Source organism: Aegilops tauschii, chromosome 6 (assembly GCF_002575655.3).
Source record: "Aegilops tauschii subsp. strangulata cultivar AL8/78 chromosome 6, Aet v6.0, whole genome shotgun sequence".
Taxonomy (NCBI): domain Eukaryota; kingdom Viridiplantae; phylum Streptophyta; class Magnoliopsida; order Poales; family Poaceae; genus Aegilops; species Aegilops tauschii.
This window is the reverse complement of record NC_053040.3, coordinates 389,100,797-389,172,885: the sequence shown is the minus strand read 5'-3', so window position 1 is coordinate 389,172,885 and position 72,089 is coordinate 389,100,797. Positions and strand designations below refer to the sequence as shown.

Below are 72,089 nucleotides of genomic sequence, written 5' to 3'. Positions count from 1 at the left end.
ATTGTGTCATGCTATCCTGTTTAATTAGCCATCATATATGTGAAATTATGTCCTGCTATTCTGTTTGGTTAGACAACATAAATGTGAATTATTTCATGCCCTGTTTTCTTCCCTACTATCCATTGCACCTGTCTATCTTACAATGTCTGTACATTCAATTACTTTTCTTGTTTATCAGCCATTTCAATTGGAGGGGGTGATGGCAGTATCTGTGGGAGTAAAACATGGTCTTCAGAAAAGATCGTGCTACCTGTCGATGGAGATAGAACCACAGTTGTACTTGCCCAAGAACCAGCCCCACCACACATAACCCAGACTCACGCAGATTGTACCCCTACCCAGTTGGACAGAGAACCAGCTACACCCCTTCTAACCCCAACCCCAGCAGATAGTAACCCAGTTCCCGTTGACACAGCACCGTCTCCACCATAGAGCACCCAAACACGAGCAGTTAGTAAGGCAACTGCAGTGCCCAAAGCACGAGGACCACCACTCCGAACCCCAAGTCAACGCTTAAAGCAGAAGAAGAATTGTTCTCAGGTCAGGTTCCGTAGCTATGGTTCATACTACTTTGCTCTTGCATCACTGTATTTACTCATACCAACTAATTTCAAATTTGAAGGATGCAATTGAAACTCCAATGGCGCAACAGGTATGTTTTAAACCTGTTTCTTTAACGTGTTTGCTATTGTAACTTGCTCTATGTTGATTTCAGTTTCAATTGAATAAACAGTTATATTCTCATGCCATGCACCTTACAAGTGTTGTTATTACTGTGTAGTTTCCCACACTTATATTCTGTCTAAGCTGCTTTGTCTTAAATAGATATGATTCGAACTGTATCTATCTTGATTTGGCAACATAAACTAGAATGATATAGACCATACAATGACCATACTACATAGATATATGTTTGTTTCATGCTGTTGTCCTGTCCACCTTACTACTGAACTGGTTTACCAAAATGAGTTTCATATACTACATTGTAAACCTGTGACGTGTTAGTTTGTTTCTCTTTTAGAATGCGGATAAAATATTGGAGAAGAGTACCCCGTTATGCAATGGTATAGGAAGTAATGCAGATAATGTTCAAGATAGTGAGACATCCCTGTTGGTCTCCAAGAAAGCTGATAAAAACTATATTGAAGACACTGAGACAACCCCAAAGTCATGTCTTGATGTAGTGTTCGAGTTACTGGCTACTACTGCTGGCACCAGCTCTTCGAACTCGCTGCCTGAATCAGTTCGGCTTCTTGAGTCTCAACTTCAAGTTGAAAGACATTGATGAGATGTTATGTGACAGGAAGCCGAAGGACTGAGGAAGTCCCTGCAGAATTCAGAAGCATACTTTCTGGTGCAACAGCAAGTGCTGGAGAATTTAAGCGCCAAACAAGAGAAAGTTAATAAGCTTGCTAAGCATCTTGCCAGCATTATGGTTACCCAGGATATTGTTTCTTGAGTTGTTCTGAAGTGGTTTCAGTTCTGGACTTGTTTTGCTGCGGCTTTTATATGCTGCTTTGTTCCCTATATTTGCACTGGTGGCGAACTTTGATGCCCAGTGGATGTAATGTGTGTAATAGCCGTGATAGCCTAGCGTAAGTTGCTTGCCTATTTATTTCCTTATTGTCTTGTTTATTTGTTTTCTTGTAGTCAGTGCAGTTCTTTTTCCAAGGTTTGCTAGTGGCCGCAATAACCTATTTTTTAAAACTAGGCCACATTAACCATGGGCTACATATTTACTGTAGTTAGCATGGGCCTCCTACGGGCCGTAGAAACAATGGGCCTTCTAAGGGCCATAGAAACAATGGGCCTTCTACGGGGCGTAGAAACCATGGGACTTCTACGGGCCGTTGACACAATGGGCCTTCTACGGGCCGTATCATCAATGGGCCTTCTACGGGCCATATGATCGGTTGGCCAAACATGGGCCAATAACAGACCACATTATGGCCGTAAATGGGCTAGAGTTGAAATCGTCCGTTCATGGGCCGACCATAACGGGCCGTCGTTAATCGGCCGTATTTGATGATGCTATGAAAACGGCCCAACGTATTAACGGGCCACAAACGGGCCGACTATAACCACAGGCTGAATTTGGCCCACAAGCAGAAAATGACAGTAACGGGCTGAAAGTAAACGAATGCTGGAAATGAGCCCAAGAATAAATGGGCCCTGAGAAGGCCGAAAGATAACATGGGCTGGAAATGGCCCAACGGAATAATGGGCCGTTAATGGGTATAAAGTGATACACTGTTCATTACGGGCCAGTTTTACCATGGGCCGTTAATGGGCCGAGGGTTACTAAGGGCCTCATATGGGCCGAAAGACGTCATGGGCCATACATGGGTCGGAAGTTAAAACGGGCTGGAATTATATTGGACGGCCCAAATGACGCTACTGGGCCTAATTCGGATAGGCCGTAAACGGGCCCTGGGTTAGCGGGCTGTAAATGGGCTATATGCGAACAGGCCGTTAACAAGCTTGCCGTGGGCCGGCCTGCCACCTTTTGACCAAGTCAAACGGGTCGGCCTTTTCACAGGAATGGGCCTCTGTTGGGTCGTGCCACGTGTCGACGTATCATAGGCGCTTTGGGTCCAATGAGTGGACGGCATCTGTCCCAACGGCGAGCCGACACGTGTTCCCTCCAGCCAATGATGATTTTACACGTGTAAAATCCCCATTGGTCGGGGCTGTTAACGGGTTATCGGATCCAAAACCGGACCCGATAGCTTAACGGCGTTCCATTACGGTGGATGCCACGTGTCGGTCACCCTGGACGAAAGCACTTCTGTGACGTGCGATTTATCGTCATGGAAATGGACACTTCCGTGATGATAATTTTGGTAATGTCATGAAACACTTCTACGACAGCACATGTATGACTATCTTGATTCCGTCATAAAATTGTCATGGATGTACATGCATGACAGAAAACGTGACCTACTGTGACAAACACGTATCATCACGGAAGTGTTTTTTTTTGTAGTGATAAGTTCTATCCACACACCATAACAAGTTCAACACTAACACCTAAGTTAACTACATTGCATGCGCAATGTCACCAACGCAGCTGTGCTTGCTGCAACGAAACCTGCACATGATCGAGGAGTCGTGGTTGTAGATTTGGACCTTCAGGCCGAGTCCTGAGATGCGCACAACGAGGAGGTCACCGGGGACGATCCGGTGGCGGTGGCAGAAGTAGTTCCAGCCCCGGCCAAGCACCATGTGCCCCTCGAAGTTCTGGACCTGCACCCAGAACTCGCACCACTTGTTCGCCGACAGCCTGACCACGCGTGGTAGCCGCTTGATGACCAGCCACTCATTCATCACCTCCATGAACTTGCGAGGGATGACGAGCATGGCGAGGTCTTCGGCGTCCTTGATCTACTGGTAGAAGCGCAGCGGCTCCCGGGCCCCCTCCTCGTGGCCGGTCCTCGGATCGTCTCCTTGAACGAGGCAGGCTCATGAAGGCTTTCCTGCCAGGCAGGTCCACCCTCTTGAGGCACCTGTCCGTGGGGATGAGATCCTCGGCGCCCTCAGCTCCGGCCACCACCTGAGCTCCTCCACCCGCCACGTCCCAGTCACTCTTCAATATCTTGTCAGGTAAGATGACAAGTATTAGAGGTGCTTGCAAAATGAACAACCACTGATCAGTGGCATTAGCTCTTCTGCAAATGCCACTGATCAGTTGCACTAGCACTATAGCAAATGGCACGGATCAGAGACATTTGCCCAAGAGCAAATGCCACTGATCAGTGCACAAATTCTTGGCCAAATGCCACTTATCAATGGCACCTGCTCTTGGGCAAATGCCACTGATCAGTGCCCTTTGCTCTTGGGCAAGTGCTACTGATCAATGGCACTTGGCAAAGGGCACTGATCAGTGGCATTTTCCCAAGAGTAAGTGCCACTGATCAGGGGACTTGCCCAAGAGCAAGTGGCACTGATCAGTGGTAGTTGTGAAGGAAATATGCCCTAGAGGCAATAATAAAGTTGTTATTTATATTTCCTCATATCATGATAAATGTTTATTATTCATGCTAGAATTGTATTAACCGAAAACTTAGTACATGTGTGAATACATAGACAAACAGAGTGTCCCTAGTATGCCTCTACTTGACTAGCTCAGTAATCAAAGATGGTTAAGTTTCCTAGCCATAGACATGTGTTGTCATTTGATGAACGGGATCACATCATTAGAGAATGATGTGATGGACAAGACCCATCCGTTAGCTTACCACTATGATCGTTTAGTTTATTGCTATTGCTTTCTTCATGACTTATACATGTTCCTATGACTATGAGATTATGCAACTCCCGAATACCGGAGGAACACTTAGTGTGCTATCAAACGTCACAATGTAACTGGGTGATTATAAAGATGCTCTACAGGTGTCTCCGATGGTGTTTGTTGAGTTGGCATAGATCGAGATCAGGATTTGTCACTCCCAGTATCGGAGAGGTATCTCTGGGCCCTCTTGGTAATGCACATCACTATAAGCCTTGCAAGCAATGTGACTAATGAGTTAGTTGCGGGATGATGCATTACGGAACGAGTAAAGAGACTTGCCGGTAACGAGATTGAACTAGGTATGGTGATACCGACGATCGAATCTTGGGCAAGTAACATACCGATGACAAAGGGAACAACGTATGTTGTTATGCGGTATTGACCGATAAAGATCTTCATAGAATATGTAGGAGCCAATATGAGCATCCAGGTTCTGCTATTGGTTATTGACCAGAGATGTGTCTCGGTCATGTCTACATAGTTCTCGAACCCGTAGGGTCCGCACGCTTAACGTTCGATGACGATTTGTATTATGGGTTATGTGATTTGATGACAAAAGGTTGTTCGGAGTCCCGGATGAGATCACGGACATGACGAGGAGTCTCGAAATGGTCGAGACATAAAGATTGATATATTGGAAGGTTATATTCGGACGTGGGAATGGTTCCGAAGTGTATCGGGTATTTTCCGGAGTACCAGGGGGTTACCGAAACCCCCCAGGGGGTTATTGGGCCTCATGGGCCTAGTGGTGGAAGAGAGGAGGCAGGCCAAGGAGTGGCGCCCCCCGCTAGCCCAAACCGAATTGGACTAGGGTTGGGGAGCGGCCCCCCTTTCCTTCTCTCCTCCTCCTCCTTCCCCATTCTCCTTGTGGGAATAGGAAAAGGGGGCGAGTCCTACTTGGAGTAGGACTCCCCCTGACGGTGTCCTGGACTAGGGGGGACTCACCACGTCATCTCCCGATCAGGTGGATCGGGCCGAGGATCCCCATGGCGGTTTACTCATGGGCCACTTCGGGCAGCCCATGCCGCATACAAGGAGTATTCCAGAAGACTTGATGATCAAGACAAGGACTCCTCTCCACCAATGTATTCGACTAGGACTCTTGTTATCCTAGGCCTCTGGTATGTTATATAAGCCGAGGCCAGGCTAGAGATAGATTATTATGACATTATTCGTCATACCCTCAGGTTTTAGACCACAACATATGATCTCGAGGTAGATCAACTCTGTACTTGATACTTTATTAATATAAACAAGAGCAGGACGTAGGGTTTTACCTCCATCAAGAGGGCCCGAACCTGGGTAAAACACCGTGTTCATCGTCTCTGTTACCATCGATCCTAGATCCACAGCTCGGGACCCCTACCTCGAGATCTGCCGGTTTTGACACCGACATTGGTGCCTTCATTCAAAGTTCCGCTGTGTGGTCGGCAAAAGGATTAATGGCTCGCCTGCAGATCAACTGCGACGTCGGCGTCTTCGTCGCCGCCTCGACTGGTCACCTTGGCTTGACCGAGGACTGTGCCCTACCTCCAATTATCATGTTCGGATGAGGGCCTTCATCAACATCAACTCCGATCTCTATCAAGATCATGGACGAATCATCCATAGAGCTCGGGGGCTCAACGTCAACATTGCCCTCGGGTGAACATGCTGTTTTTTCGAACATCGAACTTGTATCCGCTACCACCACCTCCTTGACCATCGCTTTGACGATTCCTTTGATGGAATTGTGCGGAATTGAGTCTACAACAACACTGTAAAATTTCGTCGCGTTCCGATGGAGTAATCTCCGCCGGTCTCTGATACACCAGAGCCCCATCGAATCTGGACGGGAATCTGGACGAGTTTGGAGCATGGTGTCCAGCATCTAGCTCGGACGTCCTTTGGAAGATCCAACCGTTGATCGGCTGTGGAATTCCTATATCTACCACCCCTCAAAATTTCAGCTCAATCCGACCGTCCAAACTCCGGGAACCTTCCGATTAGTGCATCACTTTTCAGATCTGTTTTCTGCACGAGAACGAATCTGACCCGGGTTCATCTTTTTTATGAACGGGATTTCGGACATCCTTTTTGAAGGAAGTTTTGTATGGGGTATTGTGTTTTGTTCCCAAACACATCCCACTAATTTTATAATCTTTTCCAATATGATCCTCACCATCGCGCTGGTGTCAAACCAGCCCGACAACGTTGCTGCACGGCTGCCGACCTGCGCTAGACACGTTGTCGCTTTGTTGAGCCGATCTCAACTTCTTTGGATCATCGTCTCGTCAAGCCGAACAAGAGTTCGGCATCGCGAAGGATAAATTATCACCAACATCACCGCCCCACGGATTACACGGAGCGGGCACACCGGCATCGCCGCCCGGTCACTTCATCAAGCCGGCATTGACCACGTCACGAGTTACGACCTGCATCGGCATGGCCGCACCGTTACTTCATCGAGCCGATGTCCATCATGCTGATGTCCATCACGCCGAACTATCTCAACACCTCAGCTGACATGGCAGTTGCAACATCTCCTTACCGACCTGCTCCGTCACCTCGTCTGGGCCGGGGGCTTCGCCATCCCTTCATCAACCTACTCTGGAGACTTCGGCGTCGTCCGGCGACCAGCTTCGTCACGTTAACTGGACCGGGGGCTTTGCCTCATCGAGCAAACCTTTACCAGCATCGCCATGCCGTCACTTCACTGCCCATCAGGCAATGGGTATGCGGATCGAGTCTCAATTTTGGGAGTCACTTTTCTTTGGAGTGCTACAACAAATAAACCAGGCGCTATTAATCCTAGCAATTTTTGCTTGTTTGGGTATATTTTTCCCAAGGAATTATTACTCTGGTTTGTTCCATCATCTGTACACATGTCTATTAAATGGTTTCCGCATTAACGACGGTCGCGTGGTGGTTCGGTCAGTTTCCGTACGTAGTTCGGCGAACGCCGTATCCGGAACTCGGACCGACCTATGAATTCAGGCTTTGCCACGCCTTTACCGCATCACGCCGACGCCCTGCATCGACATTGACTTCGGCGCCAGGCCACATATCTTTAAATAAATTATTTTGTGTAAATTAATTACGCGAGGATTTTTATATATTTATATTACTATTGTTGGCCTGCACTATTTTACATGTGCAGGTATTGGACTTCGACTGCGTCACGTGGTCTCTTCAGCAAGCCGACGCCGTCGTTTCAATCGGCGTAAATCGGCTCGCGTGATCACATTGTTGGTCGTGTTGCCATACCGATGTGTTCGGTTGCCTCGGGGACTTCAGCATCGCCGAGAGAGCTCTACCTCGTCGAGTGTTTGGCGCACATGCCATATTTCTTTTATTACTCACTTTGCATAAATTATTTATTAGGCAACAATTTTTTTCAATATATTATTATTACTATTATCTCCGGTTTGCATTATTTTTTGTGCACAGGAAAATGATTCGGGTCGGGCAGTGTTGTCACCTCGGCGTACTGACATACCACGTCACCTCGGCTGGACGGGGGGCTTCGTCAACACTTCATTAACCCACGCCGGGGACTTCGGCATCACTCTGTCGGCCTGCATTGGCCGTGCTATGTCACCACTTCGGAGTGCCGAGCTCTTCGCTCCGCCACCTCGGGATCGGCTTGGGGGATGGAACCTTGTCCCGCATCAAGCTCGGACCGCGTCATCAATACTGAACACATTAACCAGCTAAGTCACTTTCATGCTCAAAGTTTTAAATTTTTAACTTGTGTTCGGTTCGACCATGCTCAGATACGTTGTTCGTTAAAAGAAACTCCCCTTACCCATGTTAACTGGGGGCTCTTAAAATTTACACGAGCCGTTCTATAATAATGTGTTTTCTTCTTGGTCGTTGCAAAGTCTTTTTCTACCGCTCATTTTTTGACTCGAGTGTATGGTCAATAGTCAGATAGCCTAGCTTCTCTCTAAAGCCGCTCAAGTTTAGTTTGCTAAACTGGCCTCGGAGAAGCACTCCGCCTTCGGGATAAGGGGCTTGAAGCCGTAGGCTGACCCGCTTGAAGTCTTGAGATCGGATGTGTCATGTTAAAGCACGACAGAAGCACAATTTTTTTTAAAAAAAAGACCAATTTCCGGATTAGCACCAAAATGTCGGTTTACTCCGGACGTCAAGCTTTTATATAAGTTTTTGGCTTTTCGAGCCTATGGCACTTTTAAACTATTTGTGTTTCCAGCATAAGTCTCGTAGTGCAACATCGGACACCTTTAGAGATTCTGCAAAAACATTCTCGGATATTGCTATATATGCATCGGTTTCGAATTGTGTCTTTGGTCAATAGTTGGGTTCCCCGGCTCCTGTGCTTGCCTCCTACGTTCCTCTTTGTTCGGCTAGGTGTGCAAAGGGAGAACCACTGCGATTGTGCTTCCAGCTCGCATGGTTAAGCACCTCAGTGAAGAAAGCCGAAAATTGACTGTCACAATAAGCGTAAACTGGTCAGCGATCCGATGACTGTGTTAAATGACGGGCCGTTCATAACATTGGCCGAAGTGTTTATGGCTTGACCTCGGCTGTCGCCGAACACTAACCGGGGGCTAGTAACTGGCCTCCCAACTTTAAGCTCCTATGACTAAGTGAAAGTTATAAAGCTTGCATATATGATTCCCTCGTTTCCGCTAACACAACCGCCTTCGGGCACCGAGACGTCGGCTAAGGGTTGTTTTTTTATTGCGGAAACACCCTGCGTAGCATCTACAAAGGGGGAGGAAGCCGACGATGGGCCACTTTCAACTGATAAACGGTCGCAACAGAGTTAAAATAAACATATCATCAGCGTTTGTATTTAATATACGAAGGCTGCCTTCCATTATCATCGTTATAAAGCCATAAATATGCATCAATTTGACTTAATATTTTGGCCAAGCTGGGTTGCCTGGCTCCTGTGCTTACCCCTACGTTCCCGATTGTTCGGCTAGGCGGTAAAGGGAGCACCTCTGTGATTGTTACTACCAGGTCATCCGAGTTAGTACCTCAGACTGGGTGAAGCCGAAAGCTAGCAATCTTAAAGGATCACATTGGTCGGCGACGATGGAAGTGAAATTTTTTGTTCCATAATACCATAGTGTTCGGGAACTTTCCCCGAACTAAATCCTCAATATTTTCCTCCTACATTGACCGGAGGTGAGTTTCATGATCATGATAAGCATGACGAACCAAAGAAAAGAACCGATAGCGGGACTATTTTCTTTGGAAGATGTTTCTTACGTTAAAACGTAATATAATATATCTCTCCGTGTACCTTTGTTTATAAAACCGTATGGCCGGAGTGCCTTGTTTTCCATAAATCTTTGCCCTTATAACGGCTTTATAAAGTAGGAAAACACTCCTCGGCTACTGGCCGAAGAGGTTGAAGCCGATGGTCGGTCAACAAAATTTTGTACAATGCGGATCCGAGCATTAATGATGTAAAGTACTTGGATACATAGAGTCATTACACATAATTTGTGATTTTACTATGGATATCGATCCTTAATTCGGCCACCCGTGCCTGCATTAAGGCTCGGGGGCTACTGGGCTTCGGGCTTATTATTTACAAATATTAAAGGGGCACATCGATCCCCTGATCTGGTGTTGCCACCCGACCAGTGTCTCTGGGGCTACTGCATTGCCTGTTCAATGCAGAAAATTCAAAGTGCTTAGTGTTCGGCTTGACCAAACTATAGGCAAACGTGTCTTCGGACAACGACAGGTACCATCTGGACCTATCTGGCATCAAGCTAATATATTACGGCAACTTCTCAAGACCCTCTCTCAAGGGCCCGTTCGCCGATCACTATTGTCGCTAATATATTACACTGCGTTTCTATTCCTACGTATGCTGCCGAGCTAGGAGTTGATCCTCAGGCCGATTTCGCGCATCGACCTGAGTCTCAGGGGCTACTAGGATCAGCGGCTTCATGTTTTCCTTCAGGTGCATCTCGGGTTTTAGACCGATACACACCTTGAGGGCTACTAGTTATACATATTGACAGCAAATAAATTTACACGCATCGGAAATAAAATCCGTAAACAATCAGCCCAAGCCCGAGGTGGTGCATCACCTCGGAAGCAGTCCGGCATAAAGCTCGGATGCAAGTGGCTGGCTCTATAGAGGGCATTTCCGGCATTAAGCTCGGCTAACCTCCTTTAAACTTCTTCAAGCCAAGGTGATCTATGACACCTCGGATACAGTCCGGCGTTGGAGCTCGGATACAGTCCGGCGTTGGTGCTCGGCTGCAAAAGATACCTCGAATGCAGTCCGGCATTGGAGCTCGGATGCAAGAGGACACCGCCGCCCGGGAACAACTTCAAACCCGAGGTGGGCGTAAAAATAACAAGGCATTGATAAAAGCCGATAACTTAAAGGGGCTCCTCGGATACACGACATGTAAACTCTTCGGATTTACTTCGGCGATCCTCGAGATCGAAGATAAGAAGATTTGTTGAACCAGTTTTCAAGATCGACGACCGAAGATGAAGAACAGTTCGGAAGTATCGAGGAGCATCCCCAACTTGAAGACCGGTTCAGGGGGCTACTGACGGTGTCTTGGACTAGGGGGGACTCACCAAGTCGTCTCCCGATCAGGTGGATCGGGCCGAGGACCCCCATGGCGGTTTACTCATGGGCCACTTCGGGCAGCCTATGCCGCATACAAGGAGTATTCCAGAAGACTTGATGATCAAGACAAGGACTCCTCTCCACCAACGTATTCGACTAGGACTCTTATTATCCTAGGCCTCTGGTATGTTATATAAGCCGAGGCCAGGCTAGAGGCTAGATTATTATGACATTATTCGTCATACCCTCAGGTTTTAGACCACAACATATGATCTCGAGGTAGATCAACTCTGTACTTGATACTCCATCAATATAAACAAGAGCAGGACGTAGGGTTTTACCTCCATCAAGATGGCCCGAACCTGGGTAAAACACCGTGTTCATCGTCCCTGTTACCGTCGATCCTAGATCCACAACTCGGGACCCCCTACCCCAAGATCTGCCAGTTTTGACACCGACACCCCCCTGGGCGCACCACCCTTGGCCGGCCTCCTCCCTCACTCCTTTATATACGTGGGGAGGGGGGCACCCTAGAACACACAAGTTGATCTTTTAGCCGTGTGCGGTGCCCCCCTCCACAGAAACACACCTGCGCCGGTAACTTCATCATCACTGTCGCTACGCCGTCGTGCTGATGGAACTCTCCCTCGGCCTCAACTGGATCAAGAGTACGAGGGATGTCATTGAGCTGAACGTGTGCTGAACACGGAGGTGCCGTACTTTCGGTGCTAGGATCGGTCAGATCGTGAAGACGTACGACTACATCAACCGCGTTGATATAACGCTTCCGCTTTCGGTCTACGAGGGTACGTGGACACACTCTCCCCGCTCGTTGCTACGCTTCTCCTAGATAGATCTTGCGTGATCGTAGGATTTTTTTTTGAAAATACTACGTTCCCCAACAAGTTGCCCATGAGCAAATGCCACTGATCAGTGGCATCTGGTCTTCTGCAACTGCCACTCATCAGTGCACTATCCTAAGCATGGAAACATCTAAAAATAGCACCCATGTGCACTCATGCACATTTGTCAGCATCCTAAAATGATCCTACTACATGCACGTATAACAATCTAGAGCATGCAACACAAACCCTAGCTTGAACATGTATGTAGCAACATGAACAGCAACATGAACATGATCCTAGCTTGAACATGAACATGCCATTTGCATGAACACAGATCCTAGCAAGACCCTAGCATGAACATGGATCCTAGCAAAGCACACTAGCATTGGGGATTCTAGCATGAACACAGATCCTAGCATGAACACGGATCCTAGGAAAGCACTAGCAGAAGAACATAATCCTAGAACACACACTGTAGCAAACAAGAACAGATCGGTCGGATTCGATTCGATTGGGATCGCATCGAATTAGATCTATTCGAATCCTATCTAATCCTATCGAATCACTAAGTACTAGCACATGCCTAAGAAAGAAACCCCTAATCTACATCTACGAGCAAGCACTGGGGATTCTTTGACTCACCGGAGCTTGCGCAGTCGCAGTGAACGAGGCCGGGGTGAAAACCCCGGCGGGAAGGAGAGAGGTGGCGGAGCAGAGGAGGAGCCGGCCCTGGCGACGGCCGGCGGCATCGGCCCCATGCTCATGGCCACGTCGGAGGTCGAGGAGGACGGCACGCCGACAGGAGAAAACCCTTGGACAGGGGTCAAGAAAACCCCCCTGCCCAATGGGGTCCCAAGAAGTGGCGGCTCCGTGGACAGCGCCGGCGCCGAGCCCATGACCACGAGGTCTGGAAACTGCAGCGGAGTAGGAATGGCCGGCACCGCATTGGCCGGCTCTCGTGGTGGCCGAGAGCAGATGGGGGACGGCGCTCGCAGCGCTGACGCCAGGTCCCTACCCGAGTTCTGGAGCCCGACCACCGAACACTCTTGGATGCTGGCGATGCGCTGGTCGACGGGGGTCAGAGGACGGCGCGACGGTGGGCGAGGCGGAGCCATCGGAGGAGAGGAGAGGGAGAGGGGCGGTGAGGCAGAGAGGAGCGATGGGAACAGTGCGGGGCGGTGACAGGAGAGTGGGAGGGGAGTTATGAGACGTCCCCTCCGTCTCCCGTGCTGCCTAAGGCGTGCAACCACCTCGCACGCGTGGCCGCGCCGAGCCAGGCTCGCGAGAAACTGCCGATTCGGCAGTTTCTGCGGGCCAGGCTCAGGCCTGCTTTAAGGTTTGTGCGGGCCACAAATCGCATGCAGCCTAGCCAACCAAACATGCCACGCACATCCTGAGCGGGCCTGGTTGGGCTGCATGCGGGCAACCAAACACGCCCTTAGCTTCATAGAAGGCAAAGGATAAGAAACAAGCTCCCACGACAACCCTTTGAGGCGCAAATCCTACTCAAACTCGACCACACAATACAACCACAACACATAGGAGTATGTTCTAAACTTATCAACAAAGCCGTGTCTCGTCCAACGTTCATCTCCGAAAAGCAACAAATCCAAAAGAATTATCCTTGCCGACGCACCCACCCTCGGGTGCCTAAAAGAGAGGCCACTTTTGCATGTTGTCCTAATGAAATTGACTGGAACATTTTTTTGGAAATGTTAATGCCCACACGTGTGGGCGTTAGCCATCTCGACCACACGCCCCCATCGCCGTCCACTAGTGTCTGCACGAATCTTGGCACTTTTTGACCGATTTTATGTGCCACGTAGGACAAGGTACGTGTGTGGTGTGTGACATAGTTCGCCCACATGCCGGTTGCCCCCCGGTTAGCGGTTGCTACTCGAGGGCGTGCGGTGGAACTGCTCTGCGCCCACATGCCTCGCGCCGACCGTGGTTGACGTCAAACACGTCGCGCACTTCGCCCCCTCCCCCTCACGGTTCCATTTACTCCTCCCCTCAGTTACTCGCACAACCCACCCCGCAGTTCAGTCGATTGGAGGGGAAGGCGAGAGGAGAAGGCGACGGCGGAGGCGGAAGAGTCGACGGCATTCGCGGCCATCGGTGGGACTCGCCGGACCGGAGCGTCTTCGCCGGAGCGCCTACAGATTGAGGTAATGCTCCCTCCCACGCTCCTAATCATTGCCTGCATTTTCTCCCATCCCCTCTATGGTCGATGCTTCGCTCGAGATTCAGGCGGGTTCGCGATGCGCCGGCGTTCCCGCCGGCGGCGGAGTCTTGTGCTTGCCGTTTTCGGTGGCATTGAGCAGTTTCGTCGCCACCGCGGTGGCGGTCACGCTGGTGTGGTTCGGCCTGTCCGGAGCCACATCCTGGTTGTGCCGTGGGATTGGGCCATCGTTTTTCTGTCCGATAGTTGCGCATTGCTTCGAAATGCTATTTGCGATCAGTGCAGGGAGATTTTTGGTGATGAATTTCAAGTTATGATAGTTGCCATTGAACCCTAGATCTAGGTAGTTGTTTTTCAAAGTGCAGTATGAATGCAAACATGGTAGTTTGAGTAACTATCTGCACCATATGGCAACCAATTTCCTGATTGATTGTGATAGCTGCCACAAATATGTGTTTCTATGTGGCAACTAATTTCGTGCAGATGCTACGGCTGCTGCCACGCTGTAGGCATGGTAAAGTGTAGTAAATACATAGTCATTGCAGTTTCAGCAACTATATGCACTGGATGGCAACTAATTTCCACATCAACTGTGTCAGTTGCCACATATATTGCTTTCCATGTAGCAAGTTTTTCTGTGAACACACTATGGCTGTTGCCACGTTGTAGGCAGGATAATGTGGCAAATTCACTATACTACAGACCCAAATTTGTGTTTTGCCACGGTGACTTGTGGCAACTGACAGGATAATGTGGCATGGCACAGTGTAGTAACTAGGTTGTCATGTCAGTTTTCAGCAACTATGTGCACTAGATGGCAATTAATTTCCACATCAACTGTGTCAGATGCCATATATATGCTTTCCATGTGGCAAGTATCTCTCTGAACACAGCATGTCTGTTGCCATGTTATAGGCAGGATAATGTGGCAAATTCATTGTACTGCAGACCCAGTTTCGTGTTTTTGCCACGCTGACTTGTGATATCTGAACGTATTTGTCCGTACTAAATGGCAACTCATTTTTAATATGAGGCCAGTGTGTGCATTGCATTTTCAGGTTGTTCAGTAGATGTTTTTCAGCGCTTTCTTGAATTTTATGTTTCATTTTAACATGGCAATTTCAACCTAGCACATTTTGCCTTTGAACACATTGGCAACTCATTTTGTATGAGGACAGGGTGTGAGCTGCCACATTTTATGTTTATGCAGTGGAAGATTTGCGCCTTTCTTTTTTCGTACTATCTTGTGCTAACATGGCAACTTCAGCATTTTGTGTCAAGTGCCTTATGATCTGTACATTTTTTCAAATGAAGCCAATGTGTTTTGTTGCCACATTTATTGTTGGACAATCATAGGGGGTGTGGGTGTTCATACGATATTGCCTAAACTTTTTGCCACTTTCAATTGAGCCCATGTGGCAAGTACATTCTGTTAGGTGGCAACTACTTACTTCATACTTTTCATTTTCACCCTGACATTTTTGTTTTGTTCTTACCTCAGCAGAATGGCTCGCGGCGATCATCAAGACGATGATGATGATTTCATGGAGTTACCGCGGCAGAATCGGGCAACTGGACGGAGAAAAGACGGCGATGAGGTAACTGTCCACACCCCCAGCCCCCTTCCCCCATATGTTTTTGAATGTCTTGTTGAGTTTGCAATCGTCTGGTAGGGTCTAAACCTTCATGATAGTGAAACATGGCAACGAATGATCATTTGTTTGTTTTTGCAGAAGAAGAAACGTAATCGCAATAGGGCTTCACAGGAACGCCTGACTATATTGACCGAGGGATTCACTGACGACCAGAAGGGAGCAGCTGCCGAGTTGGGGATGCAGGCTCTGATGGATGTTCGGTGCAAGAATCTAGTGAACCCTGTATGTGTCTGGCTCGGTGAGATTTACGAGCCCGCCTCCAGGGAATTTGTGATTCCGGGACGTGGAAGACTGTCGTTAGACGAGGAATCCGTGTTCTGCATGTTGGGTGTGCCCCGTGGAGAAATCAAAGTCCCATATGAGGTCAATAATACAATTGAGGAAACGTTGTTTGCCCGTTTGTTTCCTGGGATGAGATCCATGCCGAACACGACCGTGCTGGCAACTTCGCTGGAGGGCATGAAAACCCATGGCGAAGTTTTTAAGATGAAGCTACTCATGTACCTGATCTCAGCTGTTTTTGCGCCGACCACATCTCTCCGCCCAAGCAACAAATGCTTCCCCATCCTGGTGAATGCTCTATCTCTACTCCTTCATTTTTTCCTTCAATCTTTTGACTCCTATGTCATCTGTAAGCTAGTCACTGCCAGTTTTTTGATGTTTTCCCATTTTTTGATTTCTGATGTAGCAACTTCTTGTCATGAAATTTATGTCGTGCAGGCAAAACTGAAAGAACTGAAGAACATGAATTGGTGTAAGTTCATTGCGGACTTCCTGCATGATGCATTCTCAAACAAGATGTACCAGAAGGGTTGTCGACTCCATTTAATGGTATTTTTGTACTACTCTTTTTTGCAAACACTCCTAGCTCCTTGAGCATGCATGGCAACCATGATGGTGACATTGTGGCAACTACCATCATAACAAGATGGCAACTGCCATCATAACAAGATGGCAACTGCCATCATAACAAGATGGCAACTGCCAACGTAACTAGAATGGCAACTGCCACATATAGATGGCAACTAACATAAATACATGGCAACTCTTCCTTTTTTTTCATGCCCTCCAACTTGATGATTGAAGGAACATACGTTAGCTTCTTTTTTTTGCAAAATACCATGATGGCAACTAATATTTTTTCTTTTTAAATTGTTGTACATTAGCTCATGTACGTCGACCGTCTTGATCTGGCCACTGTGGACTTTACTGGGATAGGAGGCCCGCCGCCTCCACACAAGTTTGTTGTTTCTGCGTGGACTTATGATGCTGTCAAGGCTGTGCTTGCCGCGGACAAGATAACTGATAAGAAATACGGGAAACTGCAGGTTAGTTCTGGCTTCTTTCTTTGCACGACATTCTTTCAATTTTGACGCTGCATGACATATGAAAAAATCCCCATACGGCAACCGTCTGTGGCCAACAAGAGATGACTACCTTGTTAGCCATGGCTGTCTGCGCATGGTATCCATGTATGATGCCACATGGCAACTCTGCCATCCATTTTGAAACTTCTATCCTCTTCCTCTTTTTTATTTTTATTTTTGCAATACATGAACTGTTAGTTAGTGTTCATTGTTTTCTCTCTTTACATGCTAGCTGTTTTTTTTTGTTTTTTTCCAGCTGATGGCCAAGCATGCTATAGACTACAGCGTGTTTGGTGGGCCTCAAAACTTTGGAAAGTGGATGGACGTGCACTCAGCTCTATCTTGTCCTGTTGAGGTAATCAAGGATATATATATCTATGGTTGTGTTTGGTTTTTTTTGATCTTGTGCACGTGACTTTAATACGGTTTGGTTACTGCTGCTTCTTGTTTCGTGCACAGGCGAGGGCACCTGTTGAGCATCTAATTGGGCAGTTTGCATCCGGAATGACCAGCTTGCTCGGGAAGTTGGTTGAGGGTTGGACGTCCCTTAATGGCTCTGACAGCGACGCGGTTGCGAGGCATTTCACTCCTTTTGTTGCAGAACGGACACATCGGCCAACTGGTTGTCGTGGTCGGTACGACTACAACAGCTCGCAGGAGCTTCCGGACACACAAGATGAACTAGATGGAGATGCTGCTCTCGACAAGGACGATGACGATGACATGGAGAACGTGCATCATGACACCGACGATGATGAACATGTTGAAGTTCGTGCAGGTGGTAAGAAGGGCAAGGGTGCACCAGATGTCCCCTCACCGGAGAAAGTCAAAGAACATACAGCTGCGAGAGGCAAGGGGGTGTCGCCCTCAAAGAGGGGGAGGGATCCAGAGGATGTTGGGCAGGGCTCTCCTGTCAAGAGACCTAGGACCGATCCCTTAGCTTCTAGGAGGAGGTTCGACTTCTTTTTTAGTGTTTTGTTTTGTCTGTCCTTTCGAACAGACTGACCCCTTTTTTCAATTTGTTTTTGCTAAGCGTGGCAACGATTTTCGTGTTTGACACTTGGCACCTTTTTTTGCCTGTTTCTTTATATGTGCAGTGAGGCGACAGCTGGTGGACGAGCAGTTACGAAGAAACAAGCACCAACGCCCACCCGTGTTTCTGCTCGATTGAACAAGGGTGCCCCTATTGCTGGTGACACGCCTTCCACTAGGTCATCTCCTCGTACGTCGACGTCCAACACCGGTGATCCTATCGTGTTGCCGGATTTGAGGAAGACAGTCAAGAAGTAGGTTATCCCTGTTCTTTTTCATCGCCATATTGCTATATTTTTGCTTTTCAATGCAGCTGTTTTTCAGCTTGCCACATGTGCTTCTGCCATGAGTCCCACACTTTTTGCAACTGTTGTTTCTCCCATGCTATATTTCTTTTTACTACATGGCAACTCCTGCTTGTTTTTGCATGGCAACTGCTAACTAGCCAAGGTGGCAACTCTTATTCCACATATATGGCAACTATCAGCTTTTCCGTCTGTTTGTGCACTCATCCACACCTAGTTTTGAAATGGCATTCCTGGCACATCACACATTTCTTACATTTTTTAAGATGTCTAGCATGGCAACTGCTGCTTGTTACGCATGGCAACTGCTAACTGGTCCACATGGCAACTCTTATTCTACCTACATGGAAACTATCATCTGTTCATCTAACAATGTTCGTGTTTTTTTTTCAGGGTGAAGAAGACTACCACACGCGGGACGAAGCAGAACCCTAAAGACCCACTCGAACGCATACACTCAAAGTTGTCGACAGGTGGCAACTCAGACGTTCATGAGGTGCCAGTGGACAAACCTGCTGCTGCAGCGTCCACTGTTCCCACTAGCTCTGATGCAAGTGGCCGAGCATCTCCGCCGGTTGCAGATGTGCATGCTACGACAGCAGGCATCCGTACATCTGGGAGTGATGAGTCGGTATCTACCTGGACTGCTGAAATATTGCCCACTCTGCTAGCAATGAAGGATGTTGCTGTGAGCCATGCCTCCCGACCAGCAAGTGTTGAAGTGGACGCCCCCGAGATCAACCTAAGCAAAGAAGATTCCTGCTCATCTGACACGGATTCCAAGCGCGTGGGTGGTGGCACTTCTTCGTCCACGAAAGAAGGGGCTGAGGCGACAGTTCGTAATGATATGCCATCCATAGGTGAGACTCTTGGCACAACAGCTCCAGCTTCTGGTGCTCCAGAGGTTGCCAAGGTGACCGTTGCGCGAGCTGGTCTTCCACCTAGGCGTCGTAGCCCCCACGAGGAATCTGCAAACATACCCAACGCGCCGGCTGTAGCTAGGAGCAGCAGAGATGACTCTGGTTATGTGCATGCGTCCACACTATTCCCACCACCTGCCAGAAGCAATGTTATGGAGAGAACGGAAGACCGGAGTACAATCGACCCAGGTGGCAAGCCGGGCACGACTGACGGAGGTGAACGTGCAGAGTAGAGTGCGTCTTTACCCGCAGTGGATGACCCCAGCTTAAATCTGCGCACTTCTAAGCTCCCAGTCAACATCGGTGTCCCCTACAGCCCAAACAAGAAGATTGTCAAGAAAGCTGCGACTGATACCGCTGACAGCACGACCCGCCCTACGAATAAGCCCGATGATTCTGCAGCGGCCGATGCAGAAATGTTTGTTGATCTTTCACCCTTGGATTCTGCCCAGCAAGTTGTCCGCGGTCCGGCCAGTAGGCAGGAGAGGCACCCAATGGCCTTCACCCCACCGAGCTGTAGCCTTGGCATCGATCGCAGTCAAGATGAACCAGTGGTGCAAGATCCTTCACCAGTTGCCTTTGCTTTCCCGGCAGGCATGGCCCCAATGATGGCGCAGCCAATGGTCGAGGGCAGGAAGGCTTTGAAGTTCGCAGAGCCGATTGTGCAAGGTACATTTCTTATGTGTTTATCATATTCGTGTATACATCTTTTTAGTATGACTTTTGTCCCAAGCATTTTTTGGGTTCTCACTTTTTATGATGGCAAATGTTATCTGATGGACATGGCAACTGGATTTGCTTGGATGCTGTCACCTACATTTTTTTCTGTCGCCATGCTGCATTTTTCCATTCTGCAAGCACATGGCAACTGCAGTTGATAGATCATGGCAACTGTAGTTGTTGCCACATGGCAACTACAATGCATTGCACATGGCAACTGGAGTTGCCTGCACATGGCAACTCCCTACTTTCTATGCCTACATTTCATATTTCTGCAACCTTCATTTTCAAACTAGATTTGTTTTGTTTTTCCAGGTATCCTAACCCACTTTTTTGATCCTTGCAGCCACCCCTGAGGAGATTACGCCGTCACTTGATGAAGCTTACCGCAGGATTGAGGAGGCAGCATTGCAGAGGAGGTCCTCATGAGGTCAGGGCCAATCAAGTTCCAACGTGCCTGCTGAGTCCGTATCTGAGGATACCATTAGAAGTGCCACCCCTGGTTTTGTGAGGCAGCGTAGGGTGGTTCACGCGCCACCCGCGGATGATTATGAGCCGGAAGTCAAGGCCACAAAGGATCAGAACCAGCTGTACGATATTGTCAAGCGCTTTGGGAATGCGAGGTCCAACAGCAAGCACATAAAGGAGCTCAAAGCGTAATGACCACACCCACATAAACCTCTCATTTGCTTTGCTCTTTTTACTATTCATCCTTTTTGATATTTCTAGATATTCTCCGTTTACGTTTTATTTCTTTTTTTCACTTAGTAGACATGATTCTTTCATGTTATATCATTTTCATACAGCTCATGTTTGGACAGAACCAAGATCATACAATGTGATGCGACGTACGTCGACCTGGGTGATCTTGCCGAGTCTGTGAGGCCACTCGGTAAAATATCGAAGAATGTAGTTGCATGTGGGATTGACTTCATCAACAGGCATATGGATATGTCTCCCGACAAAACAATCATGCAGTACACTGTGACGTGCGAAATATGGGATGGTGACTTCCACCACAAAATCCTGAGGAAGCATTTTGCTGCGCATGGTGATTTCAAGCTCACAATGAAGAAATGTGTGAGTACTCCTTCCTTTTTTGCACATTTTTTTTCTCCCATGTTTTTTTGCCAGTAGCTATGCTTCAGATGTGGGCTACACCCTGCTTTGCGACAGCTGGTTCATGTGGCAACAGCTGCCATGTAAAATGACTTCTGATTTGCTTTCCTAATACAACCTATGTGGCAACTTCAAACTAAAATACATGGCAACTTTGTTCATACATGGACGGCAACTTCTTTTAATTACCCACTACAACTAAACATTATACGTTTGTCCACTTTTTCTTTGGCCCCTTGATGCTTTCGTAGTCACTCATGTGCCTGTTAGTGTAACCGGTGATATCTTTACATGTCATTTTCCCAACTTCATCATTTCTGTTCTTAATGTGAGCTCTGCTTCTTTTCTTTCCTTCATTTTTGTTTGCGGGTCTTGTTCCCCATGTTCCAGGAGCTTGCACCACACGACCCACACGACAAGTGTGGTCACCACTATGCGATCTGTCTTGACCTGAAGAACCAACGTTTTGAGGTGCTTGATTCAATGCGTTCAGAAGCTGATGCAGACCTCACTTCGCATGCTGAATACTTCATCAACAACCTCAAAGAGACATGGAACCATCACTATGAAAACTCAAAGGTCCAGATCAGACATTTTCCAGTTGAGTACGTGGCGACTACGAAGCAAGGAAACCGGTATTTTCCCATCTTTTCCTCATGTGTCCTCCAAACCAATGCTCACCCTCTCTTTTTTGTCACCTCTGAATTGAAGTTTATGATTTTTTCTATATGTTCTTGTGAGTTAACCTGACTCTTTTCTTGTTTAGGCACGACTGCGGCTTCCACACATTGGAATACCTTGCAAAGTGGGAAGGTCAACGGGTTCTTGTCGTCACAGCTGGAATGGTCGTCGAGCTCCGCAAAATTTACACATGGAACTGGTTGATGAACGAAGATTTCAACACGTGGTCCAACGGACGTGAGTTCATAGAGGAAGCTGTGAAGAAAGCCAACAAGAAGTACAAGTGATCACGTGGTGCTCCTGACCGAACACCTACCTTACATTCTGTTGCCGAGGAATGTAAGGTATTACCTTGTCTTTTTTTCAAAACTATGTCCGTGTAATATGCTATGACTGCATCTCCCCGTACCCTAGTATACATTGGTGACGTGTGAGTGACATTTGAATAGTTTGTAATATATGTGTGGATGTGAACCTACTTAGGTTTGACAGCAGATACATTTATGTGTTTTCAGTATTATTATGTGCTTGTGGGTTGGTAGTACCAGCATGGTGTTTTGAATGCGTCCTTGATGTCTGAAAACATGGCAAATGTAGTAGATCAGTCATGGTTAGTGAAAGTTATCGTTCTTTCTTGTTTGGCTTTTTCGGTTTTTTTGCACTGCTAACTGTACCGGCTAGCATGGTAGTTTGATCACGGAGCAGTAACCTGTGCGGTTGCTGCACGAGACCGTTTCAGCTTGTTTCCCAAAGTTTGCACGAGAATACAATATGTGTGACTAAAATGCAATGACTGAACATGGAAATCTACGCGGTGAAGATTCAGTACAACTAACATGGCATGTTCAGTACAACTAACATGGCAGATTCAGTACAAAATAAGATGGCAAATTCAGTAAAAATAATATGGCAAATTTAGTACAAATGGCATGGCAGATTCAGTAGAAATGGTATGGCAGATTCAGTAGAAATTGCATGGCAGATTCAGTTCAAGTAACATGGCAAATTCAGTGCCATACACGTGGCAACTGCAGCTATTCCTTCATGGCATTTTTACTTTAGATTCTGATGCACCTGAAGAGTCATTCTCCAGTTTTTACAAAATTTAGAACATCTGGATTACAAAAAAAATATCACCATGGAACCAAGTCAAAGTGCTCCAACGTTGTTTTATGGATTGCCCGTCCCTTTCTTTGGTTTCTTATGTTTTGCTTGAATCTCCAATTCCGATTTGTATCTTATCTCTTTTGGACGCCCTTTTGTGATGGAACGGGGCGGGTTCCTAACATGTGTTTGTGTGCTTGCTGTTCCAGATCCTACCTCCGAGTTTTCAGATGATGGCCCTGTGAACGAAGGCACACTTGCTGTGCGGGGGAACCTGTGTAAGGCTTCCTCAGCTTTCCTCTTCTTGATCTCATCAAGCTCTCTTTTGAGGGCCTTCCTGTGTTTTTCTGCGACCTTTGCTGTCTCATCACTCTTGCACGCTTCATCAATTAGTTCAGCATAGTTCTTTGTCAACACAACGTGCCTCATGGCTTCCATGGTTGACTCTGGTCTCTCGTCATGCACGGGCAAAACTGCGTTTGATGTTTGCAGCGCCAATGCGTCGTCAGCGTCCCAAGTCCATCGCCGCCTTATGAAATGGCGGGGCATTCGTGTCACCGTGTTCAAGTCCATTACTTTTAGAATGTGACAGCACACAATCCCGTCCTGTTCGAATTTGCAGCATTGGCAGTAGTATTCGCCTTCGCTTATCGATGCCTTCACAAAGTAGTTCCTTCCCTTGTTTGGATCTTTAGGTTCTGAATCCGACATGCCCATGATAGAACACACCTTGAATGTATGTTCGTCCACTTGGAAAGCCGTGTACATGCTGGCACGCTTTATTTCTTCCTGGAATCTGCAAGTTTTGTGTGGTTTTTGTTAAACTCTTGTGTGAATTTTTTTGTAGCACCTTTTGTTTGTTGTGGCCAATGGAATTACAATTCGTTCAAACATGGCAACTACAGTTCATTAAACATGGCAAGTGCAGTTGAGTAAACATGGCAATTGCAGTTCATTAAACATGGCAACTGCATTTCCTTTAAACATGGCAACTACATAACAACTTCAATTTGGCATTTGCATTCCATACCATCATGGCCATTGGAAATTACATTTCATTAAATATGGCAACTGCAGTTCATTAAACATGGCAACTGCGGTTCATCAAACATGGCAACTGCAGTTCATCAAACATGGCAACTGCATTTGAGTAAACGTGGCAAACTGCAGTTCATTAAGCATGGCAAACTGTAGTTCATTAAGCACGGCAACTACATATAATGTTTACTCTGTACCTAATGTCTACTTTCCAACACAATCATCATTTTCAAATAAGCATTTCAACTGCATTGCATTCTACATGGCACCTGGTACCTTCATGATTTGCGCAAATAAGATTGTAACACAACTGACTTACTTGTTAAAAATCGTGTTGGTGTATATCTTGCTCATCTACCTCTCCATTGGTAAATACGTTAGCAATTTTGGCAGCGTGAGCGCGGTGTTTGCTTCTTGTTGTAGCTCGAATCCCAGTATGTTTTGTTGCAAAGCGGTGTACTGCTTGGCAAACTATAGTAATGAGTTGCCAGGGCTCACATACCGCTTCAAAACAGCATTGAACCCCTCACTGCGCTGTGTAGTCTGCAGAAACGGGAAGAAGCACTGCATGAAGTAGGTCGGCACCCAGTACATTCGCTTCTCCCACAAGCTAGCAAGCGTCTTGTGGTTTTGGACTTCATATGTTTCAATCATAGCCATCCAGCTCCTTTCAAACTCCTCCACCGTCAAGCTGTGGTCCACGCACAGCTCGAATGCCTTGTGCAGGTCTGGACGGTCAACAAAGAACGGTCCTAGCGTCTCCTCAGCCTTCTTTATAATGTGCCACCTGCAGTGCCTGTGCACTGCCAACGGAAAGACCTCCTCTATGCCTGCACGCATGCTAAAATCCTGGTATGTTATTATGTTCATCGGAGCAAGTCCACCCATGCACTCCAAGAAGGTCTTGAACAGCCAAACGTACCCATCCGTGTCTTCGTTCCGAACGAGCCCGCATCCGAACTGCAACGACTGATTGTGGTTATTTATTCCTATGAATGGAGCGCATGGCATCTTGTACATATTAGTGAGATATGTCGCGTCGAATGAAATGCAATCTCGGAAATGTTTGTAGGCTCTTCTTGCAGCACCATCCACCCAATACATATTCCTGACACGGTCCTCATCGTCCAATATTATCCTGTAGAAGAAATCTGGATCTTCCTTCGCTTTCTCATCGAAGTAGGCCATTGTGGCCTCTATGTCATCCAACTTGCTCTCTCTACGGTACTTTGCCTTTAGGTTTGTGACGTCAGCTGGTATGTAGGGCATGCTACTCAAAGTCCCTTTTTTGCTGTGGATGAGTGATAGTATCTGGACCATTCTTGATGGACCGACGTTACAATCATGTAGCAGCTTTATGAATTTCTTCTCGAGGGGGGTGAATCCTCTGTGGGCGGTCAGAAATTTTACCAGGTCAAACTTCTTTATGAGTTTGTGGTTGTGCTCGTCAAAATATTCAGTGACCACCCACTGTGCTCCATCTACGTTTAGCTTACACCGGACAGGGCATTCCGTCTTGAGAATGATACCTCTCTTTCGTTCCGGAATGACAGGCGCAACACCTTTCCCCTTCTTGTTCCTTCTTGCCTTGTGGCACCTCATCTCACCTCTGTTGTACTCGTTAGTTTTCTTAATTTTCCTATGGTATTCGGTGTTGACCGCAAATCCATGGAACTTTGCATATGTCTGGTAGAATTCCTTTGCCTCTGCGAACAATTCAAATCTCTGCCCAACGTAAGGTGGCTGAGGTACCACGATCTCTGATTGCCCACCATCTTCATCCCCTTGTGCTTCATCATCAGTTTCATCATTCACTTCAGTATCGGCGGCACTTTCATCTACTTGAGTGTTGCCAGTGTTTGTGTTCAAAGGTGTGCTTGTCGGCATTGCTGGAATGATTGCCATTTCTGACTCTGACTCGGCATTGTTTGCAGCATGATCGTTGGCTGGCTGGTGGAACGCGTCTTCCGTGCGCTCAGAGCTCCCCGCAGTAGATGTCCCCGCGCCGCTGTTGATTGTAGTTGAAGGCCCTGTAATAAAAAAACAGGTATGAGCATAAGATTTTTGCTTGAATGACATGTTTATCGTAACAGAGTACATAAACTGCAAGTGATTTGGCATGACATCATTCAAACAGCAAGCCGTGAGTCTGCATGTGGACATGCATGGCAACTGTAGTTCTCCAGTCATGGCAGCTACAGTCCAACAAACATGGCAACTACTGTTCGCCAATGCATGGCAACCAGCTCCTTTCAGTACCAAAACTTGGATTCTATATCAATGGCAGTTGCAGTCCTACATACATGGCAAACACTGTTGCCAATACATGGCAACCAGTATATTTTAGCATCAAAACTTTTGTATTCTAGGCTTGAGCTCACTAGGCAAATGCGATCAACCATTAGGGCTGCACACATGCTTTTAGCAAATGGCAAATCCCGAAGATAATATATGAGTCATTGCACACGACCACTTGTTAGCGTTTTCTGTTTGATTTTTTCCACCATCACTGCTACAAATCTTCTTTTCCTCACATGCTATTCCCACAAAAACAAATGCAGTGCTGTTTTTGTGGTTCAAATTTCCTTACCTTGTTGTGCCGCATGCGCCCATCTTGTGTGGTTTGTCACACCAAATTGACGTGCTCTGTCTGCAATCTGTGAAGCTTGCCATGAGACGTTTGCCGAGGTAGCACCACCGTAATAACCTGTAATCATGGTAGTAGTTGGTCAATGCATGGCAACTGTAGTTTCTTCAACATGGAACATGCAGTGGTCCAACCATGCCACACAGATTTTGTTCACACTTTGTCATCCACGGTTGTTTGTACATTGCAATCACATTTTTGATCATACATGTCAACTGCAGTTTGTCCTGGCATGGCAACTGCAGTTTGTCCTGGCATGGCAACTGCAGCTGTCCTGGCATGGCAACTGCAGCTGTCGAGGCATGGCAACTGCAGCTGTCCAGGCATGGCAACTGCAGCTGTCCAGGGATGGCAACTGCAGTTTGTTCAGTCATGGTAACTGCAGTTTGTCAACCATGCTCCTTCTGCTAATTCACCGTCTGCAACTTCACTTTTTTTATGGACTCACCTGTGTATGATGTCGATGGCAGGTACATGGGTGCCGCCTGATGCCACGTGCTGCATGAAGGTTCTGCATTTTTTCCGACATAACTCGTGAGTCTTTTGCCATCCTTTGCAAAATTATTTTTCATGTCCACACCAGTATGTTTTTCATTTTTCGTATGTGTTACCTTAATTTGCCACATTAGCTAGTTGAAGTTGGCTGCCCGTACATTTGTCAGTGTTAGCGCCCTGTGACTGAACCTGCCATGGTGCCCCCCTGAGTGTGTTTTGGTCATAAGAACTTGCGAAAAATGACAGTGTAGGACATAAGTAGAATGCCATCTTCATCATCGCGAACATGGCAAATGTTCTTTTTTTTTGTTATCATGCATCATACCAATGCCTGCGTACTGCTCTAGTAGTGGCAGCAACGGCCCTGCAGAAATGAGTTGACTATACTCTGCTGCATCCCAAAGGGGCGTTTCTGGCCTTTGAGAAACCCAAGGATCAGTGCCATCTTCGTGATTCATTCTTTCCGCGTTTTGTTTCTGCTGCCAATGTGTTCTCAATCACTGCATGAACAAGAATGCATCAACAAATCCGCAAAAAATGTATTCTTCTACTGCTTGCACGTACAAGATAACACGGCAGTCTTATCACATTTTCATGCGTAGGCAACCAACACATCATGGCAAGTAGGACATGCACATCCACTCTCTTTTCTAAAATCTGGGTGCCAGCTATCCTTTCGATTCGATGGCAACAGCCACCGCAATAGGATGGCAAGCAATAGGTTAACATGGTGGCAGTTAACAGCAACGATAGGTGGCAACTGACGTTAGACACAAGTGGCAACTAATTTTCCTAACCCCCCTCCTTTATTCCAAATATCTCATTTTCTCTCCCTTTTTTTAGGGATTCCTACGCATCCATTCATCAGCAACTACTTGCACCAAGCGAACTGAGAACTTAAGCTTAACTCTAGCGTAGTACGTGGCAGATCTGGTGTATGCTGCTTGGCAAATGCGAAGACACATAAAACCATGTAGTGTTTTGCCCCGATAGCGTCGATCCAGTCGCCACCTTCGTTGGTAATTTTGCAATTTCCTGCCCAGAAGAAGGATGAGAAGCAGTAGGAGATCGGAGATTCACCTGCTTTTAGCTGGTTGTCTTTGGAGGGCGGGGTTGGAGTGGGGGGCGGGGGGGGGGGGGGGGTGGGGGAGGGGGTGTGGTTAGCGATGGGAAGGCCCTACGGATCTGCTCTGGTTGCCATGGCAACCAGAGAAGGCCGACGATGGAGGCAGGGGATCGAGAGGTGGGAGACGATGGTGGCAGTCGGGACTGGGGATCGAAAGGAGGCCGGGACGGCGGGGTCGTGCGGGCAACGTGGTCGTCTGGCCCGGACGTGTGGGCGGGTTTGCCACACACCGGACGTGCGGGCTGTGGCTTTTGCGCGCCCAAACGCGGTCGTGCGGGCGGGTTGCTATCCATGCCACACGAGGCGTGCGGCGCAACCACCCGATACACCACACGTGTGACAGTTATTGGGACCCTTTTTTTTTTAATCACCCGACGCGTTGGCACCTGGCAGTACCGATTGATTTCCCGGAGCAGGGAAGGATCGATGGCCGCGTCGCCATGAAGATGGGATGCGATCTCTCGTCGCGTCACCGCCAGATCGCCCCAGTGTCACGCCTGCACGACGGCATGCGCAGATTTTGCTCCATGGCTGCAGCCTGCAGACGAGACGTCAGCAGCAAGAGCGGGAGACGGAAAGCTACTCAAGAACAGCGTTAAATCAGCAGCCACCCAACACTCACGCCTTCCGCCCGCCCAATAATCATAAGCCATGGTACGATGCCAAGACCACCCATCCCCGAGAGCCCATATCAAAAGCCATTTTCTCAGGCATTTCATGTGGACCGTCCTTTTCTTTTCACTTCTATAATGCCGTTGTGAAAAATCTCACTATGTTTACAGCAAAATGGAAAAAGATGTTAGACCGAGATCACCAGGAACTGGGCTGGATCGGGTTTACATTACAGTGCTGTGTGATTCTCCACCGGTTTGATTTGTCGAGCCTGTCCTCCGATTTCCGGATCACCCAAGGCCCTGCTGCCGCCTACCGGATGGTGACGACAAGATTCCTGTCGACGAACTTGGCGCCACCGACCTTCCCCTGCATCGCCGGTGGCAGCTTAATTACGCGCCTCTGGTCGCCGGCTTCGATCAGTAGCTCCGAACCGCCCCTATACTGCATTTTCACGAAGGAACAAGTTCGGTATATTATCAGCAACGACACAGACAATACAAATTCAACTTGGTGATCATATACCCTTGCAAAAATCTGGAATGGTTCTTCGCCACTATCTGGCAAAATTCTCAGATGACACGCAGGCCACTGACCGTAAGATCACAAGTAGCTAGATGGCTTTGACCTAAACTAGTGTACATGAAAACCTAGTATGTTTGGTATCATATTGTTCAGAAGCTTCTTTTGTGCTGCAGTCAAGGATGCCAAATTCATTTGAAATCATCTCACAGTTTGTATGGAGAAGTGGACAGACAATTATGGGAATCAGCACACACAGGAAACGTGCTTCGGTTTTAATTTTCGATAAAGGGCGCTTTTATTATCTCAAAATGTAGCATCAAAGTGATACAAAGCAGTGCTTCGGTTTTAATATCAGCACAATCGATTTACGGAACTGGTGTAAACAGTTGGTTTGGTTGCAAGTGGCATGTACCATTGTTTTAGTGAAAACTCCTTTGATGTCACTTGCTAGGTAAACTGTGCATTAATCTGAACATTATCTGGTAGTTCACCACCCAAGTGATAATTTTCAAGTTGATGGTGGGATTCTACCTTTCTGGTTAAATTTTTTTATCACTTGGGCGCTAACTAAAAGTGAAACTGACTAGAGATAGCTTCACAGTCGAAATTAATTCAGCATTATCTCTACACAACTAAAGAAGTGAACTTAACTAGAGATATAGGTCTTGTTAGTCTTGACTGTGTATACAGTGAAGCCAACAAAGAGTGAGGTCAGTAGCTATACCTGATATAGTTTGATTTCAGACTTGTCAAATCCTGGCATGAAAAGGGTCACCGACTTCTGTGCAGAGTCAAAACTAACTGAAGGATAAACCTTGCTTGTATTCCTCAACAGCCCCTTTGTATTTTGATTCAATGAATTCAACGCTCTGCCCCAATCTGCAGAAGAATCAGTTGGTAGAAATGGCAGAGACGAGAAAGACAATGGCAAAAACTTCTCAGCAACTCCTTGGTGCATTTCAGAGGGGTCCTCAGCATAACCAAATGCTCCACATATTTGCGCACCAGCTTGGATGGTGCAACCCCAGTATCTTAGCGCAGAGGACACAGAGATTGATCCCCTCGGGTCCATGACGAGGAAGCACGCAAGTTTTGAGGGATCAGTAAACCAAAGCGAGATTTTCTACAAAATTTAGCATCTTAATCTTTTATATTCAGCTCACATTTGAATATGTATGCACTGGGTAAAATAGTTTTTCTTTATTAACTACAGATAATTTACCTCAAGAAGTTGTTCGATTTCATTCCATATCTCGGCACTCATTCTTACTTCACCAGTTCTACCATTTGGTCTTGCGGCATCATAAATCAGTTTCAGTAATGATGGAGAAGCCAGTCTTCCTATGTCAGTCTTCTCTGCTAGCTCCCTCACATACTTCAAGTAAGATCTGTCTTTTGTGTAGCAGCAACATTAAAACGCAGAGTCCTGAGTGAATGCAAGGCTACAGACAAACTAGGATAACCTATACCTTGCCCTCTCAGTAGCACCAGTCAGCCGTAGAAATTCCTCTGTATTATTGCAGTCATACACCACGACATCAAATTCTCCCTGTGGACTATTCGTTCCAACTGAAAAGAAGTTGAGCAGCTTCTGAAGAGACAAGACCGAGCAGATCGAATCCATTCCAGGTAAGACTCCAAGCTCCTCCCCTACAATCTATCCTATGAAAAAGAGCAACCCAGATGACTGCTTTATCCTCATCTCCCATATTATAGCAAAGTTAATCACCTACCCCCTCAAGAACTCCTTGAGTGAGATTGCTCTGGGCATCTACTTTCTTCAACCGGTCAAGGGGCTCAAGTAGCATCTGTGATTTAATCAGAAAACATTCTTCAGCATCAAGGCATTTTCCGGTGTCATAAAAGTTCAGTATGAAACATCAAAAGGAGATCACTTCACAAAGGTATTTTTACTTTACAGGTCTCGAGCTTTATGGTTGAAAGATTAGCAGCACATTCAGTCAGCGAGCTCCCAATCTTACAGCCCATCAATTGCTCTGCTGTCGGGTCTTGTGACTGTATAACCAGGCATGTCTTCAGGCCTTCACTTGCATAATACTGCAACATGGAGAAAAACAAAGTGCCTGAAAATGTTTGCAATGGCGTTTTAACGACTTATCATACTTTAGAGTGGCATTTTTCTCAGCTCAAAGTGATTTTTTGTAGCTGCATTTTTCAAATACGCAGATGTAAACTGCCCAACTGAATGCATTTTAAGGCAATTCTGCCATGAATCAATATTGTGCGAACTGTGAAGATGATGTGCAGGGGTATAACCCAATCGAATGTGTCTCAATACACCATTCGCTAAACGACCCATCTCGTAGATTTACCCTATCACATGCTACAGTTTACCCAGCTCAATGCTTGGAGCAGCCAAGCTGCTCATACCCATATTCTACTCTAATTAGTATCTACTCGTAGTCTACATTGCAGTCCAGCCTTGGCTTTTAGCAACAAATAGTTCTACAGTTTTCTATCAACATATCAACAAAGACAAGCACTGGAGGAAGGTACAGTAGTTTTTACCTGAGCGGCGATGGCGGCCGCTGTGGTCTTGCCGGAGCCTCCCTTGCCGAGGAAAGTCACCAGCTTCGGGGGAGTGCCGGCACCGCCGGAGTTGGCGATGACCAGACGCCGCCTACGGCCTCCCCGGCCGGCAACGACGAGGATTTGGCTCGCCGAGACGAGCAACGAGGGCGCCATCCGCAGCCCCCCTCACGATTCAGTCGGGATCCCGCCGGTGTCTGCTCGGCCTTGGTCTCCCTCTCCGTCGTCCAGCAGTCGGTTCAAGCTTAGCTAGCCGTCTCAGGAAAAAAAAAGAAGAGGAGTTTGTATAGGCTCAGGATAGGGTTAACGGTTCAAGAACACACGAAAAATCCCACCTTGGCCACGTCTCCGACCCATCCACCCCACCCCACCCCACCCACCCCCGAGAGTCCCCGTCGCGGCGGCGCCCGAACCAGTCGAGGCGAGATGTCGGACCGCCGGGAGAAGCGGCCGTCAGACGCGGCCGGCGCCGGCGACGGCCCGGAGGCCAAGCGCGCCCGCGAGCCGGCCGCCCCGGCGTTCCCCACGTACAAGGACGCGCCCGACCTAGCCCCCAAGATCCGTCTCCTCTGCGAGATCCTGGCCTCCTCCGCCTCCGACGTGGAGGCGGCCCTCGACGACGCCGACGTCCGCGTCACCACCTCCGACGTCGAGCAGGTGCTCCGCTTCTCCTACGCGCACCCGCGCGGCGCCGCCGCCTTCTTCCGCTGGGCGGGCCACCGCCACCTGCACCACCAGCACTCCCCCTACTCGTGGAACCTCATCATCGACCTCCTCGGCAAGAACCGATTGTTTGATCCCATGTGGGACACCGTCGGCTCCATGCGGGCCCAGGGCCTGCTCTCCCTCGCCACCTTCGCCTCCGTCTTCTCCTCCCTGGCGGCCAGCCCCACCAGCTCCCCCCTCAAGGCGTTTGTGGAAATGCCGAGGTACGGCATGGACCGCGACACGCCGGCGCTCAACTCGCTGCTGTCCGCGCTCTGCCGCGCCTCCCGGCTGGATGACGCCCGCGCCGCGATCCCCGTGGCACGTGCGGAGGCCGGCACTCGGCCGGATGCCGACTCCTACGCCATCCTTCTGGAGGGTTGTGAGGCTGCCGGCAACGCGGCCGTTGCGCGCGAGGTGTTTGACGAAATGGTGCACGCGCTCGACTTCGATCCTGCCAATGTGCCTGCCTACGACTCTTTCCTTACAACACTGGTTTCAAGTGGCTCTTCCACGGCGCTCTCGGATGCGATGGAGTATCTGGCTGTCTTGCGCCGGTACAGGTGTTCACCGGGCGAGAAGTTTCTTCGTGCTGCACTGGCCGCACACCTTGAGGCACGTGAATTGCGCAGTGCTGTGGTTCTCTGGGATGACTTTGTCCTTCGCCGGGGGCTCGTCCCAGATAAGGAAATGTACAACACGATGATCATGTTGCAGGGCACTCTGGGGCATGCCGAGGTTACTGTGAAGTACCTCGATGACATGGCCATCTATGGAGTGTTTCCTGACACAGACACATACAATGTGGTCCTCAAGCTCTTGCTCAAGGGGAGGAAGCTCCGGGAGGCGTCGGCAATATTTAAAGAGATGGTCAAGAACGAGTGTTGGCCAAATGAGGCGAATTGTTCACTTGCGCTCAGCGTGTTCTTGGATACTCGTGACTGGGAGACAGGGATCAAGGTGTGGAAATGCATGGCAGCGAATAGCCTGCCTCCACTGGAGGAGGGCGGTAACATGCTTGTATCAAAGTTGAAGGATGAGATGTTGCCTGAGGCATGCAAGTATGCAGAGGACATGATCGATCAGGGTATCAAGTTGAGCTCCTCAACGCTGGCAAAGCTGAGGCACAGCCTAGGAAAGGTCAAGAAAGGAGACATTCACGACCGCTTGCTTGCAAAATGGAAGGCGCACTAGGTTCTTCTCTCTTATGTCATATACTGTATGGTTTTGGGTTATGTAGGATTGGGAATAGGAGATGACTCTCTTCAGTTAACGGTTTCATGATAACTTGCTTTGCTGGAACTATAAGAAGTTGTTAGTCGTGCATATAATGTTTGCAGATGTGGCAATTCAGTTCTGTAAACTAGGTGTGCAATTTAACCTGTCAGGTCAGAATGGTTTAGTAACTGAAGAGTGCAGTCTCCTACCATGGTAATGAACCTCTTTCTGTCGCCATGAGTTTCTTCTTTAGAAATTGTAGTGCTTCGTTTTGAGTTTGATTTATCTCTTCCCCTTCTGGAACATGGTATGTTGCTGGACATGACATACTGTTTACTGGTAAGTAAGGGTAGAAAAGAAATCAACTCAGATGATAACATTAAATTCCACATGTAGCAACTTATGAAGCCAATGGGAATGAGCATCAAATACTTGGTACTTTCAGCTGTATTCCTGCTACGTTTCTGTTTTGTTGATACTTGAAATTAATTGAAGATCCTAGGTTTGTCCTAAGTCAAACTTCTGTAATTTTGACCATGTCTAAAAAAATATGTCATCTATAACACCAGATTTGATTCATTAGATTCTTTATAGAATATATTTCCGTACTATATTTTTTTTAATGTTGTAGATGTTATCACATTTGTCTATAGTTTTCATCAAACTTAAAGAAGTTCGACTTGGGACAAACATAGAACTTCAGTTAATTTGGAACTGAGGGAGCAATTGGTAAGGGTGAACCTATGTGCAGTAGAGTGGCTACCCGTAATGTGTCATCACAAGATTTATTACTGGGGATGACGTCAATATTGCACGAGCAATGTAATTCTGAGGGCTGAAAATGACTCTTCTTGAGAAGCAGTCCGTTTTCCTTTTATACAGAATCTTGGTTCGGATGCTTGGCAAAATTGTGTTTATTCCGGAACTAGGCCACTGGAAAGCCGTTATCAAGCTTTACAGTATATGCAAGGCAATACAGATTACATGCTCACCTATAATGAGTTTGATAACTTCATAATTGTGGGTTAGTCATACACTGTGTCCAGGTGTGTGAATATTAGGAATTACATGTCATGTTACATCTGCACCCTCGCACGAGGAGTTTTATCATGGAAAGGCTCCTAAAGGATAACCATGGCATTATCAATGATGCAAACTATTTGTGGCATGTTAAGAGGCTAGTGTATGTCGAAAGAATCTTATTCCCAAAATAAAAGTGGTCACCATACATAAACCACTTACTGTGATTATGAACACGCAATCCTCTATGCGAGTAACAACTGGTCAATTGGTATTGCGGTTCCGCTTACCAAGGGGACAACATACATAAACCATTGAAATTACGTTTCATGTTGTGAAAGATAGAGTCCAGGATCAACATATGATATTCTTTCCACAAAGATTTGCAGTTCCGCTTACTAAGGCTTACCATCCATTTTGAAGATTATGTTGCCGGCATGGGTTCAGAAAGCCTTTTGATCTTGGAGATTAGGCCCGTGAAATAAACCAACTCTCATAAAAGTAAAACGATATCCATTTTGAGGTAGAATGGTACACTCTGAGTATTGAGGTTCAATGACACCTAATTAGTCATTGAATATTACTTCTATTAAGAGTGGCCTTATGATGTTTCTTAACCTTACAGGGGGAGAATGTTGGTATCTGGTTATAACAAACTAAGAGATAAAAGGGAATTAAACTTCCACATATGTGCCCTGATCGGTGGCACCGAACTAACGACTTGGTCTCGATCCCGCGTCCCTAGCACCTAATTTAAAAGGAAAAGGACACCTCTGGTTTGTAACTAACGATTTCACACGGTAGGCCATGTCCTCTCTCTGACAACCGATCCTAATTAGGTGCTAAAGGAGACGAAGACCGACTAACACCAGCGGCCACCACCAAGGCAGTGTTGGTGGCATCTACTCCGACCAGTTGTTGTTGGGGAACGTAGCAATAATTTAAAATTTTCCTACGTGTCACCAAGATCAATCTAGGAGATGCTAGCAACGAGAGAGAGGGAGTGCATCTTCATACCCTTGAAGATCGCTAAGCAGAAGCGTTACAAGAACGCGGTTGATGGAGTCGTACTCGCGGCGATTCAAATTGCGGAAGATCCGATCTAGCACCGAACGGACGATGCCTCCGCGTTCAACACACGTACAGCCCGGGGACGTCTCCTCCTTCTTGATCCAGCAAGGGGAGAGGAGAAGTTGAGGGAGAACTCCAGCAGCACGACGGCGTGGTGGCGATGGAGCTCGTGGTTCTCCGGCAGAGCTTCGCTAAGCACTACGGAGGAGGAGGAGGAGTTGAAGGAGGAGAGGGCTGCGCCAGGCAAGGGGTGCGGCTGCCCTCTCTCTCCCTCACTATATATAGGGGAAAGGGGGTGGAGGAGGTGCCCTAGGGTTCCCTAGGGGAGGGGCGGCGGCCACAGGGGAAACCCTAGATGGGTTTGGGCGCCCCCACCCCTGGGAAACTTGCCCCCCAAGCCGGGAGGGGTGGCTGCCCTAGGGGAGGCGCCCCCACCTCTCCACGTTACGTGAGAGGGGTTGGGAGGGGCGCACAGCCCCTTAGTGGGCTGGTGTGCCCCCTCCCCTTGGCCCATAAGCCCCCCCAACGCTTGCCGGGGCCTCCGAAACACCTTTTGGTCACGCTGGTCGTCACCCGGTACTCCCAGAACAATTCCGGACTCCAATACCCTTCGTCCAATATATCGATCTTCACCTCCGGACCACTCCGGAGTTCCTCGTCACGTCCGGGATCTCATCCAGGACTCCGAACAACCTTCGGTAACCACATACTATTTCCCATAACAACTCTAGCGTCACCGAACCTTAAGTGTGTAGACCCTACGGGTTCGGGAACCATGCAGACATGATCGAGACACCTCTCCGGCCAATAGCCAATAGCGGGATCTGGATACCCATATTGGCTCCCACATGTTCCACGATGATCTCATCGGATGAACCACGATGTCGGGGATTCAATCAATCCCATATACAATTCCCTTTGTCTATCGGTATGTTACTTGCCCGAGATTCGATCGTCGGTATCCCAATACCTCGTTCAATCTCGTTACCGGCAAGTCTCTTTACTCGTTCCGTAACGCATGATCCCGTGGCTAACTCATTAGTCACATTGAGCTCATTATGATGATGCATTGCCGAGTGGGCCCAGAGATACCTCTCCGTCATACGGAGTGACAAATCCCAGTCTCGATTCGTGCCAACCCAACAGACACTTTCGGAGATACCTGTAGTGCACCTTTATAGCCACCCAGTTACGTTGTGACGTTTGGTACACCCAAAGCATTCCTACGGTATCCGGTAGTTGCACAATCTCATGGTCTAAGGAAACGATACTTGACATTAGAAAAGCTCTTAGCAAACGAACTACACGATCTTGTGCTATGCTTAGGATTGGGTCTTGTCCATCACATCATTCTCCTAATGATGTGATCCCGTTATCAATGACATCCAATGTCCATGGTCAGGAAACCATAACCATCTATTGATCAACGAGCTACTCAACTAGAGGCTTACTAGGGACATGCTGTGGTCTATGTATTCACACATGTATTACGGTTTCCAGTTAACACAATTATAGCATGAACAATAGACAATTATCATGAACAAGGAAATACAATAATAACGATTTTATTATTGCCTCTAGGGCATATTTCCAACAGTCTCCCACTTGCACTAGAGTCAATAATCTAGTTCACATCACTATGTGATTGTAATGAATCCAACACCCATGGGGTTTGTTCATATCTCTCTTGTGAGAGAGGTTATTAGTCAACGGGTCTGAACCTTTCAGATCCGTGTGTGCTTTACAAATCTCTATGTCATCTTGTAGATGCAGCTACCACGCGCTACTTGGAGCTATTCCAAATAACTGCTCTACTATACGAATCCGGTTCACTACTCAGAGTCATCCGGATTAGTGTTAAAGTTTGCATCGACGGAACCCTTTACGACGAACTCTTTTACCACCTCCATAATCGAGAAAATTCCCTAGTCCACTAGTTACTAAGGATAAGTTCGACCGCTGTCATGTGATCCATTCCTAGATCCCTATTGTATCCCTTGACTAACTCATGGCAAGGCACACTTCAGGTGCAGTACACAGCATAGCATACTGCAGAGCCTACGTCTAAAGCATAGGGGACGACCTTCGTCCTTTCTCTCTCTTCTGCCGTGGTCAGGTTTTGAGTCTTACTCAATACTCACACCTTGTAACACAGCCAAGAACTCCTTCTTTGCTGATCTATTTTGAACTCCTTCAAAATCTTGTCACGGTATGTATTCATTTGAAAGTACTATTAAGCGTTTTTGAGATATCCTTATAGATCTTGATGCTCAATGTTCAAGTAGCTTAATCCAGGTTTTCCATTGAAAAACACTTTTCAAATAACCCTGCACGCTTTCCAGAAATTCTACATCATTTTTGATCAACAATATGTTAACGACATATACTCATAAAAAATTCTATAGTGCTCCCACTCACTTCTTTGGAATTACAAGTTTCTCATAAACTTTGTATAAACCCAAAATCTTTGATCATCTCATCAAAGCGTACATTCCAACTCCGAGATGCTTACTCCAGTCCTTAGAAGGATTGCTGGAGCTTTGCATACTTGTTAGCATCTTTCAGGATTGACAAAACCTTCTGGTTGTATCACATACAACCTTTCCTCAAGAAAATCGCCGAGGAAACAATATTTTCACATCCTATCTGCAAGATTTCATAAATAATGCAGTACCTGCTAATATAATTCCAACAGACTCTTAGCATCGCTACGAGTGAGAAAGTCTCATCGTAGTCAACTCCTTGAACTTGTTGGAAAACATCTTAACGACAAGTGGAGCTTTCTTAATGGTGACACTTACCATCATTGTCCGTCTTTCTTTTAAAATCCATCTCAACCCAACAGCCTTACGACCATCAAGTAGTTCTTCCAAAGTCTATACTTTGCTTTTATACATGGATCCTCTCTCGAATTTTATGGCCTCGAGCCATTCGTCGGAATTTGGGCCCACCATCGCTTCTCCATAGCTCGTAGGTTCATTGTTGTCTAGCAACATGACTTCCAAGACAGGATTACGTACCACTCTGAAGTAGTATGCATCCTTGTCGACCTACGAGGTTTGGTAGTGACTTGATCCGAAGTTTCATGATCACTATCATAAGCTTCCACTTCAATTGGTGTAGGTGCCACAGGAACAACTTCTTGTGCCCTGCTACACACTAGTTGAAGTGACGGTTCAATAACCTCATCAAGTCTCCACCATCCTCCCACTCAATTCTTTCGAGAGAAACTTTTCCTCGAGAAAGGACCCGTTTCTAGAAACAATCACTTTTGCTTCCAGATCTGAAATAGGAGGTATACCCAACTGTTTTGGGTATGAAGATGCATTTATCCACTTTGGGTTCGAGCTTATCAGCCTGAAACTTTTTCACGTAAGCGTCGCAGGCCCAAACTTTTAAGAAACGACAGCTTAGGTTTCTCTATACCATAGTTCATACGGTGTCGTCTCAACGGAATTGCGTGGTGCCCTATTTAAAGTGAATGCGGTTGTCTCTAATGCCTAACCCATAAACGATAGTGGTAATTCGATAAGACACATCATGGTATGCACCATATCCAATAGGGTGCAGTTATGATGTTCGGACACACCATCACACTATGGTGTTCCAGTCGGTATTAGTTGTGAAATGATTTCCACAATGTCTTAATTGTGTGCCAAACTCGTAACTCAGATATTCATCTCTATGATCATATCATAGACATTTTATCCTCTTGTCACGACGATCTTCAACTTCACTCTGAAATTACTTGAACCTTTCAATAATTCAGACTTGTATTTCATCAAGTAAATATTCTCAGCATCTACTCAAATCATCTGTGAAGTAAGAACATAACGATATCCACTGCGTGCCTCAGCACTCATTGGACTGCACACATCAAAATGTATTACTTCCAACAAGTTGCTTTCTTGTTCCATCTTACTGAAAACGAGGCCTTTCAGCCATCTTGCCCATGTGGTATGATTTGCATGTCTCAAGTGATTCAAAATCAAGTGAGTCCAAACGGTCCATCTGTATGGACTTTCTTCATGCATATATACTAATGGACATGGTTCGCATGTCTCAATCTTTTCAAAAACGAGTGAGTCCAAAGATCCATCTACATGGAGCTTCTTCATGCGTTTTATACCAATATGACTCAAGTGGCAGTGCCACAAGTATGTGGTACTATCTTATATCTTTTGGCATGAACATGTGTATCACTACGATCGAGATTCAACAAACCATTCATTTTAAGTGCAAGACCATTGAAGGTATTATTCCAATAGACAGAGTAACCATTATTCTCCTTAAATGAATAACCATATTGCGATAAACATAATCCAATCATGGCTATGCTCAACGCAAACACCAAATAACAATTATTTAGGTTTAACACCAATCTCGATGGTAGAGGGAGCATGCGATGCTTGATCACATCAACCTTGGAAACACTTCCAACACATATCGTCATCTCACCTTTAGCTAGTCTCCGTTTATTCCGTAGCCTTTTATTTCGAGTTACCAACACTTAGCAACCGAACCGGTATCTAATACCCTGGTGCTACTAGGAGTACTAGTAAAGTACCAATTAATATAATGTATATCCAATATACTTCTGTCGACCTTGCCTGCCTTCTCATCTACCAAGTATCTAGGGTAGTTCTGCTTCAGTGACCGTTCCCCTCATTACAGAAGCACTTAGTCTCGGGTTTGGGTTCAACCTTGGGTTTCTTTACTAGAGCAGCAACTGATTTGTCGTTTCATGAAGTATCCCTTCTTTCCCTTGCCCTTCTTGAAACTAGTGGTTTTACTAACCATCAACAATTGATGCTCCTACTTGATTTCTACTTTCGCGGTGTCAAACGTCGCGAGTTGCTCAAGAATCATCATGTCTATCCCTGATATGTTATAGTTCATCACGAAGCTCTAATAGCTTGGTGGTAGCGACTATGGAGAACCATCACTATCTCATCTGGAAGATTAACTCCCACTCGATTCAAGCGATTGTAGTACTCAGACAATTTGAGCACATGCTCAACGATTGAGCTTTTCTCCCTTAGTTTGCAGGCTTAAAAAACTTGTCCGAGGTCTCATACCTCTTGACGTGGGCACTAGTCTGAAATCCCAATTTCAGTCTTTGGAACATCTCATATGTTCTGCGACGTTTCAAAACGTCTTTGGTGCCACAATTTTAAACTGTTAGCATCACGCACTGAACTATCACATAGTCATCAAAACGTGTATGTCAGATGTTTGCAACATCCACAGACGACGCTCGAGATTCACACACCGAGCGGTGCATTAAGGACATAAGCCTTCTGCGCAGCAATGAGGATAATCCTCAGTTTACGGACCCAGTCCTCATAATTTCTACTATCAACTTTCAACTAAAATTTCTCTAGGAACATATCTTAAACAGTAGAACCAAAGCGTAAGCTATGACATAATTTGCAAAGACCTTTTGACTATGTTCATGATAATTAAGTTCATCTAATTATTTAATGAACTCCCACTTAGATAGACATCCCTCTAGTCATCTAAGTGATACATGATCCGAGTCAACTAGGCCGTGTCCGATCATCACGTGAGACGGACTAGTTATCATTGGTGAACATCTTCATGTTGATCGTATCTAATATACGACTCATGTTCGACCTTTCGGTCTCTTGTGTTCCGAGGCCATGTATGTACATGCTAGGCTCGTTAAGTCAACCTAAGTGTTTCGCATGTGTAAATCTGGCTTACACCCGTTGTATGCGAACGTTAGAATCTATCACACCCGATCATCACGTGGTGCTTCGAAACAACGAACCTTCGCAACGGTGCACAGTTAGGGGGGACACATCTCTTGAAATTTTAGTGAGGGATCATCTTATTTATGCTGCCGTCGTTCTAAGCAAATAAGATGTAAACATGACAAACATCACATGCAAATCATAAAGTGACATGATATGGCCAATATCATCTTGCGCCTTTTGATCTCCATCTTCGAGGCGCGGCATGATCACCTTCGTCACCGGCATGACCCCATGATCTCCATCATCGTGTCTTCATGAAGTTGTCTCACCAACTATTACTTCTACTACTATGGCTAACGATGAGCAATAAAGTAAAGTAATTACACGGCGTTTTTCATTGACACGCGGGTCATACAATAAATTAAGACAACTCCTATGGCTCCCGCCGGTTGTCATAATCATCGACATGCCAGTCGTGATTCCTATTACAAGAACATGATCAATCTCATACATCACATATATATAATTCATCACATCCTTTTGGCCATATCACATCACATAGCATACCCTGCAAAAACAAGTTAGACGTCCTCTAATTGTTGTTGCATGTTTTACGTGGCTGCTATGGGTTTCTAGCAAGAATGTTTCTTACCTACGCAAAACCACAACGGTGATATGCCAATTGCTATTTACCCTTCATAAGGACCCTCTTCATCGAATCCGATCCGACTAAAGTGGGAGAGACAGACACCCGCTAGCCACCTTATACATCAAGTGCATGTCAGTCGGTGAAACTTGTCTCACGTAAGAGTACGTGTAAGGTCGGTCCGGGACGCTTCATCCCACAATGCCGCCGAACCAAGATAAGACTAGTAACGGCAAGCAAATTGAACAAATCATCGCCCACAACTACTTTATGTTCTACTCGTGCATAGAATCTACGCATAGATCTAGCTCTGATACCACTGTTGGGGAACGTAGCAATAATTCAAAATTTTCCTACGTGTCACCAAGATCAATCTAGGAGATGCTAGCAACGAGAGAGAGAGGGAGTGCATCTTCATACCCTTGAAGATCGCTAAGCGGAAGCGTTACAAGAACGCGGTTGATGGAGTCGTACTCGCGGTGATTCAAATCGCGGAAGATCCGATCTAGCGCCGAACGGACGTCTCCGCGTTCAACACACGTACAGCCCCGGGACGTCTCCTCCTTCTTGATCCAGCAAGGGGAGAGGAGAAGCTGAGGGAGAACTCCAGCAGCACGACGGCGTGGTGGCGATGGAGCTCGTGGTTCTCCGGCAGAGCTTCGCTAAGCACTACGGAGGAGGAGGAGGAGTTGGAGGAGGAGAGGGCTGCGCCAGGCCAGGGTGCGGCTGCCCTCTCTCTCCCTCACTATATATAGGGGAAAGGGGGGGTGGAGGAGGCGCCCTAGGGTTCCCTAGGGGAGGGGCGGCGGCCACAGGGGAAACCCTAGATGGGTTTGGGCACCCCCACCACTGGGAAACTTGCCCCCCAAGCCGGGAGGGGTGGCTGCCCTAGGGGAGGCGCCCCCACCTCTCCACGTTACGTGAGAGGGGTTGGGAGGGGCGCACAACCCCTTAGTGGGCTGGTGTGCCCCCTCCCCTTGGCCCATAAGCCCCCCCAACGCTTGCCGGGGCCTCCGAAACACCTTTCGGTCACGCTGGTCGTCACCCGGTACTCCCAGAACAATTCCGGACTCCAATACCCTTCGTCCAATATATCGATCTTCACCTCCGGACCACTCCGGAGTTCCTCGTCACGTCCGGGATCTCATCCGGGACTCCGAACAACCTTCGGTAACCACATACTATTTCCCATAACAACTCTAGCGTCACCGAACCTTAAGTGTGTAGACCCTACGGGTTCGGGAACCATGCAGACATGATCAAGACACCTCTCCGGCCAATAACCAATAGCGGGATCTGGATACCCATATTGGCTCCCACATGTTCCACGATGATCTCATCGGATGAACCACGATGTCGGGGATTCAATCAATCCCGTATACAATTCCCTTTGTCTATCGGTATGTTACTTGCCCGAGATTTGATCGTCGGTATCCCAATACCTCGTTCAATCTCGTTACCGGCAAGTCTCTTTACTCGTTCCATAACGCATGATCCCGTGGCTAATTCATTAGTCACATTGAGCTCATTATGATGATGCATTGCCGAGTGGGCCCAGAGATACCTCTCCGTCATACGGAGTGACAAATCCCAGTCTCGATTCGTGCCAACCTAACAGACACTTTCAGAGATACCTGTAGTGCACCTTTATAGCCACCCAGTTACGTTGTGACGTTTGGTACACCCAAAGCATTCCTACGGTATCCGGGAGTTGCACAATCTCATGGTCTAAGGAAACGATACTTGACATTAGAAAAGCTCTTAGCAAACGAACTACACGATCTTGTGCTATGCTTAGGATTGGGTCTTGTCCATCACATCATTCTCCTAATGATGTGATCCTGTTATCAATGACATCCAATGTCCATGGTCAGGAAACCATAAGCATTTATTGATCAATGAGCTAGTCAACTAGAGGCTTACTAGGGACATGTTGTGGTCTATGTATTCACACATGTATTACGGTTTCCAGTTAACACAATTATGGCATGAACAATAGACAATTATCATGAACAAGGAAATACAATAATAACCGTTTTATTATTTCCTCTAGGGCATATTTCCAACAGTTGTTGCATCTCCACCAACGGATGTCGTGAGGGCTAAGCCAGCGGCGCTCTTGGACTGTTGTTGCTCTTCACCATGCTTGCATCTAGCAGGCAGGGGGAGGTGTCTTTGCCCACGTTGGCCATGGGCATCTTAGGTAACGCTTCCGCTCTTTACCTATGGTGTTCTAATCTTGAGATCAAGATAATATCTATGTTAACCCTAAAGACTATTCTAGCATCGGTATCATGAGCTGGTTTGATCTCTGTCTAGAACCCCAATTAGGCCTATTTGCAATATGTTTTTTGAAGTTATGGCCTAATTGTCTCACGTTAATGCTTTTGATCATGTTTAAAGTTTAATGGCTCTCTCTGAAGTTAATGATATATGATTAGGATCAAGAATTCCGGTGGTAATTGATCAAGTTAATGCAAAATTCTATGGGCTTTGCAAACATTAAAGAAAGCACTAATGTTTACCCAAAATTCCCCAATCAAGAAACCCTAAAAATGAAATCCCCAAAAGAAATGAATCGGTCGTCACCTAATGATGCAACATCGGTGCTCTCCTCCGGGATCCTGACGCCGGCGACGTTGCAGTCTCTTGGGACGACGTGTGGAAGGAAATAGCGAGCGACGCTACCCTTATGGACGCGAATGTTGCATGGCACCTGCGTCGCGCATGTCGTCGTCGACCACCAAAGATCAGGACGGGTGGTCGCCTCCCCGCCGAGGGCCTCGTGCGCATCCCAAGCGCGGATTAGCTCCCATGATCACAATGAGGTCGACATGGCTGGCGCCGTTCGGCGGAGGAGTGACCGGCCTTATGACCAGGCACACTGCTCCAACTAACGAGGCTTCCGCACTGCCATAGCTAGTGCGCCTCGAGTCGCCGACGAGGTTACCTCTCCTGTTGGAGCCGTAAAATTTGGGGAGACGAGTGGAAATGAGGTAGGGTTTGAGCCAACGCCGGTTTTGTTCTGCCTCGGGTTGATCCGGACCGTCTATTCGATCGAACGGTAAATATCAATGTGCAGCTTACGACGGGCTGTGGGGGCATAACGGGCCAAGTGTGCCATTGGGCTACGACCCCAAGTTGTTTCAGCCAACAGGCAAACATTTTTTTCTCTTTGATGATCTTCTTAGCTCGGCTAAACTTTTAACTGGCAGTCATCGATATTATGGGCCAACATTGGTGTTGTATGCATTTTTTATTTTATTCAATGCATTTATAAATTATGATTATCCTCAAAAAGTTTTTGCATTGTTGTTAACTAAAAATAGTCAGAAAATTTTGTTGTAACTCTTGCTTGAGTTTTCTGAGTGGAATGGAACCAACAAGAAATTTCGCTTGGAAAATTCATGTGCCCGAAATCATGTAAAATAATGTTAATCATGATAAACTTTTCTTAAATAAAAGACATGGGTTATTATGGGCTAGATTATGTTATTTAGGAAATTTTCTATTTTTGGTGCATTTGATTTAATTGTGTGAAGATATGTTAAGATCATGTTTAAATTTTATGGTAGGAAATTTTATTTAGAAATTTTTATGTGGTGGCCATGTTAATGCCATTTTATGCCTTTTTAATGATGGTCATTTTAAGAATGGAATGTTAACGTCATAAACTTGTGTTTATTGTGACGAGATTTCCTATGGTTCACTCTAAATTTTCTAGATGTTTTATTTGGAAATTTTATTTGAGTATGAAATTTATATTAATGATGTCCTTATGAAATTTCTTAATGATATCAGTACTAATGGGATGAGGCACCTCATGAAAAATGTAACTCGTCGTGTGGTGTGGTTTATGGTGCCGCACTATGCATCTAATAATGTTGGGATAGTGTGCTTGTTGAGAAATACTAAGGTTTTACATTGATACATTTTCTATTGTATAATTAAGATATGCACTACTGAGATATGCATAATGGCCCAAAATGGTGTTTATAAAATTGGGATTTCTATTTTTGTGCTCCTCTTCGCTTAGTCCTCCTCAATTTTGCCCACGCTCTAAGCCAGTCCTCACTTTTCCCCTCCACCGCGCGGCCCACCCTCGCAAAATCCCAAACGGGGGTTTGCCGTCGGGTCAAAGTCTTTGACCGTTACTGGCGTGGTTTCTACCTCATGGGACACCCCTGTCTGTGGTTGCCCGATCGTAAATGGTGGGCGGATATACTGACTCTTAGGACACCTTTGTCAGCGGTTGCGCGCTCGTAGATGGTGGGCACATATTCTGACTTGTGGGACACCTCTATAAGCGGTTGCACGGTCGTAGATGGTGAGTGCATATTCTGACTTGTGGGACACCTCTGTCAGCGGCTACGCGGTCGTAGGTGGTGGTCGCAGTTACTGGCGCGCGGGACACCTTTGTCAGTGGCTTCACGGTCGTAGGTGGTGGGCGCGGTTACTGGCAGGACACCTTTGTCAGCGGCTGCGCCAACCGAAAAAAGAGGTGGCTTATTAAGCCAGGAAGAGTACTCGAACTAGAGACCACGCGCTCAAAGAGAGGCGCAATAGCAAACCGACCAAGTATGTGTACATGACTTTTGCAACAGTCCTCACCATTTTATGCACTAAACAAAGCGAAGCATAAACCAATCATTTACTCACTATATGTAATATACCATCGGGGTGTTAATAGTTTTCTTCAAGCCATTTGGTGTGGCGGATGCACTTTAGTCAACCAAATTAGTTTAGTACTGAAATTTGATGAACTAAGACGAGCATTGAGACAATCTTACCTTAAGTCTGGGGGAGTAATTTCACTACCATATGTAGATGAAAACTCATTGGCTAAACCAAGAATTTTCTATCTTCCAATAATGACATAAAGAATCTTCGTGTTATCTCATGCATTAATCGTATGAAGATTCATCGAGAAGTGGGTCCAAAAAGAGTAAAAGTCCTATTATTATGACATACATGGAAAATTCTGAAAACAATGTATTATGTGCCAGTACTCTTCCCCACCTACTCTTAAAATCAAGGGTCATAGAGTTTGACATTTAGAGTCCAAGAAAATATTTAAAACTAACCAGGTAATGTTGATTCCTTATGCTTTAGTTGTCATAAGAACCTTATATGTATTAAGTATGAATGCACACTTATTTGTGCTCGGGATACTTGGCAAAAATGTGTTTATTCCCAAACTAGGCCACTGGAAAGCCGTTATCAAACTATTTTTACCATGCAAGGCAATACATATTACATGCTCACTTATAATGAGTTTGATAACCTCAAAATTGTGTGTTAGTCAAACATCATTTTGGCAAGGTGTGTGGATATTAGGAATTCCACGTTATGTTACATCCGCACCCTTGCACGAGGAGTTTTATCGTGGAAAATCTCCTAAAGGCCAACCATGGCATCATTAACGACGCAAACTATTCGTAGCATGTTAAGAGGCTACTGAGCATGTTGTATGTTGAAATAATCTTATTCCCGAAATAAAAATGGTAGACAACATATATAAACCACTTACTGCGATTATGAACAAGCAATCCTCTATGGGAGTAACAATGAGTCAATTGGTATTGCCAAAAACATTGGCACTATGTTTCATGTTGTGAAAGATAGAGTCCAGAATCAACACATGATATTCCTTTCTTAAAGATTTCCGGTTCTACTCACTAAAGATTAACCACCCATTTTAAGATTATGTCGCCGGCATGGGTTCAGAAAGCTTTTTGATCCTGGAAATTAGGATCGTGAAATAAACCAACTCTCATAAAGTACTCCCTCCATTTCTTTTTAGTCTGCATATAAGATTTGGTCAAAGTCAAACTTTGTAGAAAAAAATATCAACATCTAAAACACTAAAGCTATATGGTATGAAAATTAATTTCATGATGCATCTAACCATATTGATTTCATATTGTGAATCTCGATATTTTTTTCTATAAACTTAGTCAAAGTTAACAATGTTTGACTTTGACGAAATCTTATATGCAGACTAAAAAGAAATGGAGGGAGTAAAATGACATCCATTTAGAGATAGAATGTTATACTATAAGTATCGAGGTTCAATGGAACTTCATTAACCATTGAATATTATTTCTGTTAAGAGTGGGACTATGAAGTTTGTTAACCTTACGATCAAGTGGAAGAATGTTGGTCTCTAATCATAACAAACCGAGAGATAAAAGGGAATTAAACCTCCCACGTACATGCCCTGATCTGAGGCACCGAACCAACGACTTGGTCTCAATACCGCCTCCCTAGCACCTATTTTAAAAGGAAAAGGACCCCTCCGGTTTGTAACTAACGATTTTACATGGTAGGCCACGTCCTCTCTCTAACAACCAATCCTAATGAGGTGCTAAAGGAGACAAAGATCGACTATCACCGCCGGCCACCTCCAGGGCAGTGCTGACGACATCTACTCCGACCATTCGATGCATCTCCACCAACGGATGGCACGAGGGCCGTGCTAGTGGCGCTCTTGGACTACTGCTACTCTTCATCATGCTTGCATCTAGGAGGAGGGGGATCCGTCTTTGCCAACAATGGCCACGACCGGTATCTCAGGTTCTTGATAACGGTTCCGCTCTTTATCTATGGTGTTGTAATCTTGAGATCAAGATCTTATTTATGTTAACCCTAAACTATTCTAACAGAAAAAGGCCCATGTGTGTATGGGTTGGCGAGGAGGACACCAGGGAGCAACTAACCAAGGAGCGCTTCTTCGGGAGGCTCCTCAAGGGTCACTTGGGGTGGGCTGAGAGCGCACCACTTGGCGTGCTCTCAGCCGCTGCCGCGTGTTGCGCTCTGGGCGTTCCCTTTGGATTTTATTATTTTTATTTTTTGCACGCGCTTTCGGCCTTTTAGATGGTTTTTTTGGTTTTTCGGTTTTTCACCGGTCTTTCTTAGCTATAGGACAAAAAAAGTTCAAAAAAAAATTGTGCGAGAAAGCGTTTTTTCCGCTTCCGCGAGAGGGCATGGCCGTGCCTCGCGGAAACGAAAAAAACACATTTTCTTTTTTTTTTCCTTCCACGAGAGGCACGAGTTTGCTTCCGCGAGAGCCGTGCCTCTCGGAAACGGGAAAAAACATGTTTTTTTCTTCCCCGAGAGGCACATGTTACTTCTCGTGGAAGCACAGGTGTGTGTGGCCCAACCCATAAGGGCCATGAAGTAGCTACGCCTAACTCAAGATCTAGGAGCTAAACTGTGATAGAAGGCCAAAAATATGTAGGAAGAATAGCCAGCAAGAAATAAAAAAAGTGGAACTGAAACGAATAGATTTTTAATGTATTTCAATTTCTCTTGTAATGTATGACCTATGGCATGAATAGTTAGTCCACACACCATTCCTCGCTTATGATAGTCTAAGGCCAAAAAGAAAGAAGGCACGAGCATTCGAAGTAGAAGCACTAACATTCCCCCTTCCTTGAGAAAGCACTTGACCCCAAGCCGGTGCATAAGGAAAACGCGTCTTCAGGTCGATGAGTATCGGTGTCAAAACCGGCGGATCTCGGGTAGGGGGTCCCGAACTGTGCGTCTAAGGTTGATGGTAACAGGAGACGGGGGACACGATGTTTACCCAGGTTCGGGCCCTCTTGATGGAGGTAATACCCTACTTCCTGCTTGATTGATCTTAATGAATATGAGGATTACAAGAGTTGATCTACCACGAGATCGTAATGGCTAAACCCTAATGTCTCGCCTATAAGATTGTGATTGTCTCTACGGACTAAACCCTCCAGTTTATATAGACACCGGAGGGGCCTAGGGTTGTACAGAGTCAGTTTACAGAGGAAATAATCTTCATATCCGAACGCCAAGCTTGACTTACACGCCAAGGAGAGTCCCATCCGGACACGGGAGGAAGTCTTCGGTCTTGTATCTTCACGGCCCATCTGTCCGGCCCACGTCACATAGGCCGGACACCCGAGGAGCCCTTAGTCCAGGACTCCCTCAGTAGCTCCTGAACCAGGCTTCAATGGCGATGTGTCCGGCGCACAAATTGTCTTCGGCATTGCAAGGTGGGTTCCTCCTCTGAATACTCCAAGGCAGCATTCGAACACAGAAAACGTGTCCGGCTCTGCAAAACAAATACCACTCGCAACCGCAGAGAGTATAATATTTCATAAGTCGCATCTACTGACATCTTCTGTAGCGAGACATCACGTCTCCGCCCGGTCATTATTTCGAACCGTTTTTTAGCCTCCCGCTCCGTGTTTCGAGATGCGGTTTCCATCGGCACGTCTTGTCGAAGCAGAGATCGTGTCCCCTTATCACGGGATCCTCATCAATATGGGCGTGGGTAATCCAACCGTGTCGTTGGCGATCCCTTGGGAATAGGCGAGCTTTAAGGCCTGTGAGGAGGCGTTCGATATTCTTCGCCTTTATAAAGGGACACAGATCCGTCTCCTTCCCCCCACGCCTATCTCTTCTTCAACCTTCCCAACCTCAGGCTCCAGCGCCCAGGTATCGATTTCTTCCATTGTTACCAGGCCCTGTAGTTATGTCTAGATCCATCTCCCAAGGTAGGTGGGCAGCCTCCTCGGTCACCGAGGAGGATATCGTGAAGCTTCGGAAGGCGAGGTACCTAACTACGGAAATCCCCCACAGGCTCCCTACTAAAGGGCAGGTCATCCCCACACCAAAATCCAGCGAGAGAGTTGTATTCATCTCCCACTTCCTCCGCGGGCTAGGGTTCGCTCTCCACCCCTTCGTTCGCGGCCTCATGTTGTATTATGGGCTAGACTTTCATGATCTAGCTCCGGACTCTTTTCTCCACATCTCGGCGTTCGTCGTCGTGTGCGAAGCCTTTCTTCGCATCCCTCCACACTTCGGCCTATGGCTCAAGACCTTCAATGTGAAGCCGAAGCTATTTAACGGGGAACAAGCGGAGTGCGGCGGAGCTATGGTGAGCAAGCTGGCCAACACTATCTAGCCAAAATGCATCTTCACGGAAACCTCTAACTCATGGTAGAGGAGTGGTTCTATATCACCGAACCCCGTGGCACCAAATGGGCACCTGAAGGAAATATGCCCTAGAGGCAATAATAAAGTTATTATTTATTTCCTTATATCATGATAAATGTTTATTATTCATGCTAGAATTGTATTAACCGGAAACTTAGTACATGTGTGAATACATAGACAAACATAGTGTCACTAGTATGCCTCTACTTGACTAGCTTGTTGAATCAAAGATGGTTAAGTTTCCTAGCCATAGACATGAGTTGTCATTTGATTAACGGGATCACATCATTAGAGAATGATGTGATTGACTTGACCCATTCCGTTAGCTTAGCACTTGATCGTTTAGTATGTTGCCATTGCTTTCTTCATAACTTATACATGTTCCTATGACTACGAGATTATGCAACTCCCAAATACCAGAGGAACACTTTGTGTGCTACCAAACGTCACAACGTAACTGGTGATTATAAATGTGCTCTACAGGTGTCTCCAATGGTGTTTGTTGAGTTGGCATAGATCGAGATTAGGATTTTTCACTCCGATTGTCGGAGAGGTATCTCTGGGCCCTCTCGGTAATGCACATCACTATAAGCCTTGCAAGCAATGTGACTAATGTGTTAGTTGCAGGATGATGCATTACGGAAAGAGTAAAGAGACTTGCCGGTAATGAGATTGAACTAGGTATTGAGATACCGACGATCGAATCTCGGGCAAGTAACATACCGATGACAAAGGGAACAACGTATGTTGTTATGCGGTTTGACCGATAAAGATCTTCGTAGAATATGTAGGAACCAATATGAGCATCCAGGTTCCGCTATTGGTTATTGACCGGAGATGATTCTCGGTCATGTCTACACAGTTCTCGAACCCGTAGGGTCCGCACGCTTAACGTTCTGTGACGATTTGTATTATGAGTTATGTGATTTGATGACCGAAGTTTGTTCGGAGTCCCGGATGAGGTCGGGGAACATGACGAGGAGTCTCGAAATGGTCGAGACATAAAGATTGATATATTGGAAGGCTATATTCGGACATCGGAAAGGTTCCGAGTGATTCAGGTATTTTTCGGAATACCGGAGAGTTACGGGAATTCGTATTGGGCCTTAATGGGCCATACGGGAAAGGAGAGAAAGGTCTCAAGGGTGGCTGCGCCCCTTCCCCATGGCCTGGTCCCAATTGGACTAGGGAAAGGGGGCGCCCCTTCCAACCTTCTCCTTCTCCCTTCCCTTTTTCCTATTCCATGTGGGAGGTGGAATCCTACTAGGACTAGGGAGTCCTAGTAGGACTCCACACTTTGGGCGCGCCCTATGAGGGCCGGCCTCCTGCGCCCTCCATCCTTTATATACGTGTCCAGGGGGCACCCCATAGACACACAAGTTGATCATTAATCTCTTAGCCATGTGCGGTGCCCCCCCTCCACCATAATCACCTCGGTCATATCGTCGTATTGCTTAGGCGAAACCTTGCGCCGGTAGCTTCATCATCACCGTCATCACGCCGTCGTGCTGATGAAGCTCTTCCCCGACGCTCTACTGGATCGTGAGTCTGTGGGACGTCACCGAGCCGAACGTGTGCAGATCGCGGAGGTGCCGTACGTTCGGTACTAGGATCGGTCGATCGTGAAGACGTACGACTACATCAACCGCGTTGTCATAACGCTTCCGCTTTCGGTCTACGAGGGTACGTGGACAACACTCTCCCCTCTCGTTGCTATGCATCACCATGATCTTGCGTGTGCGTAAGATTTTTTTGAAATTACTACGTTCCCCAAAAGTGGTATCAGAGCCAGGTCTATGCGTAGATGTTATATGCACGAATAGAACACATGTGAGTTGTGGGCGATAATAGTCATACTACTTACCAGCATGTTATACTTTGATTCGGCGGTATTGTTGGATGAAGCAGCCCGGACCGACATTACGCGTACGCTTACGCGAGACTAGTTCTACCGACGTGCTTTGCACACAGGTGGCTGGCGGGTGTTAGTTTCTCCAACTTTAGTTGAATCGAGTGTGACTACGCCCGGCCCTTGTTGAAGGTTAAAACAACACATACTTGACGAAAAATCGTTGTTGTTTTGATGCGTAGGTAAGAACGGTTCTTGCTAAGCCCGTAGCAGCCACGTAAAACTTGCGACAACAAAGTAGAGGACGTCTAACTTGTTTTTGCAGGGCTTGCTGTCGTGTGATATGGTCAAGACGTGATGATATATAAATTGTTGTATGAGATGATCATGTTTTGTTAAAGTTATTGGCAACTGGCAGGAGCCTTATGGTTGTCTCTTTATTGCATAAGATGCAAGCGCCATGTAATTGCTTTACTTTATCGCTATGCGATAGCAATAGTTGCAAAAGCAATAGTTGGCGAGACGACCATATGACAACACGTTGATAGAGATCAAGATGATAGAGATCATGGTGTCATGCCGGTGACGATAAAAATCATGATGGTACTTTGGAGATGGAGTTCAAAGGCACAAGATGATGATGGCCATATCATGTCACATATTTTGATTGCATGTGATGTTTATCTTTTATACATCTTATTTTGCTTGCTTTGGCGGTAGCTTTATAAGATGATCCCTTACTAAAATTTCAAGGTATAAGTGTTCTCCCTGAGTATGCACCGTTGTGACAGTTCTTCATGCTGAGACACCACGTGATGATCGGGTGTGATAAGCTCTACGTTCACATACAACGGGTGCAAGCCAGTTTTGCACATGCATAATACTCGGGTTAAACTTGACGAGCCTAGCATATGCAGATATGGCCTCGGAACACTGGAGACCGAAAGGTCAAACGTGAATCATATAGTAGATATGATCCACATAGTGATGTTCGCCATTGAAAACTACTCCATCTCACGTGATGATTGGACATGGTTTAGTTGATATGGATCACGTGATCATTTAGATGACTAGAGGGATGTCTATCTAAGTGGGAGTTCTTAAGTAATATGATTAATTGAACTTAAATTTATCATGAACTTAGTCCTGATAGTATTTGCATATCTATGTTGTAGATCAATAGCTCGCAAATAGCTTCCCCGTTTTATATATGATATGTTCCTAGAGAAAACTAAGTTGAAAGATGATAGTAGCAATGATGCGGACTTTGTCCGTGATCTGAGGATTATCCTCATTGCTACACAGAAGAATTATGTCCTTGATGCACCGCTAGATGACAGACCTATTGCAGGAGCAGATACAGATGTTATGAACGTTTGACAAAGCTCCGTATGATGACTACTTGATAGTTTAGTGCACCATGCTTTATGGCTTAAAACCGGGACTTCAAAAATGTTTCGAACATCATGGAGCATATAAGATGTTCCAAGAGTTGAAATTAGTATTTCAGACTCATGCCCATGTCAAGAGGTTTGAGACCTCTAACAGTACTTTGCCTACAAGATGGAGGATAATAGCTCAACCAGTGAGCATGTACTCAGATTGTCTGGGTACTACAATTGCTTGAATCAAGTGGGAGTTAATCTTCCAGATAAGATAGTACTTGAAAAAGTTCTCTAGTCACTATCTCCAAGTTACTAGAACTTCATGATGAACTATAATATGCAAGGGATGACAAAAGTAATTCCCGAGCTCTTCGCGATGCTGAAATCGACGAAGGTAAAAATCAAGAAAGAGCATCAAGTGTTGATGGTTAACAAGACCACTAGTTTCAAGAAAAGGGCAAAGGGATAGAAGAGGAACTTCAAGAAGAATGGCAAGCAAGTTGCTGCTCAAGTGAAGAAGCCTAAGTCTGGACCTAAGCCTGAGACTGAGTGCTTCTACTGCAATGGAAATGGTCACTGGAAGTGGAACTACCCTAGATACTTAGCGGATAAGAAGGATGGCAAAGTGAACAAAGGTATATTTGATATACATGTTATTTATGTGTACTTTACTAGTGTTTATAGCAACCCCTCGGCATTTGAAACTAATTCAGTTGCTAAGAGTAGTAACTCGAAAATGAACAAAAACTAGTTAAGGGTGAAGTGATGATGTGTGTTGGAAGTAGTTCCAAGATTGATATGATCATCATTGCACACTCCCTATACTTTCGGGATTAGTGTTCAACCTAAATAAATGTTATTTGGTGTTTGCATTGAGCATGAATATGATTTGATCATGTTTATTGCAATACGGTTATTCATTTAAGTTAGAGAATAATTGTTGTTCTGTTTACATGAATAAAACCTTCTATGGTCATACACCCAATGAAAATGGTTTGTTGGATCTCGATCGTAGTGATCACATATTCACAATATTGAAGCCAAAAGATGCAAAGTTAATAATGATAGTGCAACTTATTTGTGGCACTGCCGTTTAGGTCATATTGGTGTAAAGCGCATGAAGAAACTCCATGTTGATGGACTTTTGGAATCACTTGATTATGAATCACTTGATGCTTGCGAATCATGCCTCATGGGCAAGATGACTAAGACTCCGTTCTCCGGAAGAATGGAGCGAGCAACTGACTTATTGGAAACAATACATACTGATGTATGCGGTCCGATGAGTGTTCAGGCTCGCGGCGGGTATCGTTATTTTCTGACCTTCACAGATGATTTGAGCAGATATGGGTATATATACTCGATGAAACATAAGTCCGAAACATTTGAAAAGTTCAAAGAATTTCAGAGTGAAGTAGAAAATCATCGTAACAAGAAAATAAAGTTTCTACGATCTGATCGCAGAGATGAATATTTGAGTTATGAGTTTGGTCTTCATTTAAAACATGTGGAATAGTTTCACAACTCACGCCACCTGGAACACCATAGCGTAATGGTGTGTTTGAACGTCATAACCATACTTTATTGGATATGGTGCAATCTATGATGTCTCTTACCGATTTACCACTAGGGTTTTGGGGTTATGCATTAGAGACAGATGCATTCACGTTAAATAGGGCACCATCTAAAAATCCGTTGATACGACACCATATGAATTGTGGTTTAGCAAGAAACCTAAGCTGTCGTTTCTTAAAGTTTGGGGTTGCGATGCTTATGTGAAAAAGTTTCAGCCTGATAAGCTCGAACCCAAATCGGAGAAATGTGTCTTCATAGGATACCCAAAAGATACTGTTGGGTACACCTTCTATCACAGATCCGAAGGCAAGATATTCGTTGCTAAGAATGGATCCTTTCTAGAGAAGGAGTTTCTCTCGAAAGAAGTGAGTGGGAGGAAAGTAGAACTTGATGAGCTAAATGTACCTGCTCCCTTATTGGAAAGTAGTTCATCACAGAAATCAGTTCCTGTGACTCCTACACCAATTAGTGAGGAAGCTAATGATGATGATCATATAACTTCAGATCAAGTTACTACTGAACCTTGTAGGTCAACCAGAGTAAGATCCGCACCAGAGTGGTACGGTAATCCTGTTCTGGAGGTCATGTTACTTGACCATGACGAACCTACAAACTATGAGGAAGCGATGATGAGCCCAGATTCCGCAAAACGGCTTGAGGCCATGAAATCTGAGATGGGATCCATGTATGAGAACAAAGTGTGGACTTTAATTGACTTGCCCAATGATCGGTGAGCCATTGAGAATAAATGGATCTTCAAGAGGAAGACGGATGCTGATATTAGTGTTACTATCTACAAAGCTCGAATTGTCGCAAAAGGTTTTCGACAAGTTCAAGGTCTTGACTACGATGAGTTTTTCTCACTCGTAGCGATGCTTAAGTCTGTCCGAATCATGTTAGCAATTGCTGCGTTTTATGAAATATGGCAAATGGATAAACAAAACTGCATTCCTTAATGGATTTCTTAAAGAAGAGTTGTATATGATGCAACCAGAAGGTTTTGTCGATCCTAAAGGTGCTAACAAAATGTGCAAAGCTCCAGCGATCCTTCTTTGGACTGGTGCAAGCATCTCGGAGTTGGAATATACGCTTTGATGAGTTGATCAAAGCATATAGTTTTATACAAACTTGCGGTGAAGCCTGTATATACAAGAAAGTGAGTGGGAGCACTACAGCCTTTCTGATAAGTATATGTGAATGACATATTATTGATCGGAAATGATGTAGAAATTTCTGGAAAGCATAAAGCAGTGTTTGAAAGGAGTTTTTTCAAAGAAAGACCTCGGTGAAGTTGCTTACATATTGAGCATCAAGATCTATAGAAGATAGATCAAGACGCTTGATAAGTTTTTTCAATGAGTACATACCTTGACAAGTTTTTGAAGTAGTTCAAAATGGAACAGTCAAAGAAAGAGTTCTTGCCTATGTTGCAAGGTGTGAAGTTGAGTAAGACTCAAAACCCGACCACGGCAGAAGATAGAGAGAGAATGAAAGTCATTCCCTATGCCTCAGCCATAGGTTCTATAAAGTATGCCATGCTTTGTACCAAACCTATTGTATACCCTGCACTGAGTTTGGCAAGGGAGTACAATAGTGATCTAGGAGTAGATCACTGGACAGCGGTCAAAATTATCCTTAGTGCAATAAGGATATGTTTCTCGATTATGGAGGTGACAAAAGGTCCGTCGTAAAGTGTTACGTCAATGCAAGTTTTGACACCGATCCAGATGACTCTAAGTCTCAATCTGGATACATATTGAAAGTGGGAGCAATTAGCTAGAGTAGCTCCATGCAGAGCATTGTTGACATAGAAATTTGCAAAATACATACGGATTTGAATATGGCAGACCCGTTGACTAAACTTCTCTCACAAGGAAAACATGATCACACCTTAGTACTCTTTGGGTGTTAATCACATGGCGATGTGAACTAAGATTACTGACTCTAGTAAACCCTTTGAGTGTTGGTCACATGGTGAAGTGAACTATGGGTGTTAATCACATGGTGATGTGAACTATTGGTGTTAAATCACATGGCGATGTGAACTAGATTATTGACTAGTGCAAGTGGGAGACTGAAGGAAATATGCCCTAGAGGCAATAATAAAGTTATTATTTATTCCATTATATCATGATAAATGTTTATTATTCATGCTAGAATTGTATTAACCGGAAACTTAGTACATGTGTGAATACATAGACAAACAGAGTGTCACTAGTATGCCTCTACTTGACTAGCTCGTTGAATCAAAGATGGTTAAGTTTCCTAGCCATAGACATGAGTTGTCATTTGATTAACGGGATCACATCATTAGAGAATGATGTGATTGACTTGACCCATTCCGTTAGCTTAGCACTTGATCGTTTAGTATGTTGCCATTGCTTTCTTCATGACTTATACATGTTCCTATGACTATGAGATTATGCAACTTCCGAATACCGGAGAACACTTTGTATGCTACCAAACGTCACGACGTAACTAGATGATTATAAAGGTGCTCTACAGGTGTCTCCAATGGTTTTTGTTGAGTTGGCATAGATCGAGATTAGGATTTGTCACTCCGATTGTCGGAGAGGTATCTTTGGGCCCTCTCGGTAATGCACATCACTATAAGCCTTGCAAGCAATGTGACTAATGTGTTAGTTGCGGGATGATGCATTACGGAACGAGTAAAGAGACTTGCCGGTAACGAGATTGAACTAGGTATTGAGATACCGACGATCGAATCTCGGGCAAGTAACATACCGATGACAAAGGGAACAACGTATGTTGTTATGCGGTTTGACCGATAAAGATCTTCGTAGAATATGTAGGAACCAATATGAGCATCCAGGTTCCGCTATTGGTTATTGAACGGAGATGAGTCTCGGTCATGTATACATAGTTCTCGAACCCGTAGGGTCAGCACGCTTAACGTTCTGTGACGATTTGTATTATGAGTTATGTGATTTGATGACTGAAGTTTGTTCGGAGTCCCGGATGAGATCGGGGACATGACAAGGAGTCTCGAAATGGTGGAGACGTAAAGATCGATATACTGGAAGGCTATATTCGGACATCGGAAAGGTTCCGAGTGATTCGGATATTTTTCGGAGTACCGGAGAGTTGCGTGAATTCGTATTGGGCCTTAATGGGCCATACGGGAAAGGAGACAAAGGCCTCAAGGGTGGCTGCGCCCCTTCCCCATGGACTGGTCCGAATTGGACTAGGGAAAGGGGGCGCCCCCTTCCAACCTTATCCTTCTCCCTTCCCTTTTTCCTATTCCTACTAGGACTAGGGAGTCCTAGTAGGACTCCACACTTTGGGCGCGCCCTATGAGGGCCGGCCTCCTCCTCCCTCCATCCTTTATATACATGGCCAGGGGGCACCCCATAGACACATAAGTTGATCATTGATCTTTTAGCCGTGTGCGGTGCCCCCCTCCACCATAATCCACCTCGGTCATATTGTCATAGTACTTAGGCGAAGCCCTGCGCCGGTAGCTTCATCATCACCGTCATCACGCCGTCGTGCTGACGAAGCTCTTCCCCGACACTCTACTGGATCGTGAGTTTGTGGGACGTCACCGAGCCGAACATGTGCAGATCACGGAGGTGTCGTACGTTCGGTACTAGGAGTGGTTCTATATCACCGAACCCCATGGCACCAAATGGGCACCTGAAGGAAATATGCCCTAGAGGCAATAGTAAAGTTATTATTTATTTCCTTATATCATGATAAATGTTTATTATTCATGCTAGAATTGTATTAACCGGAAACTTAGTACATGTGTGAATACATAGACAAACAGAGTGTCACTAGTATGCCTCTACTTGACTAGCTCGTTGAATCAAAGATGGTTAAGTTTCCAAGCCATAGACATGAGTTGTCATTTGATTAACGGGATCACATCATTAGAGAATGATGTGTTTGACTTGACCATTCCATTAGCTTCGCACTTGATCGTTTAGTATGTTGCCATTGCTTTCTTCATGACTTATACATGTTCCTATGACTATGAGATTATGCAACTCCCGAATACCGGAGGAACACTTTGTGTGCTACCAAACGTCACAACGTAACTGGGTGATTATAGAGGTGCTCTACATGTGTCTCCAATGGTGTTTGTTGAGTTGGCATAGATCGAGATTAGGATTTGTCACTCCGATTGTCCGAGAGGTATCTCTGGGCCCTCTCGGTAATGCACATCACTATAAGCCTTGCAAGCAATGTGACTAATGTGTTAGTTGCGGGATGATGCATTACGGAACGAGTAACGAGACTTGCCGGTAATGTGATTGAACTAGGTATTGAGATACCGATGATCGAATCTCGGGCAAGTAACATACCGATGACAAAGGGAACAATGTATGTTGTTATGCGGTTTGACCGATAAAGATCTTCGTAGAATATGTAGGAACCAATATAAGCATCCAGGTTACGCTATTGGTAATTGACCAGAGATGAGTCTCGGTCATGTCTACATAGTTCTCGAGCCCGTAGGGTCCGCACGCTTAACGTTCTGTGACGATTTGTATTATGAGTTATGTGATTTGACCGAAGTTTGTTCGGAGTCCCGGATGAGATCGGGGACATGATGAGGAGTCTCGAAATGGTCGAGACATAAAGATCGATATATTGGAAGGCTATATTCGGACATCGGAAAGGTTCCGAGTGATTCGGGTATTTTTCGGAATACCGGAGAGTTACGGGAATTCATATTGGGCCTTAATGGGCCATACGGGAAAGGAGAGAAAGGCCTCAAGGGTGGCTGCGCCCCTCCCCATGGACTGGTCCGAATTGGACTAGGGAAAGGGGGTGCCCCCTTCCAACCTTCTCCTTCTCCCTTCCCTTTTTCCTATTCCATGTGGGAGGTGGAATCCTACTAGGACTAGGGAGTCCTAGTAGGACTCCACACTTTGGGCGCGCCCTATGAGGGCCGGTCTCCTCCTCCCTCCATCCTTTATATACGTGGCCAGGGGCACCCCATAGACACACAAGTTGATCATTGATCTCTTAGCCGTGTGCGGTCCCCCCTCCACCATAATCCACCTTGGTCATATCGTCGTAGTGCTTAGGCGAAGCCCTGCGCCGGTAGCTTCATCATCACCGTCATCACGCCGTAATGCTGACGAAGCTCTTCCCCGACACTCTACTGGATTGTGAGTTTGTGGGACGTCACCGAGCCGAACGTGTGCAAATCACGGAGGTGTCGTACGTTCAGTACTAGGATCGGTCGATCGTGAAGACGTATGACTACATCAACCGCGTTGTCATAACGCTTCCGCTTTCGGTCTACGAGGGTACGTGGACAACACTCTCCCCTCTCGTTGCTATGCATCACCATGATCTTGCGTGTGCGTAGGAAATATTTTGAAATTACTACGTTCCCCAACAGCACCCGCATCTGTGTTCCGATCTGGCCCTCCATTGCAGCTCGCATCGTGGATAAATAAGGGGCTAGACTGGGGATCAGCTGATCAAGTACAGACGCTGCAAAGTCGTATCTGGAGTATCCTCGAAAGGGACGTTGGCCTTATCAATGTGATCCAAGTGATGCTAGTCCGCTGGATCCTCCCGTGCCAAAGGCGGCCTCTCCGTATGTGGGAGTTCAATCCGGAAGGACCGCGGATCCTTCAGCAATTCTTCGGCACAACGCACGAAGGGATGTGGGAATTATTCTTCAAGACTCGAAAGCAGTGGCCGGACATATCAGAGGACATCGGTCTTGACTGCAACCATCCGGATACCTCGGTAAGCACCCAAATTCCAACCACTACTCGGATGATTATCCCATAGCGATGTACTGAGAGTTCTATTTTTGACCAGGGCTGGATAAAGAAGGCAGAATAGATTAGGTGTTCAGCTCCACTTCCCGAAGACTCGACCGATCCTATGCTGACGAGGATGCTGGTCCCGGCACCGTATCAAGTGCCAGCGCAAGAGGGCCAAAAGAAGAGCAAAGAGGCCGAAAGCGGGCTCCATTATGCAGGTATGCCGGACACTATATCCGGGGAGACTGAAGCTCCCTCTTCGAAATACGAAGGGGAGGGAGAAGGTTATATCCCTTTCCCTCATGGGAGGAAAAGGACCGCATCCGAAGACTTGGAGGTGGAATCACCCAAGAGAGGGAAGGTGGCCCTACCATACGGTTCAGGTTCTAAAGCCGATGTTGTTGCAAGACACCTCTCCAGGGACAAGCCCCTTGCCGAATCGTAAGTGAACAAGGATGCTCTAGACATATCCCGTCCTTTTCGAGTTGCAGGGGTAACATTTAAACCATATACTTGTAGTTCGGCCTACAGTCCGTCCCGACAGTCCTCCTCATCAGGGGACTTAACTCCGGGGATGATGGAAAGCGAGATGCCTTCCCATGCTTCCTCGCCTCTTAGGGCGGACGACTTCGAGGTGTCATCTCGGAGAATCTCCCCTGACCATCAAGTGGCGTGGAGGACAATGAAAACAACGCCCGAGGGTGGTACTTCGATCGTCAAGGGTCCGAGGGGAGCAGCCCCTACGGGGGCCAGCAATGAAGGCCCGGAACTATCCGGCTTACAGCCGAAGACGACTCTAGGGTCAAGCCGATGCATCCCTTTGAAGGGAATGCATATTCCCGTAGCAGCCTCCAAGAATCCGGAGGTGCCGGATACTCTGACGAGCACATTACAAAGTGTGTCTGTCTCAGAGGAACATTGCTACCTCTTGAGCTTGCGTTGGTTTTTCCCTTGAAGAGGAAAGGGTGATGCAGCAAAGTAGCGTAAGTATTTCCCTCAGTTTTTGAGAACCAAGGTATCAATCCAGTAGGAGGTTACACACAAGTCGCCTTATACCTGCACAAACAAATAAGAACCTTGCAACCAACACGATAAAGGGGTTGTCAATCCCTTCACGGCCACTTGCAAAAGTGAGATCTGATAGAGATAATAAGATAAATATTTTTGGTATTTTTATGATATAGATTGAAAGTAAATATTGCAAAGTAAAAATAGATTGGAAACTTATATGATGGATAATAGACCCGGGGGCCATAGGTTTCACTAGTGGCTTCTCTAAAGATAGCATAAGTATTACGGTGGGTGAACGAATTACTGTCGAGCAATTGATAGAAAAGTGCATAATTATGAGAATATCTAGGCATGATCATGTATATAGGCATCACGTCTGCAACAAGTAGACCGAAACGACTCTGCATCTACTACTATTACTCCACACATCGACCGCTATCCAGCATGCATCTAGAGTATTAAGTTCATAAGAACAGAGTAACGCATTAGGCAAGCTGACATTATGTAGAGGGATAAACTCAAGCAACATGATATAAACCCCATCTCTTCATCCTCGATGGCAACAATACAATACGTGCCTTGCTGCCCCTGCTATCACTGGGAAAGGACACCTCAAGATTGAACCCAAAGCTAAGCACTTCTCCCATTGCAAGAAAGATCAATCTAGTAGGCCAAACCAAACTGATAATTCGAAGAGACTTGCAAAGATAACAAATCATACATAAAAGAATTCAGAGAAGATTCAAATATTGTTCATAGATAATCTGGATCATAAACCCACAATTCATCGGATCTCGACAAACATACCGCAAAAAGAATTACATCGAATAGATCTCCAAGAAGATCGAGGAGAACTTTGTATTGAGATCCAAAGAGAGAGAAGAAGCCATCTAGCTAATAACTATGGACCCGAAGGTCTGCGCTAAACTACTCACACATCATCGGAGAGGCTATGGTGTTGATGTAGAAGCCCTCCGTGATCGGTTCCCCCTCCGACGGAGCACCGGAAAAGGCCCCAAGATGGGATCTCACAGGTACAGAAGGTTGCGGCGGTGGAAATAGGGTTTCGTGATGCTCCTGGATGTTTTTGGAGTATATGAGTATATATAGGAGGAAGAAGTTGGTCGGTGGAGCTGCGAGGGGCCCACGAGGGTGGGTGGCGCGCCCAGGGGGGCAGGCGCGCCTCCTTGCCTCGTGGCTTCCTCGCTTCTTTCTTGACATCCACTCCAAGTCCTCTGGATCACGTTTGTTCCAAAAATAACTCTCCCGAAGGTTTCATTCCATTTGGACTCCGTTTGATATTCCTTTTCCGCGAAACACTGAAATAGGCAGGAAAACAACAATTTGCATTGGGCCTTCGGTTAGTCCCAAATATAATATAAAAGTACTTAGTAAAGCCCATTAAAAATCCAAAACAGATAATATAATAGCATGGAACAATAAAAAAAATTATAGATACGTTGGAGACGTATCAAACATCGTACCTTAATGGGTACGGTAGTTGAAAGCGTTCTGTCCGCGAGAAGAGGATTGAATGAAGCTTTCATGAGCCTGTTGAGTGGCTTCGAGGTATGCAATGTAATAGCTTAACTATTTTTACATGCACAATGCGCCTGTGTACAGGTAGTAGCCCCTGAGGCTCTGGTCGGCTTCCACAGGAAGGCGATCGGAGGATAAAAAAGACATGCTTAGGTAGTGACCTAATTAATTCGAACACAGGCTGTTACGTCCATGGCGACCACCCAAGCTACGGAAGTTGCAGATCTAAAGCTGAAACTTGAGTTAGCGGATGAGGACACCACTCTTATTAACAGGCGGCTCACGAGGCACAAGGTATGTGTTCGGGCAGCTTGTTTATGCATGTATACTAGTGTAAGCACGAGGCTGAAATCGTATACTGTGAGATGCATAACTATAGATGGTGCTGCCACAGTTGAGACCCTTCGGGCTGAACTTGCCCGGGCCAAGGAGCAGGCCAGAGTGAGAGACGCGGCTGCCGAGAAGGCGGCTGCCAATTTAAAGGTCGAACAGGCCGCTCAGCGCCAGTGCCAGGAGAGAATATCTACCATGGAGCGAGAGCTGAAGGATGCCACTAGCAGGTGCAAAGCTCTCGAGGAGGATAACAAAGCCAAGGCAACCCAACTCGACCAGGCCTTACTAGAGGAAAAAGAAGCACGATTAATCTAGAGAGGCCCGGGAGGAGATCCGACATGCTGGGGAGATAGCGGCTGGTAAGCCCTTTCTTTTACAGACTAAGTTTGGTGACCCGAAGTATGCTATGCTTAACCAAATGGGGAGTTCTCCAGACGTGTTCTTGGATCTGCCGAAGAGTGTTTCCGAGGCGGCACAGTTCTTCCAAACATAGGAAGGACATGCTGCGGAGAGGCTTTTCTGGTCGCAATTCAGCGAGGCAAGGCATCCGGCGCTGCTGAACGAACAGATGGCCCAGTGGGCCGAGCTACACAAGATGTCCGGAGCTGCCATGAAGGACGTCGTGGTTCGGCTATGGCCAGTCGAACCCGTTCCGAGCAGCTATTTCGGTTTGGTGCAGCGGCTTATTGATGCAGTACCGCGTATTGACGCTGTCAAGCGGTCGGTGTGCGTAGAAGGTGCCCGGATGGCCTTCGCCCGCGTCAAGATGTATTGGGCCAAGATGAATGCCACCGATGTTGCAACCAAGGGTCCGCCTGGAGGCAAGGACCATCGCACGCCGGAGCATTATTTAGGGGACGTCTTAGAGGGCGCCCGCTTGATAGAGGGTTAGTGCTCGAAGGATATTATATTTGAATAAATGTACCGGAACTGTAAAAATAATATTATGATACGTTAAAGTTGTGTTATATACCTTTGCCATTATTTCCTCCAGTGCGGCCGTTTCTTATAACCTGAAAGTTTGCCAGTCGTCGGCTTCGGCCCCCTCGCGTATAATACGGGGGTGTTCGGAATAGCACTTGATCACTCTTGACCCAACGTCTTGGTCCGGAATGGAGGTGTCAGTGCGGCGAACTAGGCAATCGGACTATAGGGCTTTAACACTTTCACTTAGCCATAAGCATTTTACGGCGGGTCTATGGTGTAGCCCCTGGTATGTGCGCAGTTATCCGAATACGGCTGCGTTACATAGGTGACCGAAAAAACGGTCCTTCGTGTAATACGGAAGAAATCACAAAAGATTCTCATAAGTCACCGAGTGGTTGACCAGCTCTCGCCGCATCATGACAGTCAGTTTTTGGCTTTCTCTACTGAGGTGTTTGACCAGGTAAACCGGAAACACAATCACAGTAGTTCTCCCTTTACTACCCAAGCCGATGGGACGGAACGTAGGGTAGCAAGCACAGGAGCCGGGCAACCCAACTATTGACCAAAGACATGATTCGGAGCTGATGCATATAATGCCAAACTCGTGACGCCGAAGTATGTTGTAGAGCTGTTCGGACTTTTTTTCGGCAACCCATATGTTGCCGTATCAAGCCACTGGCGGTTTGTGCCGAGGTGTTTGCGTGAAACAACTGAAGAACAAGGCACCTGTGTATGCGGAGAAGCAAATACTGAAGGCGGATTATGTTCACTAAAATCGGATTGATACGTCGAACGTAATCTTACAGATTATGACACCACCACTCAGGCTATTTTACGTGCCAGGGGCCGAGGGCTTGAGGAAAAAGGCTCTGTACAGGTTTTTTGGTCTACAAAAAATCTTTTGGACCTCCTATCGCACGTCTGTGTCACCTGTGCTTCCGCGAAAAGGCTTCCTTCAAGGGGGCGATCCTCGGTAATTTGTAGGAAAGCTGGGCTCATAAAGAATCCTTTTAGGTCCATAGGATGGACATGTATTGGTTCACCTGTGGCAAAAAGATAAGAAAATAGTTAGAAAAAAGAAAAAAGGCTAAAGTCCGGACGAACCGCTTTGTAGGCCTGTACACATTGTGCCTCCGCCGATGACCAAGGTATTTGAAGCGCATAATTATGTATGTGCGGTGCAAAATCCGCGAGTATAAGAGGGGAACGATGGAGGCGGAGCTGCTAATCCAGCTCTAAAATTGACCGGTCCTGTGTAGTAGAGGCCGGCGGTTTAATGATCGATGAGATATGCGGCTTGAGGAGGCCGCTTTGTACTTCGGCTGTAATTGCCACAATGTGCTCCTCAGTACGGAGGGAGCGTTCCATGTTTCCGTAGATCGTTATGGTGCCGCGTGGACCGGGCATTTGCTACCTCTTGAGCATGCGTTGGTTTTCCCTTGAAGAGGAAAGGGTGATGCAGCAAAGTAGCATAAGTATTTCCCTCAGTTTTTGAGAACCAAGGTATTAATCCAGTAGGAGGCCACACGCAAGTCCCTCGTACCTACACAAACAAATAAGAACCTTGCAACCAACGCGATAGAGGGGTTGTCAATCCCTTCACAACCACTTGCAAAAGTGAGATCTGAGAGAGATGATTAGATAATATTTTTGGTATTTCTGTGATAAAGATTAAAAGTAAAGATTGCAAAATAAACGGCGACAGAAATAGCTAGTTGACGGGAGATAAATATGATGGAAAATAGACCCGGGGGCCATAGGTTTCACTAGTGGCTTCTCTCAAGATAGCATAAGTATTACGGTGGGTGAACAAATTACTGTCGAGCAATTGATAGAAAAGTGCATAATTATGAGAATATCTAGGCATGATCATGTATATAGGCATCAGGTCCGCAACAAGTAGACCGACTCCTGCCTGCATCTACTACTATTACTCCACACATCAACCGATATACATCATGCATCTAGAGTATTAAGTTCATAAGAACAGAGTAACGCATTAGGTAAGATGACATGATGTAGAGGGATAAACTCAAGCAATATGATATAAACCTCATCTTTTTATCCTCGATGGCAACAATACAATGCGTGCCTTGCTGCCCCTACTGTCACTGGGAAAGGACACCGCAAGATTGAACCCAAAGCTAAGCACTTCTCCCATTGCAAGAAAGATCAATCTAGTAGGCCAAACCAAACTGATAATTGGAAGAGACTTGCAAAGATAACCAATCATACATAAAAGAATTCAAAGAAGATTCAAATATTGTTCATAGATAATCTTGATCATAAACCCACAATTCATCGGATCTCGACAAACACACCGCAAAAAGAGTTACATCGAATAGATCTCCAAGAAGATTGAGTTGAACTTTGTATTGAGATCCAAAGAGAGAGAAGAAGCCATCTAGCTAATAACTATGGACCCGAAGGTCTGTGGTAAACTACTCACACATCATCGGAGAGGCTATGGTGTTGATGTAGAATCCCTCCGTGATCGATGCCGCCTCCGGCGGAGCGCCGGAAATGGCCCCAAGAGGGGATCTCACGGGTACAGAAGGTTGCGGCGGTGGAAATAGGGTTTCGTGGTGCTCATGGATGGTTTCGGGGTACGTAGGTATATATAGGAGGAAGAAGTAGGTCGGTGGAGCCACGAGGGTGGGGGCGCGCCCAGGGGGGCAGGCGTGCCTCCCTGCCTCGTGTCCTCCTCAGTTGTTTCTTGACGTCCACTCCAAGCCCTCTAGATCACGTTTGTTCCAAAAATCACGTTCCCGAAGGTTTCATTCCATTTGGATTCCGTTTGATATTCCTTTTCTGCAAAACACTGAAATACGCAAAAAACAGCAATTTGCACTGGGCCTTGGGTTAGTAGGTTTGTCCCAAAAATAATATTGAAGTGTATAATAAAGCCCATTAAACATCCAGAACAGAATATATAATAACATGGAACAATCAAAAATTATAGATACGTTGGAGACGTATCAAGCATCCCCAAGCACTACAAAAAAATACACTTCCGTGATGATACGTGTTTGTCACAGTAGGTCACGTTTTCTGTCATGCATGTACATCCATGACAATTTTATGACAGAATCAAGATAGTCATACCTGTGCTATCGTAGAAGTGTTCCATGCCATTACCAAAATTATCATCACGGAAGTGTCCACTTCCATGACGATAAATCGCGCGTCACAGAAGTGCTTTTCTTCAAGGGTGACCGACACGTGGCATCCACCGTAACGGAACACCGTTAAGCTATCGGGTCCGGTTTTGGATCCGATAACCCGTTAACAGCCCCGACCAATGGGGATTTTCCACGTGTAAAATCATCATTGGCTGGAGGAAGCACGTGTCGGCTCACCGTTGAGACAGATGTCATCCACTCATTGGACCCGAAGCGCCTATGATACGTCGACACGTGGCATGACCCCAATAGAGGCCCATTCATGTGAAAAGGCCGGCCCATTTGACTTGGTCAAAAGGTGGCGGGCCGGCCCACGGCAAGCCTGTTAACGGCCTGTTCGCATATAGCCCATTTACAGCCCGCTAACCTAGGGCCCGTTTATGGCCTATCCGAATTAGGCCCAGTAGTGTCATCTGGGCCGTCCAATATAATTCCAGCCCGTTTTAACTTCCGGCCCCTGTATGGCCCATGACGTCTTTCGGCCCATATGAGGCCCTTAGTAACTCTCGTCCCATTAACGACCCGTGGTAAAACTGGCCCGTAATGAACAGTGTATCACTTTATACCCATTAACGGCACGTGGTGAAACTGGCCCGTAATGAACACTGTATCACTTTATACCCATTAACGGCCCATTATTCGGTTGGGCCGTTTCCAGCCCATGTTATCTTTCGGCCTTCTTAGGGTCCATTTATTCTTGGGCTCATTTCCAGCATTCGTTTACTTACGGCCCGTTACTGTCATTTTCTGCTTGTGGGCTAAATTCAGCCCGTGGTTACAGTCGGCCTGTTTGTGGCCCGTTAATACGTTGGGCCATTTTCATAGCGTCATGAAATACAGCCGATTAACGACGGACCATTATGGTCGGTTCATGAACGGACGATTTCAAATCTAGCCCATTTACAGCCATAATGTGGTCTGTTATTGGCCCATGTTTGGCCAACCGATCATACGGCCTGTAGAAGGCCCATTGATGATACGGCCCGTAGAAGGCCCATTGTGTCTACGGCCCATATAAGGCCCATTGTTTCTATGCCCCGTAGAAGGCCCATTGTTTCTACGGCCCTTAGAAGGCCCATTGTTTCTACGGCCCGTAGGAGGCCCATGTTAACTACAACCGGTGGGCATCAAAGTTCGCCACCAGTGCAAATATAGGGAACACCCTACACTATACAAAAATGGCTTGCTGTTTTCTTCAGCTGGTGGCTGCACGTTAAGAACAAATTTTGTATCGCACCCAAACAAATTACAACTATAAAACAAAAGGAAGGTTGGCATAAAAGTTAACAGGCTAGCAGATAAATGCACCACCAGAAGTTCAGAAGCTCAGTTCATTTGACCTGACTGTTATGTTTTCATGCTGTATTGTCTGATGGAGCACCATAACCTTCGCCTTCAGTTCTCCTAGGCTCCTGAACAACATAGCAAATGTCTGATAGTCTGGTTTCAAAACCATGCATATCTTGACAACATCGAACAATGTCTCTCCTTGTTTCACAAAGGGTCTCTGTTACGGAATGGACTTGTGTCTGGAGCGCAGATACAACATTGTTTTGAGCTTGCTTATCTTGATCATGAGGCAGTTTGGACGAGATTGCCTTAACAACCAACCCAGTATTACGCAGGAACGTGCTTTTGGCACTGTTAGTGGACAGGTACTGACCCACTGCAGCAAGAGCTGACATTGCGGTTATAGTTGCCTCGCCACCTTCAGAAGGTGGCGGTTCCACCATTTTTTCATAGCTCGCTGAAAAGTTGAGGCTTTACATTAGTATTACCAGAACAGAAGATATTAAGGAGGCAGCAAAACCAAACAAAATAGCTTTGGTCTATATACATAACTTATTCTGGTGAACCCATGTAAAATATTAGTTGTATTTTATTGCAAAGTACATAATAAAACCAGGTTCCAAACATGTGACCATGTACCATCGCTAATGTATTGTCTATTTCTTCACACTGTATTGAGGGCTAAGGATAAAGAGACGAAGTTTATAATACGGTAAGCATAGTATGACATCATTCATATCACAAAACAACTGAGAACAGACAAACAGGCAATTGTAACGTTGTGTGGGCAAGTCCAGCACGGAACTAGATTACAGGTCAAGATCAAAGGAACATCACTCCTCTCTTTTAAACCTTGTAAGGTGCAATGATACACTAAGACAATTGTGTATAAAAAAGAGTAATAGACATTGGCTGCAAACCATGCAGTTCAAGGCACAAGTCAGAGTAAGTAGTAGTTAAAAGGCATGAGGATTAAGGACTTACAACAGCGGCTTTGACTGGTGTAGTCATGCCCTTCTTCTTGCTGGTGTGACAGTCCTTGAAGATTTCCAAAGCATTTGGTTCAGGTACTTTTTGGTCCTTGCGGGCTTTCCTCTGCATTTGGAACAAGTCAATATATGTAGCGACCAGACCTCAGACGGTCAAGTCTCTATGCATCAGTGTCATCCCTGGATTAGTAATGCTGACACGCACAGTACTCGAAGGATTTATAACAGAGTAGCAATCACACACTTATTACATCGAATGTTTCAAAAGAGAACTTAATACAATAAATATGGCTTAAGGCCATCTAAGAACGATAACAGCGGAAGAATTGGAAGATAAGCGAGTCCATCAACTCCAACGGCATCACTGAGTATAGAACCACGACCTAAGGCACCTTACTCGTCGTCTGAAAAGTCTGCAACATGAAACATTGCAGCTCGAAAACGGGTCAGCACATGGAATATGCTGGCAATGTAACACATAGAGAGTAATGAACAGAATAATGCTATACTACATGCATATTTGGCTGGTGGAAAGCTCTATGGTTACAGTTTTGCGAAAAGCCAATTTTTCCCTACTGCAAAGGAATAAATTTTATTTAACTATCATGGTGGTTGTAAACATTGAGAATGGGTGACACCATCTCAATCCCAATTAAGTTTCAACATTAATCCCAACAAAATTAATTAAAGCAACATGATGAGATTCACATGATAATCCAAGTACTAGATACTGAAGTTGTCCATAACCGGGGACACGGCTAACCATGATTAGTTTATACACTCTGCAGAGGTTTGCGCACTTTTCCCCACAAGACTCGATCTCCTCCGTTGGGATTCTCGCACTACATGATGTTTGAGAAACGGATGACCGAGACATAGTCTTTCAGAAGCGTTTGCACCTTACGATCGGGTAGACAGTACCACCTACAACCCCTACATCTGCTAGTCTACCACTGTAAGAGTTCACACAACTTAATCAACTATGCTAGAGCCCATAATAGCTTGTGGCTGCACACAGAAGTGTCTAGCATGAATAATCTCATGATCCCTTTGAGCCTGGGTGGCGGTCCATAAAAAAATAGGCAATTGCTGGAATACCCAGGTGCCTCAATCCACCCAGATGTGTGTTT

The 72,089-nt window shown here is 46.1% G+C and overlaps 3 protein-coding genes across 3 annotated transcripts; 1 reads left to right on the top strand and 2 right to left on the bottom strand.

The window, feature by feature from the left end:
• Positions 1 to 22,843: 22,843 nt before the first annotated feature.
• LOC109782387 (protein FAR1-RELATED SEQUENCE 5-like) lies at positions 22,844 to 26,938 on the bottom strand. The gene is made up of 3 exons (XM_073502072.1): positions 26,911 to 26,938; positions 24,318 to 25,845; positions 22,844 to 23,573 (listed from the first exon to the last, which is right to left on the bottom strand). Exons 1-3 carry the CDS (start codon positions 26,936 to 26,938, stop codon positions 22,844 to 22,846), a joined length of 2,286 nt encoding a protein of 761 aa, XP_073358173.1.
• Positions 26,939 to 28,772: 1,834 nt separating this feature from the next.
• LOC109782388 (ATPase GET3D, chloroplastic) lies at positions 28,773 to 32,108 on the bottom strand. The gene is made up of 7 exons (XM_020341015.4): positions 31,750 to 32,108; positions 31,135 to 31,278; positions 30,954 to 31,028; positions 30,690 to 30,877; positions 30,443 to 30,608; positions 29,945 to 30,343; positions 28,773 to 29,139 (listed from the first exon to the last, which is right to left on the bottom strand). Exons 1-7 carry the CDS (start codon positions 31,924 to 31,926, stop codon positions 29,008 to 29,010), a joined length of 1,281 nt encoding a protein of 426 aa, XP_020196604.1. The 5' UTR covers positions 31,927 to 32,108; the 3' UTR covers positions 28,773 to 29,007.
• On the top strand, positions 32,090 to 33,930 carry LOC109782389 (pentatricopeptide repeat-containing protein At5g15010, mitochondrial). The gene has a single exon (XM_020341016.4). It carries the CDS (start codon positions 32,197 to 32,199, stop codon positions 33,667 to 33,669), a length of 1,473 nt encoding a protein of 490 aa, XP_020196605.1. The 5' UTR covers positions 32,090 to 32,196; the 3' UTR covers positions 33,670 to 33,930.
• The last annotated feature ends 38,159 nt before the right edge of the window (positions 33,931 to 72,089 follow it).

What these genes read in the sequence shown, in the direction of transcription:
- LOC109782387 (XM_073502072.1), bottom strand. Translation starts at nt 26,938, where the DNA reads ATGTACCTGCCATCGACATCATACACAG. An exon ending in GCCATCGACATCATACACAG is followed by an intron (nt 25,846 to 26,910) that starts GTGAGTCCATAA and finishes TTTTTATTACAG; the next exon opens with GGCCTTCAACTACAATCAAC. An exon ending in TTCAATGCTGTTTTGAAGCG is followed by an intron (nt 23,574 to 24,317) that starts GTATGTGAGCCC and finishes CAAAACTTGCAG; the next exon opens with ATTCCAGGAAGAAATAAAGC.
- LOC109782388 (XM_020341015.4), bottom strand. Translation starts at nt 31,926, where the DNA reads ATGGCGCCCTCGTTGCTCGTCTCGGCGAGCCAAATCCTCGTCGTTGCC. An exon ending in TAAAGCTCGAGACCTGTAAA is followed by an intron (nt 31,029 to 31,134) that starts GTAAAAATACCT and finishes ATTAAATCACAG; the next exon opens with ATGCTACTTGAGCCCCTTGA. An exon ending in AAATCGAACAACTTCTTGAG is followed by an intron (nt 30,344 to 30,442) that starts GTAAATTATCTG and finishes TAAATTTTGTAG; the next exon opens with AAAATCTCGCTTTGGTTTAC.
- LOC109782389 (XM_020341016.4), top strand. Translation starts at nt 32,197, where the DNA reads ATGTCGGACCGCCGGGAGAAGCGGCCGTCAGACGCGGCCGGCGCCGGC.